The sequence below is a fragment of the Accipiter gentilis genome, chromosome 10 (assembly GCF_929443795.1).
Source record: "Accipiter gentilis chromosome 10, bAccGen1.1, whole genome shotgun sequence".
Classification (NCBI taxonomy): domain Eukaryota; kingdom Metazoa; phylum Chordata; class Aves; order Accipitriformes; family Accipitridae; genus Astur; species Astur gentilis.
This window is the reverse complement of record NC_064889.1, coordinates 24,076,106-24,147,631: the sequence shown is the minus strand read 5'-3', so window position 1 is coordinate 24,147,631 and position 71,526 is coordinate 24,076,106. Positions and strand designations below refer to the sequence as shown.

General features: G+C 49.0%; 1 protein-coding gene across 3 annotated transcripts; it reads right to left on the bottom strand.

The window, feature by feature from the left end:
• Positions 1-18,669: 18,669 nt before the first annotated feature.
• Positions 18,670-69,285, bottom strand: SMAD6 (SMAD family member 6). 3 transcript variants are annotated; one of them, XR_007507466.1, is made up of 5 exons: positions 67,576-69,285; positions 65,123-65,179; positions 63,214-63,291; positions 21,582-25,227; positions 18,670-20,866 (listed from the first exon to the last, which is right to left on the bottom strand). XR_007507466.1 is itself a non-coding variant. In XM_049812129.1 (4 exons), exons 1-4 carry the CDS (start codon positions 68,399-68,401, stop codon positions 24,686-24,688), a joined length of 1,503 nt encoding a protein of 500 aa, XP_049668086.1. In that variant the 5' UTR covers positions 68,402-69,285; the 3' UTR covers positions 18,670-24,685. The 3 variants fall into 3 exon arrangements, 2 of the variants coding, with proteins under 2 accessions (XP_049668086.1, XP_049668087.1); XM_049812129.1 differs by having other exon boundaries at positions 18,670-25,227; XM_049812130.1 differs by lacking the exon at positions 63,214-63,291 and having other exon boundaries at positions 18,670-25,227.
• Positions 69,286-71,526: the final 2,241 nt, after the last annotated feature.

The following is a 71,526-nucleotide window of genomic DNA, read 5'->3' as shown; positions in this document are numbered from 1 at the left end:
TCCAAGCTGTCTGTATTTACCTAGTGAGCTAAACCACCATATCCTGTTTGTAAAGAAAAGGAGCAGCAGGATTAAGTCCAGCACTGCCACAGCTCAGGAGCCATGATCCCACCTCTCCTTTGCACACTCAAGTGCCCCAGCACTCCATCACACAGTAGAGCTGATTGGCATTAGTGACAGTGCTTTTCACCAATGTTACACTAAACTGCATCCATCTGGCATCCCATTATCCCATTATCTTCTGTCCCATTTATTTTATATCTCACTCTGCAAGCAAACATTATCTTTAGGCACTTGTGCTATTTAAGGGTTACAATATTTGCTGCTCACACACCTTACAAGGTTAAGACAGAGGTTTTGGAGCTCATTAATCATTAGCAGTAGTTTTCCCAGCACCTCCTGCAGAATAGTACCTAAATGAATGTTACACCAAGACTGACTCCTCCAGGAGACTCGTATAATGTTTTAAATACTTAAACTAGTACATCATTGCAAGTGCAAAACCAGCTCTTTTAGGATACATTTAAAATGGATTAACCTTCACATAGGGCCATATTAAACGAAGCAAAGTTTGGGTAAGATAACACACCTTGCGGAAAGCCACATACAAAAATCCCAAGTAGTGCTGCAGAAGATAGACTGAGTTACAAAACCTTCTCATCAAATACAATAGAGCATGGAAAAGACAAGTCAGCCTTTGATTTACAGAGCAGATGGGTGCACGGAAAAGGGGTATTTTGCCCCCTTCCAGGCCACCCTTCACTCTGTCCTGGCAGGGGCTGCGGTACCAGGAGCCCAGCGCTGATGGCACTTACTGAAAGAAGTTGCTCTGCTCTCTCCATGCTGTTTCAAAGCTAATCTTTAGGAAAACAGGCACAACTTGTCCCGTGACATTTTTCTGTTGGGCATGTCTCCAGAAATTCCCAGCACAAGTCCGGCTGGGGCCAGGGAAGGGTGCCCAGCGAGCCTGTGCCCCAGCAAAGCGGCTCTTAGCTCAGCAGCTCAGACCCATCTGCTTTCCCTCCCCTGCCTTGTCCAGGCTCCTAACATCCGAGCTGCAGGATCGACCCTCCTGCAGGAGACAGTTGTGCTCTAGAAGTTTCCAGTCACTTCTTATGCTCCTCAGGCACTTCAGGATATGCAAACAAGAGCAATTTTAAAAAAGTTACGTGAAGAGGAGCTTAACACCACCAGAAATGCTACCTAGAGGAAGGACCATTGCTTGTCCTCACTGATGAGCTTTTGCAGGTGATGAATAGCTGCTGCAGCAGCTACACAGTGGATATGTTCATTGTTGTGACATTCCTTATGGGACCCGTTTGGGCAGGGCAAGAGGACCATGGTGTTCCTGCCACCCAGCTCCATCCCCCAGACATGCTGACCTGCCGTTTGGCAGAGCAGAGATGCCAGAACCTCGGCCACCTCTCCAGCCACCACAGTGCAGGAGAGCCTGGGTACTGCAGGTGGGGACATGGAACCAGGACACAGATGCTCTGGGCTGCTGCGTGGGCTGTGTTCAAAGGCCTCCAGCAATGAGGCCTCTGGGGTTTCCTGTGCTCAGATGCAACAGAGACATCTGGCAGAATTACTGCTGAACGGACCATTAAAGACACACGCAGACTGATGGACCATCCCCTCCAAAAGCCACACACAACAAGCCACCCTCCCAAGACCCAACCCAAAGGAAAACAGGGCTATCGCTCCTGCAGCAAACCTTGCCAGCCAGAGCTTCTTCTCACCTCCCCCACAGCCTCCCCACAAGTGGGACAGGGGTTTGGGGACCATCTCACCCCCTATAAATACCATGGGACCAGTGTCTGCAGAGAGCTAGAACAGCCCCTGACTTCTTAAAGCTTGGGGCCAGACCCTCCTCTCAAGCCCATGGCTGAGGCTTATGCGCCTGCACAGCATGGCTGGGAAGTTGGTTTCTCTAAGGTCATTCTCAGGATGCTGGCAACCATCACACCACTCCCTCGAGGGTACTGGGGAGCATCCAGCTCCTTCTCAGAAACCCTGCTTCCTCCAGCATCTGCAGGGAACAGCTTGTAACCTTCTTGAGGACAAGCCATCATGACCTGCTATGGAACAGATTCCCTCCCTTCCCTCTCCTCCACCTATTCTGGCTGCACCAACAAGACCAATGCCAAGAGGCAAGGGCAGCCTGGTAGAACAGAGGGGAAAGCCACCTCAGCTGGAAGTAAGAAGGGTTAAAGCTATGGAAAATTTGCCCTACTGACTCCAGTCAGTGGCTGTTATTTAGGGTTTAACAAAGCACTGCAGTCTCCTCGAGAGGCTGGACCTGTTCCATGAAACCACCCCCTTCTACACACCCTCCTCCAGGCTGCTGTCAGGTGCTACATTGCTTTCCTGTGCAAACCTTCGCTCCAAGCGTGACCTTGAGCATCCCTAAAGGAGCAAAAGCTACTCAATGGACTCCCAAGATAAAACTAAGAAAAAGGAGAACCCTGGGGGGAGGAAAGAAAAAGCCATGAGCAGAGGCTGGACCCAGGACTGATAAGCAGATCCCCAAGGCAGGCTCTCTTATACCCAGCATGAGGGTATATATATATACCTGTGAGACAAACCTGGCAAACTTTAATATAACTCAATGGTTTTTTGGAGTTAAAATTGGTGTGAGCAAGGTCACAAAGAAATGCAGGCTCTGACACTAACATCATCACAAGGTGCCTGCCCTCCTGATGCCACAGACTGCAGACCAGGGCAGAGCTGTAATATTTACCTGTCCCTACGGGCACAGGGAAAACGAGTTAACTGATCTTATGAAAGCTGCTAATTAATGTTTGTAAAGATTCAGAGATGAGAGTTGCTATATAATTATTTTATAGCACACCCAATTCCTTATCAAGAGTCCTGTTCATAACCTCACAGCCTAGAACAACGCCGTGGTTTAATCCAGCCATTTTCAGCAGTAGCCAGGCTGGTGCAGTGCAGAACATAACTCATCCAAGCCCTGGAAGGACAAGTTGGGTTTTAAGAGCCCAGCCTAGCCAGGAAGATAAAACTAATGTTAAAATGCAAGAGATTCTGCATGAATCGCACTGGGACCTATAACATCACCGATACCATCTAAAAACGACTACACTCTTGCAAAGTCTTTTTAGTCCCAGCCAAGACAAGCCTGGCATGAATTGGGAGCAATTCCTTGACAGTGTCTGCAATGGCACCCCAGAAGACCTGTACAATGCTGATCCCAGCCATGCTGGCAGCTCACAGAACCCACTTGGCTGCAGCAGAGACTGGAGCAACTCAGCATCATAGTGTGACAGCAGGGAAGAAAGCACATCCTTGCTTGGCATCTGCTGAACCACTCACTAAGCCAGGGAGGGCAGCGAACAGGAGCCTTCCCACCTGCATGGGTAAAAATCACACATGCGCTATTGGTCTGCTCTGCGTTGGGGGACCACGAGAGCTGGACACCCTGGAAAGCATTAATCCACGAGTAGAACGTGGCACATGGCATGCCACGCAGCAGCAACAAGGTTATTCTTAGGAGAAGGTGATTTCTCAGGTTAAGCTCTTAATACCCAATTAGTTTTTTTGCACATTGCTCCAAATGACTCTCCCTCTGCTTTTGGAAAGACAGCAGCATCACATTTTCCAGCAGGAAAAGTCTCCTTTGTAACAAACATTTTATTTCAGCAACATGCTAAAGAAGTGCAGAGGGTCACGGGAGCTTTGAGATGACATCAGCCTCTTTACTATTAATCCTGTGTTGAATATTATCCAGGAGAGAGTAATTTTTAATGGGGCCCTGGTTTGTCTTGTTTAAACTTGCACATACCTGAGCTACTTTTAGGCCTAAACCCACAGAAAAGAAAATAATGCAACTTGGCTTTAGTGCAAGCAAGAGAAGTGCTAATTCCACCTTCTTTTATCTCCATGTTTACTCAGTAGTACAGAGTAAATACACGAAAATGGAGATTGTTACATTAAGGCACACCTAATAATACTACACCATTCTTAATGCCAATTAACTCTGGGGCCTTTCAACATTGCAATCACTCAGAGCACACTTCAGATAAAACTGCTGATAAAGTGGAAGAAAAAAAAAGCAGTGTGATCAGCAGCTATAGGTACAGCTGAGCTTCAAGGAGTGAAACGAAAGCGCTTATCATGGCAGCACACAGCATCTTTGCTCTGCACATCTCCAGGGCTTTATCAATAACTAACCCAGCTCAAATGCCCCCACGCTGTTATTAAATATTACGCTTTATATGTACAAGAGGCAAGGCCCAAGCAGCAGGAAAGAAATTGAGGAACCCAATTTCAGTGCTAAGGTTTCAGCTTATCCCAGATTTACAAATAAAAACAGGTGTAAAGGAACTGAGCAGCTGGGCTAGGCTTGCCCAGCAAGTCACAATGAGAGGTGAGGAGGGAACCAGGCATTCTGCCCCTGGCGCAGTGCAGAGCTGGCTTGGGTCTTACTCCACATGAGCAGAAACTGCCGAAGGAGACACAACCATTTGTGTGAGCAAAGGACCAAAATCCAGCCTGTGTAAAGGACACTATTGCTGCCTGGAGAGATGGGATTTCTCTGCTGGGATGTGGGTTACACAGGTTTCCAGCCCATTTTTTAGCAGTGTACAGACATAAGTCTCTGATGGTGCCCCAGAAAAGCCTACAGAAAGTGTAAGTTATATTAGTAATCAAAAGAGAATTTTTTCTTTTTTTTTTAACACAACGCTCTGTCTGCTAGTAATAGCAAAGAGTCTCCCCTGGGGCTAGTGTCCAGCTCTGACACCGATGCCCAATTACACAGCCAGACATCAGCAGAAGCCAGTGCCGGCAGAGAGGAGACATGGGTCTGTGGTTCACAATCCTGCTCCCAAATGATTCACAAGATGCCCAAAGCTGACCGAGAGAAACCTACAGTCAAGTAGGGAAAATCCACAGCCAACAAGCAAGCAAGGGGCTGCAGGAGCCCGAACTGCTCAGCAGTTCAAGAGAGCACTTTTAATTTTCATGCTCTAAATTAAGTCATCAGGTTTGGTTATTTTTGAGATGGAAGGTATGATCTTCCTTTCTAAATATACGCATGGAAAGCTGCCAGGGGGAAACACAGGCCTCCAAAAGCAACAGGCAATTCAGCTTTCAGGAGAAGAGAAGCCCTCAGAGACCTTAGGAGCTGTTTGAAAGGTCTTTTTCATGACAGGGAGAGGAGACCTCAGCAGGCTTTGCAGATGGGGAGAGCCTATGTTTCTGATGCAAACTGCAGAGTGACAGAGCCTTCAAAGCAGAGAAGACGTGTGTAAGCAGAGCAGCCCTGCAGTTCAAACAAGCCACAGTGCTCTTGACTGAACAGCCTCCTGTTAATGAGCAGGACGGTGCCCCGAGGAGAAAGCAAGGAGCTGCCGATACTCACTGCACCTTTGGATCACTCTCACACCTTTGACTGAATTAGCTCAGCTTGTTTTAAACCTGTTTATGGCCAGACCACAACATTGTGCATTGTCATTAGCTACCCCAGGGCAAGGGACCTGTCTGACAGGCGCTCCAGACTGCGACGAAACCCACTGGGGCTTTGCTGGAGGAAGGCTCCGGCTCCTCACGAGGGTGGGATGCTTTGGGAACCAGTGCGAACACCCGCAGCAGCATTGCCCGCATCCTGGGACCCATGATACAAGGGGCAAGGCAGTGCTGTGCGCATCGTAGGAAGCCCTACAAAGCAAGTCCCCCCAACTATTTCTGTCTCCCATCAACCACAAAGAGCAATTAGATTAGAGGAAGTTGCGCTAATGCCACTTGGGCACCAGTACCACCCAGGACACCAGAAGGCTCTGCACTTTAATGCGCCAGAAGCAGACACAAAAATAAAACCCTCAGTGAGGAACTGGTCACACACGTACAAGCACAGCATTGCCCTGCAGGATGGGAGCTCCCTCCAAAGCACACCAGTGGCTCTGAACAGGTGTTTTCAACTCTTATAAAGTTGCTTCTCTGCCTTTTGCCCTGAAAAATCCAAGACTTCCGAATGTCGAGTAGTTCTAAATTTTCCACTGGGGATCAAAAAGCATTTAGGAAAAAAAACCCAACTGGGGAGGATTATTCAAAAAAGCATTTTGATGGGGTGGGGGAAGTAACCTGCAACAGTCATGCCAGGCAGACAATTGGCTCGTCATTCAAAACAAAGCTTTTAGGAGTTGCTGAATTTAAGAAAACATCTTGTTACAACTTATAGAGGCAATTGATTAAACAGAATCTGACACTACGGAGAAGTAAGTTACTGCTTGAGGGGGAGAAGAAATATTTTTTTCAAATGCAAATATAACTAGACTGGTTTGTGCCAAATAATTTTTCTTTTTTTTTTTTAAACTTGCACTGTTTGTTCTGTGGCACAGACCAGGGAAATCCGATTTCAGCTCAGAGCTCATGTTTACAGTGTAGTCACCTAGACTCAGAAGGGAAGGTCTAGAGCCACGGGATGCCACCCTGCCGAGCATGGTGCAAACCAGGACCACGTAACAAGAGCAGCCTGATGGCCTCAAAACAGTAAAACCATGCTTGCTTGGATTAGCACTTTGGACCAGTTTTGCAAATGCAATGACTTCTGAATAAGTGTCTAGAAGTTTTCACTGAAGCCATAACAAAGTCAATCTAACTCATTTCATCAGGCTTTTCACAGTTGCAAAGACAGGCCCACCTGTGTTTTATAGGGGAAGGAGCCTATTGAAGGAGATGCAAGTTAAAAGAGCAATACCCATGAATTTTAAAGTCATCTGCACTGCCTTTTATCTATGTGTTGCTGAAAACCTGAGCAAATCATGGCAAATCAGGTCATTTCACACCATGGAGCCATAAAACAGCTCTCTGGGACTTGCTGCTCTAGTTAAAGATGGCTCAGGCAGAGCAGGGCTCACAGACAACCCACCAGCCCTTCCCAGCAGCCTTCCCCCACACTAATCAGAAACAGCCCTATCCAACTTGGAGGCTAAAACCAGTCCCCATTGCTGCTTTGCTGAATGAGCAAAACCCATCAGCAGGTTTCAAGTGGATTTTTCTTCTTTTCTATCAGGCTGGATCTAATTAGGAAAGAAACAGCACCACCAGAAAGGCTAAAATTAAACTGTCCCTTCAATAAGTGAAGCATGGCTGGCAGGAAAGCAGGATCTCTGGGCTGCTGGTTTGCTGCCTGGGTCTTTGGCTTGGCTCTCCAGGAGCACCAGGCACTCCCCTGCCTTCAGACCCCACTTGGTAGTTGGGCATTAATTTAATTAAATCAGGGTTTCAGCTACAAAATAAGCAACTTTCTGGAAAATGCATGAGTGGGGACAGGCTGACTAGTACTGCGGTCACTGCCCTCAAGCCAGAGCTGCTCTTTATCCAAGAGATGGAGAAGGAAGGGGGACAGAGGTAAAACCACATTGCTTGCTACGCCAGTGCTTCCCAAACATGAAGTTCCACCAAACATGAAGGAGGAAGAAAGGCCAGCCTGGACCCAAACTAACCTCTTCTGCCTTACCCCACAAAGGAACCTACCAGCCAGCCTATGTTAAGCCGAAGGAGGGATGCCCTCACCCCAAAATTCATCAAGATTTCACCCAAACCCACTACAATCATGACAAGAAGATTAACAGGTTTAATTACTGGCTCCTGCATTCAGCTGTTGCTGCCAACTCCTCAGTGCAATACCACATACAGAAGTCCATCTCCAAACGCACATATGCTTATGAACATCAAAAGGCTTGGAGATGCTAGGATCAGGAAGCCAAGTATTCTGATGCAAATACATCCAGCCCCATTACCCAGAGCTCAAAAGAAAGACTCAACCAGAAATACAGCTTCTTCAGACTGGGATCCCTTGTAACATCCAGTCTTTCCTGCTTCTAATAAGATCTGGAATAAGATCTGGAATTCCCCGAAAGAGCCTTTCTGAAGATAGTTAGAAGACCTGTTGTTGGACTACTCCACTGCTCTGCACACACATCTCCACTGAAGGTCACAGGACAGGAGGTGGTGACAGTCCCAACACCAACCTCCCTTCCCAAGCAAGGGTCACCTCCAGATATCTCATGCCTTGTGACAGGGATGTCACAGAAACCATACAGGGATCATAAAATTCAAAGTATCATCTTCATTTTACGGTTCCTTGAAGAGAAGTTACTTGCCTGAAACCAGAAGTAGAATTATGGACCATAACCTATTAGTTCCCAGTTTACCAAACTGGGACATGGCTCACTCCAGGTTTCCTATCGCAAATCAGCAGCTCTCCCCATCTGTGCTGCAAGAAAGCTTCTGCTCAATGTTTCAAAATGAGTCACTTTAATGAGGAACATGTCCGTTTTTCCACTGAAAAAAAAATTTCTCTCCCAAAAGACTTCAAGATTTATAAAAAGTAGACCCAAACAACGGTAAGAGAAGAGGCCGTTCCTGCACTCTGTTAATGGGGTGTTAAATTATCCCAATTACATGTGTTGCAATGTCACATATTTAGCTCTGTAACAAGCAGTAAAATCTTGGCATTGCTTTTGGCCAAAGGCAATTGCTTATCAAATGCAGTGCCAAAGAAAAATGATAACTATTTCCTAATGCATTAGAGGAATTTTGCACTAGATGCTGAGCTTCATTAGCCAGAGACAAATCCATTGTGATTGCATGGTTTTAATCTATGCAGGGTCTAAGCCGGCACTGCAAGAGCACGTTGTGGCAGGGAGGTCTGCAGAAAGAGGCTCCTGTTGAAAATGAGATGAGCAGAGCTCAGCCAAAGACCCGTGCACTGATGCGTGTTAATTTACTCACGCTGCTTTTTATTATTATTTAGAAAGCTTGCTTTCTACATTCAATGAGCTGCAAAGAGGGAACATCAGCAGCACAGAAAGGATTTGTAAGCGTTCATTATGCCATGTGAAGAATCATAGAATCATTTAGGTTGGAAAAACCCCTTAAGATCATTGAGTCCAACCATTAACCTAATACTACCAAGTCCACCGCTTTGGCAACAAGACCAGCTCGCAGAAGGAATCGGCAAACCTGGGGCGGGCATCCCAGGTGCAGCTGCCTCCAGCCCACAGCCACAGCACCCTGGGTGAGCACAGCAATCCTGCAGCACCAACCAAGCAGAGCCCTACCCTTCCAAGCACCATCACCTCCTGTCCTGTAAAAGGAGGGATAAAGGTGATCTGCTACCCTGAGCAACATCCAGATCTTTCCTGGATACACGACACACCAGTTCATTCTGTTTGGAGAGCCAGGAGCACTACAATATCAGGATTGCCCTAAGTCACACAGGCGCTCTCAGGTTTAGGTTACTGGCTTGTTTCAGCCTGGTTTGGAAATCCTGCAGAAATAGCTACAGCCTCCCCCAGCACTTCAGCAGCTCCACATCCCAACCCTGCTGGAACCTGGATTAGAAGAGCCCGCACTGAAGGGAAAAATAACATGGGGGAGGAAGAAAGTTAGCTGAACTTTCTTTAACCCCAGAAAGAGTGCAAAGGGATTTCTTATTTTCTTCCCTCTGGTTTGTCCATCCCTAATTAGTATCTCAGAGAAAGCCATGTCGGTATTTCGTAACCCCGCTAGAATGGGGAGGCTCAGCCAGGATTGCTGGTATTGCAGAAATTTATAGTTTGTGCTTCGTCCTCCTAGCACTTCTTCCAGGCCAGACCACGGGGTGTGCCAGGGGCCAAACTGCCAGACATCAAAGCACACTTTGGCCCAAAGAGCCCTAAAAAGGTGACTGAAACAGGATCTTCTGGGAACCAGAGCACCCTGGCCTGAAGCCAGGGCTGGGAGCATGCTGGATCATACCAGCCGTGGAGGTGTAACAACTTTGCCATCCAAAGGTTGGCCCACAAAGGAAATAAAGTACAACTACTGCTTGCAGCTCCCAGTGGGGACAATTCTCCAAAGTTTTGTCTATTTAAGCTCAAGGGGGAGGAGCTCAGCTTGGGAGGTTGCATTCACCCAAGGCACAGCTCCCAGAGATGCGCAAGACTCAGGTGGAGCAGGAAGGATGCAACCCACTCTCACTCCCAAAACTGCAGGGCTAGCAGTCAGCCTCAGGGAATGCAAGTACTTCTGCCATCAACTACTAGAAAGCAGGATTTCTACTCAGAGCGGATATTTATAGGTGCTTCCCAGGAGTGCTGTGGCAGGGAACCACAGACAAGTCTGTAAAGTCTGGGGAAGGCTGAAGCAAGTTCAGTTGCAGTCAGACTTTCAGGGCTATTTACTGGAAATGGGTGTGTGTCAGGATTAGTTGTTCATAACAGCCAATTTAAACCAAAAAGGTAAGAAATTCTAGAATTGCCATTAAATGTTCACAACAGAAGTCAGATCTAAGAGCTACACTCAACCAGGCCAGGGAACAAATCAGTGCTAAATGATCTGTTAGCCAATCAAGAGAATTAAATAAAAATGCCATGACTTACTAACAAGCCAAAATATGAGATTCTCATGCAGAAACCTTGCTGTTCTCTTGGATCAAAGTGCTTGAAAGGAATCTCACCAATTCCTTCCACTCATGGGCTATGAAGACCTCACCAGTACATGCCTTTGTGTGTGGTAGAAGATTTTAGACCAGATGCTGCCAACCAGCATAGGTTCATCTTCAGAGCAACAACACAACTTTACAACCCATAGCATCTGGCTCACTGGGACTCCCTACTGACCGGAAGGTTGTTAGAGGTGTCTTAATATATATCACACCCCCCACAACAGGGCTCACAGATGACTTCTCCTGGAGAAGTGCAGTCATTAACAGCTAGAGGAGGGGTCTCCATGGGAGGGATTTACTCCAAAGAAGACACATCCTTCCTGATAATGTGTTCCAGTTTCCTTTTTCCTATTAACATCTGGGTTATATTTATAGGTAGCCAATTTAGCTCAGTGATTCCACATATGGTACTGCAGCATCGCCTTTCTCAAGCCCTAGCACTCACTGTGTGCACTCAGAGTGCAGAGAAACGCTTCTTCTGGAAAGCAGTGAGAAGCTATCCCCAGTACTTTCTAGAGTTGAACAAGGAGTCACTAACACATGAAGAAACAACAGAAAAAAGGAATATAACTTTGAATAAAGTGGTGCAACAGGTCTGGAAAAAAAACAAGCAAAAATTATCCAGTTTGTATAAGATATTCCAAAAACCAGTGTCAGTCCATCATGTATTGTATTAAACCCAGATGTATATCATCTTCTCATCAAAGAGAAGTGGCTGTAGCTGTTAGTCGGCCAGCTGGTTTTAAGCCCCCCCTTTTCCCTGTAGTGTAATATATCCCATGCTCATTGGAGCTTACGTCCCATGGAATATCTTTGCAATTTGTAACCAGAACACAATACGGCTCAGCTGTAATTTCATAAATCACCCTGAAGCCCCTGTTTAAGAATAAATCTTCCGATAGATCTGGATTGCAAGGGACCAAGTGAAAGTCTGAAAGGGGATTTGGGGTTTTTTTTGCCTTTTGAAGAGAAAGAGATGCAAAGACATTTGCAAAATCCACAAGGGGTCAGTGTCTTGGCAGAAATCCTCCTTCAATGTTCAGGAGCATAAGCATGGTCTCAGCCCCAGGATGTTTTTAGTACTCCAAGACAAGGGTAGGATTTGTGGGGGCAGAGGATTGATTTTGATGTTTCTCCCTCCCTCCCTCTCTTTTTAATGAGAAAAGCAACTCAAGCAGCAATTCTGCTTTACTGCCTTATTTTTCTGCTTGCTTCGGCACAAGTGCCTTCTTAGGAGTGGAAGCACCCAGCCACAGCCCTGAAGGGGGATGCTGAGTTTGGACCTGTGTTGCTCAGCCAGGGTGGATGTTGGGGCCAGGCAGGGAGGGGGCTCAGCTCAGCCTTCCCAGAGCTCAGAAACCTCCTCCATGGCAGAAGAGCAATGCCACAAAGGGACAGCAGGATCACAGAGCACCTTGGGTTCACCCAGTCCCTCAACAGTGGTGCAACTCCATGGTGAGCTCAGGGCTCTCCTTGGGTGCCCTGGTGCTTCCCAATTTGGTGGTGTCACCCCCCACCACACGTGGGGACATCAGCCCAGCCTGGGCACGAGTCAGGATGGAGCAACATGAGGCTGCACAGCAAAGTGGCAGTGGATCGGTAACAACCCAAGTCCATCCAAACTGCAGCCCAAACCCACACCTGACCATGGGGCCTGTGCTGCAGTGAACTTGTGTACACATGACGTCTTGCAGCATCATACAGAGCTTTAAATAAATATCAGCCTCTGTGTCCTTCCCTCTCCTCAATCCACCTGAGGGGTATATTACCAACAGCAGGTCTAGAAAAGGAGGGAACAGAACATTTCCCAGCTCATCTCAAAACAATAATCCCAGAGATGTTTTTAAAACAAGGGAACATCTTGTTCAGCATTGCTCCAGTAGTTATCATTCACAACCATGTAAAAAGTAGGCTGAGCTTCGTAAATTCATCTGCTACATTCCCCTGTACCATTTTCCTGCCCACATGGAGGACTGTTTTACAGATGTTTTCTGTTGACTCAAGGACCGCTGCTCCAAGAGGTGATGTCCAGAGGCTTTATGAGCCTTTACTTTGTTTCCCTTTCTCTGGCATGTTGTACTGCATCAGCTCAGACACACAGAGGTGGGGTTTTTTATGGGGGTGGGGGGGGGTGGCGAGAGGGAAGATTGCCCAAGTCTTACTCAAGGAGCAGCTCTGACCTCCCACCCGCCCCACCACATACCACCACTTGTCTTGAAGGAAATGTTTCACAACATCACATTAAAAAATTACCTCAGCTTTCTTTTACATTTAACAACTGAAGTTTATGAATGCTAAGCCGATATCAAAAACCTTCTGGAAATTTCATCTCAGTTTGCCTAGTTTCAGGGTAAAAAGTCACAATCATCTTGGCCAACCCCAATAACATTGCACAGCCCCTTTCATCTTGCTTGATACCAGCTCAAATACACATTTTTGTGAGATGTTTACTAACACAAGAATTCAAGGGCATGGCTATCAAGTTTTTAAAGGACAAGTAATACTGGGGTCAGTTCCTATCAGGACACCACACACTTGAAATCACCTCAGATGTTGAGAGGCTTCCTGCCCACATTACCACACATGCACTGCAATTTAATAGGTTACTTATACCAACAGCAGCATAAGTTCTACTTATTTAAGGACTGCCTACTGAACCCAGCACACGTTTGACCCGCGTGGGTGATGTGTCAGATTTCAGGGACTGATAAAACTGGGAAGGAAGAGGAAGAAAAGAGAGGAAGAAAAAGGTCTCCCATCATTTTCCCATGGACCTGCAGAGAAATTCTCCCTACAGAAACTGCTGGAGGTTTATATACAGGACACCAGTGGGACCTTCGCACTTTGTGCCCATAAAAGTACTGTGGGTGAGTGCGGGGAGACAGAACCCATGTAAGGATACAACACCTCAATCCCCAAAGCCCAGGTGCAGAGGAGGACACTGCCCAGCCCCAAAGGAGCAGAGCCCAGCTCCAGCAGTGGCTTGCACTGAGTGAAGGACCTGGACACAAGGAGTATGCCACAGCATAAAGCTGTAAAAAGTTACTTCCAAAGTAAGGTTAGTAGGCACTGGCTGCCCATAATAGAAATAAATATTTTAAACACAGAGTCCACTAGAAGCGGAAACTCCATTTTGCTATCTGTTATCCTGCTTCTTGCAATTTGCAATAACTTCACATGCAAGACAGGAGAAACTAGAAGTGGCAACTAACTATGCACAGGGGAGGAAACAGCAAAAGCAGAGAACACTAAAACAAATCAGCTGAACTAAAAGAAAATCCCAGGAATTCTTAAAAAACTTAAGAGAATACTTTATCAGAAATTTCCGATCTGACGGAACTGGAACAATTTGCAAGACTGCAGACTTTTGGACTAAACTGTAGGTGAAAACTCCAAAGCTGAGAATTCTTCAAGCCATTCAGGTTCTGACTTAGTTTCTTCATGCTTTTTAAAGCAGGAAGGACAGACAAGAACTGCAGTGCTACAGTAGAAAGGAGGTCTTGGTTCATAAGAGCATTCTGGGCATCCTTTCTCTGGAGAAGTAATTTGGATGCTTTTTTGAGAGTTCATCCTCCGGTTCACACATGAAAACCTCCAGATCCCAGTTTGGTGGTCCTAACAGCTTGTTGATCCAACTCATTAGCTCATCGCCATGTACGTGTCAGAGTCTAGCAACAGGTCACACAGCAAGCTGCGTTCCAGCCAGACATCCTGCTCTCAATACCACTGATCCCAGAAGATACAGGTGGACTTGTCTCCTGCTCTAACCCATGCCTTCAACTTCATCAGTTCACAGTGTTTGCCTCCAATCAAAAGAGAAGGAAAGCCTTGCCAATGAACTACAGCAATGTCTCGGGCAGCTGAACCCCTTCTTACTCCCCCTTGCCAAGTATCATAATCCATGGAGGCAGAGTCCAGATGCCAAAGCTGTGTTTTTCCACACAACTCATTCTTTGGCTTGTCCAAGAGGCTCCAACCAGGCACCCAAGCAGTCTGTCACTGGGACTACACAGACCCACGAGGAAGCAGCAGAGTTTTCAGAAGGACATTAGATCTGCCACATCAAAGGTTCCTTCCAGCCACCTCCTGGAGCAGAGCGTAGGTCCTATAGGGGATTACTCTGCAAACACGCAACCAACTGGAGGAGGAGGGGGAGGATTAGCCCTTGTGAAATACCAGAAGCAATGACCAGAGGGGAATCTTGTGCAGTTCACTGCATGCAGCAGAAAGACAACTCAGCAGGGACTTTCCTGGTGGGAGACATTTTGAGCAAAGCAGAACAGCCATATTTATCATCTAACACGCAACTGTTCCTTGAAAAGCTGCAAGTAAAGCAGCTAAAAACCAGATGAGCACAGGAAAAGCAGCACGAGACATTTTAGAAAGAAAGGCATCAAACCCCCAAGGTTAGAGCACTGAAGGCATTCCCACACGCTTAACTTGTTTCACTAGAACTGAGGAAAAACATCTGTAGGAGGAAAAAAGCTTTTTAAAGTTTCCCATGCCAAGGACTCAACTCCCAAAGAGTGTCACTTTGCAGGGAGCCTCCTCCGCTCCACAGCGCAGTCAGGACTGGGGGAGCCCTGGGGCAGCTTGAAGAAGAGCATCAGGACATGGGTCAAAGGATTTCTAAACATTCATATGCTTCAGTTTCCAGCTTTATCTATTTATGATACTTCAAAGATTTGAACTGGAGGAAAGCAAACCAAGCTCAAGACAAAAAGACCACAGCAGTCCAAAATAGGGGCTGTTCAAATGAAACTGTTCAAGACAAATCACATTTAGAGACCAGTGTTATAGACTACTTTCCATTGGTGTGACTGTCACTTCTACCACCTTTGCCATGAGACTTGGGACTGAAATCCTGCTTGAAAGAGACTGAACCCCAACCACACATGCATGGACCACAGTGTCTGGAGGGGTGGAGTAGAAGCTCTTGAGGCTCCATGACTTCTGTTTTTCCAGGGAGGCACAGACAGGTCAAGATCCAAGAGACTGGACATGGACCACATGCAGTCTGAAGATGAGAGAAAGGAAGATTCTGTAGAATTCGGATATTCAGCAGAAAACCCAATAAACTTCTGCCAAAACCTCTAATGTGTTTTAACTTCTCTTGGTCTTCCAGGGCCAAAGAACAGCTCTGCCATAGGAACACAACCACCTTCCCTATGACCACTGTCCATATGTGACCCCAAAGAGTATACAAAGACCTCTGCAGATGTGAGCAGAGAGAAGGGCCACTGCGAGGTCCCAGCTGCAGCAGTGCCAAACGCATCATAGAGTGAGCTTCTCCTACAGGTCCAGCACCAAACCATCATATCCAGAAATTCACATGCTTAGGAGTTTTAAGAAGTAACAATGGGTTAATTGACTCACCAAAGCCATTTTTAAACCACTGCTGTGACAGAAGAACTGCAGAAGCTGTTACAGCATCAGCTCCCCTAGACTGATGGTCCCACTCAGTCCCCACCATGCAATCTGGACCATCGGCTGGCTTAAAGTCCTCAGAAGAAAAACATGCTGAATTCCCCAGCATTTGAATCACATAAGCATTTGCCAAGAATGGGCCTCCCTTGTTACAGTTTCATAATTCTTCAATCCTTTCAGACTAACTCAGACACCATTTGGGTAATAATTAACCATTCCCAGCGCTCAGCGCCTGCTCAGTTGAGCTCTGCATGTTCAAGCTTGGCATACAAGACCTTCAAAATTAACAGCATTGCAAAGCTTATTTCTGTTAATTATGCTATTTTGGAAGGAGAAGAGGAAGGAAAGCAATTTCCAGAGACTAGTGGGGGTTTTCTTCTCACCCTTCCCCCCCCCCCAGCACCCTCCAGGAGAAGGCACTTCATGCTCATCATATATCTTCCCCAGAAATGGGTTGTGGTTTCAATTCTGCATCCCAAAAGCGAACACAGAGGCATGTCAGACATCCCTGCTGCCACGGGAGGAGGCACAGTGCATGCTCTGCACAAAGCCCTTCAGATGGTAGTGTTTAACTGCAGTCAGGGTTTCCGTTAGCTCCTCAGAGCAGTTTGTACCACCTGCCCATAAAGCCTCCTGCCCCAAATGCCATCCCACTGCACGGCACCACGACCTGACTCAGACCAGTGCTGAGATAGAGAGCATCATCCAGCTGAAAAAATACAACCCAAGCTGGAAGATGACAGAAGGCATGGGTGTTGGATGGAAGGGACAAGGTGCAGAATCTTCTTTCTCCAAAACCCACCACCAGGCTGCAAGAGATGCTATGGGGACCCTTCCCTTTCTCTCCCATTGCACATGCTCTTCCCTGTGATGCCAGGCTGGAGGGCATGCTCTGGGGACAGAGCCAGGCTGCGACCTCCTGCCACTGCAACTGAGTGACACAGCCACACAATCCTCACTGCGGTCACACAGGCAGGACATCAAAAAATGTTTTGTGGCCATTTCATTTGGTTCCTGCCCCACCGTGGGTCCCCAGTGCAGAGGCATTGGGGACTGAGCAAGTGCCAATGTCTCCTGCACCACTATCACATATTACACAGCAGCAGCCAATGCCAACCCCACCCTGGCCATGCTGGGAAGCAGGCAACAGGTCAGAGATGCTTTCAATTTATTATTTAAAAAAAATAAATCAATAAAGACATTTCTGGGAGTCTTTTATATGGACAGAATAATCCCAACTCCTTTCCCCACAGGAACTGTGGAGCACCCAGACAGTCCCACCACATATGCTACAGGGCCGTCTACTTGCCACCCAACTCAAATTGGCAGCTGGAGGGTGCTGAGGTTGCCTGCACCCCCAGGGCTGTCCCACACCAGGGAGTTGTGGAGGGAAGGAGCTGGGAAGCACCAACACACAGATGAGGAACCTCTGAGCAAACACTTGGCAGCAGTTGTAAAGCAATAGGGAAACCACTAGCTCCAAGGATCCTTTATCAGGACCACAGGCTGAGAGCAGGAGATGCCACTGGTCCATGGGCCCTGGCAGCAGACAGTCTGGCATCCCTGAGACCAATTCCCACTGCCAGCACTAACCCCTTCCCACAGATGCGATCATGCCAAACACAATCCCATAAACAGCATCCAGATGTGATTTGGGAAGCTAAATAATAGTTCTTGATCTTCTGACAATAGTGCCCAGAAGGATTTGGAAAACTGACAAAAAGCTTTGAAGTTTTATGGAATGCGCTAGGACTTCTACAGTGACAGCTCCATCATCCCTGTCCCACCCAGCTAAGGGGCTGAGCCTCCTTCCCACACCCAGAGGTGCTGCTGTGCCAGGAAATAAAAGCCTAAAATATGCAGGTCTTGTGCTGTGTGTTCAGGAATTGAAGCTTGGATGCTGCTCTGCTGTTTATCTGTCTCAGGGATCTAGAAATCACACTGATGTTACCCAAGGAAGATTGCACTTAGGACATTTCCTCTGTTTCCTGGTCCAGACTGAAAATACTGTGGGAAAAATTACGCCCAGAAAAATATTGGTAGCTCTAAGCCTGGTCCAACAGCAAGTGGAAAGCAAGAGGCAGGAAAACAGCAGAGGAGCACTTCTCAAAACTAGAGCGTAGCTGATGGGGTTTATATTTTAACCGAGTTTCCTAAGGAAACATGGGAGAAAGCCACCTTGTCTGTCCATCCCCACAGTTTTTGAACCACGTATTTGATTTTAGCAAAACCTGTATGAGGATGAGCAATCACAAAAGACATTTCACAGGGTCTGGCATGCTATCTCACACGCCCCTTCCTGTTCCTGTGCAGGAAAACACTGTAGCAAAACCAAAATATTTAATAAGGAGCCTCCACAAGTGGGATGCATTTTACAGCCCCCTCCCAGACTTCCCTCATGCACACCCCAGGTTTCACCTCACTTCTCAGAGGTTTGTTTTCAGCTTTGTCCCCCAAACCCTGCATCCTCCACAAGCCAGGGCCAGAGGGCAGCTGCAAGAGTCACATTTCCCCAAGAAATTCCGGGAAAGGCACTCCTGCTTTTAACGAGAAGATTTTTTTTTTTCCCTGCCGACATCCATAGCCAAGCTAATAAAAATGGAAAGCAATAAGAAATTCCAGCAGAAGGGAGGCATGGGGGAGGAGGAAAGGGAAGATACCACTCATTTGAACCTATCCTAAATAGGAGAAGATAATTAGCCACATATATCCCAGAAAGAATAGCAACAGTATATGCAATTATTGGGAATGCACACTTTAAGAGCATTTGCCAAAAATGCCTGCTTTTATTAAAAAGGAATGGTTTCACAAAGGCCCAACTGTAAGAAAGGTTGTAATTTGCCCAAATAAAACTTAATTTGATCCATGAAATAGCTGTGGTTTATTGTGTAATATATGTGCTATGTGTTTTAATTTAATAGAATCCAATATAATTGTAAGCCAGTCGAGTTTCAGAGCAATTTTGGGTTGTTCCCACAGTGTATATAGTACAGATGCTACTTTGTGCATCGCACCAGCACATACATAAATCAGGAATATAGAAAGGATTATCCACAAAGCAGCAAGCAATGCTTCATCGCACACCAAATGGAAAATAAGACCTTTGAGGAAAGCAAAAGAACTTATTTACAGGAAATAACTCTGGATGCTCTGCAGTTAACCACTGTGTCTCAGACTCCTGGACCCAGTCTTGAAGTGCCAGCACTGGGAGAGTGGCTGCAGGGACCAGTCCTGGGATGCCACCCAGCACCAAGCGATGCTACAGACCCCATTGCAATGCCATGTTACCCCCAGCACACCTCCCTTCCCAGGGGCTTGCCAGATTCAGCAACCTAGTCCACCTCAAGTGGGGTGAAATGGAGATAAATATTTTTGCTTTCTAGGAAAGCTGTTGTCCATGTCGGTCATCCATCAGACCAGATCCAAGTTCACCCACGAGGCTCCTGCTTCCAAATAGCTTGGACAAGGGACAGGAGGGACACGATGGGGTGAAAGCACCAGGATCTCTCTTGTCCCCCAGCACAGCTCTGCAGCCACCCCACACCCAGCTACTCAGAAAACTGAGCTTAAAAACCCAGCCAGGGCAACCAAGCAGCAGTGGATTCACCACCAGCCCCTCAAATTCAACAGTTCAAACCCTAAGGCACCAGACAGCACCAGCAGCAGTTTTGCACAGCCTAATCCCCACAGCTGGTTCCCTACAAGGGGCCATTTACCTGGATGAGACATTTGATTTTTGGTCCTGGCATTTGTCAGAAAAACCCCCACTCTGGCTCCTGAGGCTCATTTCACACCCCTCAGCAGCACCAGGAGAGCAGCAGCTCCCACCACACAGCTGCTTCATCCTCTGACCCAGGACCACACCATGTCCTGGGCAGCTGTTAAAGCTCTTCCTCCACTTCAATCTGAGCCACTAGCTTGAAGCTACACAGAGCTACACCACCAGAGCAGGCAGAAAGCCTGAGCCTATAGGACCTACTGAAGTTTTGGGAAGTGCAGTTACATGTACCAGCACTGCAACTCTGTTGCTCTGTTAAAAACATCAATTCACATCCTGAACAAAGAGCTGGAGATGTTCCATCACTTAAAAAGACCATTAAGCCAAGCAGCATCACACCCCGAGATAAACCTCCAGCTCTTTCCTCTGCACCAACAGTGATTTTTTTTTTTCCTTTTCTCTTTCCTTGCTAGCTCATGCACAGGAGGCAATATTCAGCTTTTAATTTTGCACTGAATAAGTCCCCCACACTTTTACTGCAGAGATAAAATCCTGAGAAGCAGGATTATGGTCTAAAGACTGACAGACCCTGTAGAACTGTGGCAAAACCTGTGCTGCAAAAGGATCTTAGCCTCTCTTCTTAAAAAGAGCTGAGCATAGTTCCCTTCAGCATTCATTTCTTTTCCATTCTGGCTAGTAAAAGGTATTTCTCAGTCATACTAGCAATGAACATCAAGGACAGGGATGATGAATGTCTTCTTACAGGAGCAGCAGCAGCCTCTGGAACCTAGCAGCAGCAACTGGCTGCTTCTCATCCGCCTATTGCACAGTTTTAAAATGCAGTATTACTCAAATTAAGAGGATCTTGTCAAATAAACACACTCCAAAACTCAGAGCCCATTATAACTAGCCCAATACTGCAAGAATTACTAATTCAGGATTTCCACTTGAGTAGACTTTGGGTGCATTTGGCACAGGGAAGGCCAGAAACAGACTGCAGCCTTCAAGCTCGTGGTTGGACCCATAACACCACAAGGAACCAGCCAATGCTCCTCTGTCAATGCTTTGGCACTCACAGATAAAGGTATCCAGCCAGTTTCACTGCCTGAGTAATACCTTAGAACATCTCCACGTCCCACCACCTCCGCAGATGATCCATAAAGCAGCCAGGGCAAGTCAGACCATTCATCTCAGGCTCTTCTGCAGGATCAAGATCTGACTCCTCATTGACAAGGAAATTTGAGGGCTGTGGTCTGGGGAAGCTCCACCTGAAAAGGAGTCACTACCTTGGAAGGGGAAGACTCACCAGCTTAAGATCACCTGAGGCACCAAACCCATGCAACACCCCCATCCTACAACAAAACCACAACCTCTCTGGACAAATAACTGCCGAGTTGGAGCAAACTCCAAGGTCAGCGCATTGCTGAAGCCCTTCAGCGCAGGTGGGAAGGTGTGTTTACTCAGGGATTTGCTGCCCAGGGGTCTCCTATGACCATGCAGGGCTGGGGGTACTACAAGGATCCTGCTGTGCTACTGAGTGGTAGCACACCCAGCTCCTTTGGCTCAGTTTGACCCCCTGTAACAGCATAATGGGCATCCCAGCACACTACAAACAAACAAAAGACTGCCCTGCTGCACTGCCCAACATATCCCCCCCTGCTCCCCCACACCCTCCAAAAAAACCAAAACAAAAAAAAAGGCAGCAAGTAGCACTCAGTGATAACATAGCCACATGCATGACCCAACCCAACAACCTTCCCAGGACAAAGCAAAACCAGCTCTAGCTCAAAAGCCATCACACAAAACCCCACAGCACCCCAATATCAGGGCACCCAGAGCAGCATCAACAGCTCAGTCCAAGCACAGCCCAGGTGGAAAGACTCCAACACCCTCCTGCCAAGGGACTACTTTCATTTCTGCCATTAAAATGGTGTCACCCCATATAGACCTTGAAAGAATAAGAACAGAGAACATGCCACTTACCTCTGGTGTTGGGAGACTATGACTGTTCCAAGGTGGAGAAAACCACATCCAGAAGACACAGGAAACTCCTCAAAAAGTAAAGGGTTGTGATGTCCTGGTTTTATAGGGGCTGGGGCAGATGAGCAAACACCCACAGCTGTGGGTGCAGGTACATGAGACACCCGTTGGGTCATTAGCAAAACCCAACAATGCCCAGCTGCTCTGGCAAACCCTGGCAGGGAAAGAACTGTTCTTCCCTGCTGTAAGCATGCTCCCTCCACAACCACCCTGAGGGCTGCTCCAAGTGCCAACTTACAGTCACCCAACAGCCCCCAGGTTCAAGCCTAGGATCCCCCCCCTAGCCTGGGGGATCACATGGGGGAGGCTTCAGCTGAGCTTTGCAAGGGTCCAGCATGGATTTCAACAGCTTAGAAGTCCTAAAGCATCTTTAAAGGGTGCCAAGTTTGAATGGTTACAGGAACATATTAAAGGGAAGAAATGGGACAGAAAAGATGTCTTATTGCATTGCCTCGCCATAAAATCCTTTTTTATTCCCTTTAAAGCCTTGCTGTCAAGTGAAATAAAACTCCAGATTTATTCCCGGGGAGGTGCATGAGGAGTAAAAAAAGAAAAATTAAACACAACCAGTGGATTGCACAAGGGAAACTCCAAAGTTAACCCTCAAATTTCAACCCACAAAAATGCTTTTGCTGATGCAAACCCAGAACGGAGTTGAAAGGCGCCCGACCAGCTCAGCCACACTGCAAATGCAAAGAGTTAAGTCAGGGAAAATTGATGGCATGTGAATGACAGGCTTCTGTATGCACTGCGACGAGGTCTTTTGTGGGTGGTATAAAAGCTAACAACAGTGTCCATTCTTGGTGCTATTTTGTCCAAAATATGGAAGAAGCCAGTAGAAAGTGAAAAATGAGGGCACTGCTGCAACCGTGAGTGCATGTGAGGAGGAGGACAGGGAGTAAGGCAGAAGCCAGCTCGGCATGTGAATACAAAACCTTCTGGGTGGTGGTGGGAAGTGCTGTGAAAGAGAAAAGGAAACAGGGAAAAGCAACTCAGCTTTTGGATGGTTCTTCCCAGTTAAAATGAGGACAGTATTAACAAAAACCTCTTAAAAAAAACCCCAAACATAAAAACAGCCTCTTGACCGACCACATGAAAGTGATACAGCAAGTGAGGTAGGTGGTACGGCAGGACACACCAAATCTAAGCCAAAGGGGATAAAAAAAAAACCCTGCAAAGCTCTTGAAAGCTGGCTTTAAACGATAGTGACATGTTTTGACACCATTCCCTGACAACAATGGCTGTAACACAAACAAAAATTAATGATGTCAAGTATTAATACTGATGCTGCATGAACTCAACCAATGTGGTCCCAATTAAATATCAAGTATGGTTATAATTTGAAAAATGACTGTGGAAATGTCATTGCAACATTCCCTGCTCACGTGTCTCCCTGACATCCACCCCAGGTCTGTGCGTTTCCCTGGTGGGATGCAGTTTGTTCCCTGGAGGGATGCGGTCCTCACCTTCCTCATCCTCGCTTGTGGCTGCTGTTGAAACACCAATCCATCTGCTAAAATGCATGACCCTGACATGTATCAGGAGGGCTTTTTAATAATAAGTTTACATCCTATTTTACTCCGTCTCTGAGTTTTGAGCCATGGAGGATGTCTCATTGCATGTTTTTCTCTACAAATATGAGGACTACGAAAACAAAATTCTGTAACATTGAAAGCTGAGGTGTTTCTGCAGTCACCGGACTCCAGAGGCTGGGACTTCATGAAAATCAGATATATAGGGATTTGTAATACAAGTCCAACACTTGGCAACACTAGTCACTGGCAATAACTAATTACTAACCAAGCGAAGGCAGACAGCGTCCAACCTGCTCATGCAAGCGCATGGGTGCTACAGCGCTGACAGTAATGAAGCTCACACAGAAGTCAGCAAAGTGCCTGATTTTATCCAGGATTTCCAGAGAGAGTAAATCAGCCGAGACAAGCTCATTTGACCAGCTCTTCATTTGGCTGCGACTGCTCCTCAGAGCAAATATATTCGTCCCAAACAATTCTGTATCAGTTTTATTGCCTGGATGACAGACTGGGAGATCTACAGGACAAATCCGCATGCAACTCATCCAACTCACCTCCGCCTTATTTCCAGTTACTGGAGAGGTTCCCAAAATTCAGGCCATGCTACAGTCATGCCCAACTGCGGATCCACCCAACCATGATTTGTCCAAAACCACCATTTGTTTCTCAACCGTCGAACGTGTCCAGGAGATACCTGACTCACAGACAAGCCCCATTCAAGGTTGATAATGCAAACTGGTCCTACTAGGCCATGGTCTATTCTGCTCTTCCCACCAGCACTGATACCCATTGATTTGCACTGATAACCATTAATTTGCACAAATACAAACATGCATGCTCATCTTCAGGATGTCCCTATCATGTTTTGCGTTATCAGAGAGATCACACAGCCCTGAGCAAGAACAGGTACGGGCAACTTTCCTCTCACCTCCTCTGTTTGCTCCCTGGCTCTCAAACTGACCTCACTTACCCTCCTCTTAGAGACATCTGCAGTCTTCCAACAACCCATTTACTGTTTTTCTAAGGGTCCTGGCTGAGATGGGAGACAGCGGTCACCCCTGTGGAAACTCCCGCTGACTGCAGAGTGCCTGAGCAGACACTGCTGCAGACTTCAGTTGGGGGGGGGGGAGAAAAAAAGACAATTAAACCCCCCCCCATAATGCGAATACTTTATTATCAATGAGTGACTGGTATTAGCTTTTTGTCTGGGTATTAATAATATTTCAAAAAACCATACATCAAAATTAGGGCTTTCTCCTATTTTTGCTGTATAATTTTTCTTTTTAAAAAAAATCTGTATTGAAAGAATTATATAAGCCAAAGTGCATTTTCTGGTTTTTGTCCATATACACATTGCACCATACATAAATAATTACATTGTAAAAATGACTCCATAATTACAAGTATAATATATATTTTCATATAATATATAAAACTTTATATTAAATCTAGGTAGATGATATTTGGGATAGTCTGTGTCTTTTTTTTCTTTTTCCTTTTGTCAGAGGCTGACCGTTATCGATTGTTGCTGAGTAAAATCTCCAGCCAACAAGGACATGACGTGATAAACTGTCTCGAGTAACACGGCCCCCAGCCTTTGGCGAAGCTAATCCGCACGCTGTTCGGGTCATAGGGCCCGTCCGCGTAATCCAGATCGGCCGTGTGCTGCAAGAGGCAGGACTTCTCGTAGTCAAACACCTTAATGGAATAGCCTGGCATCACCTTGCGCACTATCAAAGTCCTACAGTTGGGGATGTCCAGTGTCGGGGAGTTGACGAAGATGGGATGCTCGCTGCGGTTGTAAGCCCACACACCGTCCGGTTCTTTGCTAAGTAAAATCCCGTAGCCGATTTTACTTCGAGTCCTTCTCACAGTCTCGCTCCTGTTTTCTAGGTTTAGCTGTCCGAGGCAGAAGCCGTTTCCTTGAGGTAGGTCATAAAATATACTGACAGACTGTTCGTACACTGTGTAGAGGCGGCCGACGCGCGTCCGGTGCTCCCAGTAGGCCACGTTACACCAATGGCTCCTCTTCACGGCATCAGGCGACGTACTGGCATCTGTGGGGGAAAGCAGAGGAAGAGTCAGGGTTTGCTGTGACTGCCTGGGAAAAGACAGGAATGGAGGGTGAGCAAATGGCTCTTCCCACCCATCGGCTTTGCTCACATGGGAACTGAACTTGTGTTCAACCCAAAGCCCATCTTCAACTCAAAAGCTAGTGCTCAGCTCAAAGCCCATGTCCAACCCAAAGCCTGTCTCCAACCCAAAGCTCATCTTCAATTATGTCAAATGCTACCAAAAAGAGAAGGCTCAAGCAAAGGCTGGTGACCTAACGGGCCACCCACCAGTTCCCATGCACCTCAACACCTCTTCCTCTCTCTGATTTAACATTCAATCCTGCGTCCAGCAGCCAGGATCCTGTGTACTCAAGATATGTGCATTTCTACACCTAGAGCCGGCACGGATACTCTACCACTGCAACTCAGCCACCCCTGAGCTTGGCGGGTCCCCAAGAGCCTGCACCATTGCTGTGGTGGTGTACCCCCATCTTCAATGGCCAACTTGTGTTGATCTGAAAGACAGAGGATGTCCATGAAGTGCTTGGATGACTGACCTGACAGTTCTCTCTGCTATGTAATATTCTTTGACAGCAATGCTGATGTTCCCACGGGGAACATGAAATCTGAGGAGGCATTTCGTGCCAAGGGGGAGTAGTTGCTATGAACTATACATGTCCTCCTACAAAACCATTGGAACTCTCTCCAGAACAATGAGAAATGTCTCTTCTTTCTAGGAATTACATTCAAGGAAGACAGGAGTGATGCAGACTGCCAGAAATCTGTTTAATTTATGATGCCTCCAGAAGGAAGATGGGAACTCTCAGCCCTGAAAGAGCCCGGAAGAGGGTGAATTAACCTCTTCCTCAACATCATTCCTGCCCCTACCATACCGGTTAACAGAAAACCACCCTGGGATTTCAAGCAAGGAGCTTTGCTTCAAGCCAGCCCTGTTCCATGCCCGGCATTAAGCTCCCTGACAATATATCACGCGCCTGCGGCCTGCTGACCCCTCTGCCTTCGTGCCATCATGTCCGATTAACTTGCACGCGGGGTGATGCCATTATTTTGCTTCAGAGACCCTAATGACGCACCGGATTTCAAGCGCAGCCCTACAGCCCCATTTCTTTTCAGGCTCAAATTACCCCAGAGGGGAAAGGGCTCTCCTCCCCATTAACGATTTTTGAATTAAGCAGCTTTGTTAGAGTTTAACTTGAGTTGTAACTATACAAATTTAAGGGGAGGGAGATGGGGGGAAGGGGGGTAATTGGACAAGCACGGAGGCAGCAGGGCCAGTGGGATGCCCTTTGCCACGAGCAATGCTCATCATCTTGCACCAACCCCTTCACCCATCACAGGTCTAAACAACCCCAAAAATGCCAGATTGGGCCCCTTCTCCCCCATCATCCGTTTAAATAATTTTTAGGACCCAGCACAGCTGCTAATAGCCCCTTTTCACCCTTTTCAGTTTGATGTGCGTTTTATCCAGAACTGGGTAGGAAACCTCGCAGCAATCAGACACTTCAACCCCACTGGGGAAAAGAAACACCATTTCCCTGCATTTATGGCAATCCTCCATGGAGGAGCGAGCCAACAGCTTTGTGCCCCCTAATACTGGAGGTGATGTCCTGGGCCTCCTAAAGGCATGGGAAAAGCCCTGCTGAACACAACTGGGTGAGATGCGCCCCTTAAATTCAGAGTTAGTGGCTCTGCACAGCAGGGAAATGGGTGAAGACCCTTGGTCAAAGCAACGGCAGCATCCCAGAGCTGTGTGAGGCAAACTTGGGTTTCTTTCCCCCAAGGACCAGGTCCTGTCCCCCAGCTACAGCCCAGCTACAGTGGGGTGAGACACTCCACCATGGCCCAGTGGCACCAATGGGTCTTTCTATCTCTGTACTTCTGAGCCATGCTCAGTGGAAACCACTCAGAGTCACTCTGTAATAAGCCCATCCTAATGCTGCACTCTGTTAACCACAAAAATCAGCAAACCCGAAGGTTTTTCCTCGTTCTTACTCTTTGGCCAGTAACTGTACTTCCTTTGCCATCTCAAATGACCCTTCCGCGTCTGGATCACCAGGAGTTAAATGAACAACTCAACTTCCTCCGAAAGGCTAACTTCATCAACAAGTGCATGATGGATTATGTTGTACCCAAGCACATCATTAATACTGACGACTGGACTTGACTCTTCCTGAAGTATCTCACGATGCCTTGCAAAGCATCAGCCATGTGAACGTGAAGTTTTAGGGAAGGAAGAGAAGATTCAAATGTAATTCTGAGTTAGAAACACCCCCAGCTGCCTAGTGCCAATATGGTGCACTAAGATCTCCAAGAACAGAAACTTTGATGAAATTAGCAATAAAAAGTTTCAGAATCTCTATGCAGTATTTCTGCAGCAGTTGCAAAAATGACTAACCAAGTTTATGGCATTAACACAAATCTCACCCAAACAGTCTTATCTAATTGAACATTACTGAAGCAAGACCATCTTTAGCTACATCTGTACAAAGCCCTGAAATCAACAACTTGGCAAGGACAAAAATCTTTTGACCTGCTCTGATAACATCCCTTGGTCTACCACCATGCAGACCATCAGTGCATTTTGCTCTTTAAAATGCACTATGGCAAATTGTTCCAGATTTTCTTTTACGAGTTGAAACAAGATGTAGTTCATAAATGACACAACAGCAGAAAAAAAGACGTACTGAGCAACTGAGCTTCATCTGCAGGTGTATCTTCCACAGCATCCAGTTTCTACAATCATCATTCCCCTGGGACATCATACAGTTGAGATGCTCCCAGTGCCTTTCCAAAACTCTTCTCAAATGCTAAATTTTGCTGTTGTCCCACTCAAGCGATGCTGGGGGGCTACAGACAAGCTCAGAGCTTTTCATCTGCCAGGCCCGGAGGCTGGTAGCGATTACCGAGCTCTGCATCTGTTTAACCTCCCCACCTCCACAAAGCCCTGCATGCCCATTAGGCAAGTTGGTTTTGTTATTACATTGTTTAGGAACTACCACTCGGCCCCAGAATTTCCCATACAGACTAAGAATTGGACAACTTAAAAACTAAAGTTTCCTCATCAGCTGAATTAATTAGGGGAACAGTCAGCAATAAACATTTAAATAGGTGTTTCCCATGGTTTATTGCAAATTAACATACCTAGTGGGGAAAAGCAAAGCAGGAAGAAACCAGTGTCTATTCTACAAGAACATCTTGCTGTAGGTGCCATCTCTGCTTTCCAGGAACTGGCAAGTACTTTGGCAAAATCATCTATCTATACGCATACTGAAAACAGGGGAAGGTTTTTTTTACACCTCCTGCTTTCATGCATCTGAAATAGCCTTCTTAAAATCAATTCCATGCAATTTATGGCATGAGCTTCAGTCCATCCATATGTGCACGCATCTCGGGGGGTGAAATCCCTCCTGCCAATGAGCTTCTTATCTCTGTCACTCCGTCACAGCTCCTGCGCGACACTGCCAGCTCTGCCAGCTCGAAGCACTCCTGGAGATGTCCTGTGCTCCTTCAAACGGGCCAGGATGTGAGTTTTAGGTAACTGCACATCAAGCAGCTAAAGGTTTCCTTTCCACCCCACCTTTCCTGGCCAGGCACGAAGAAAAGGCTTTCGAAGCCATGCACCAACTGCAAAAGCATCCTGCCTGTGGCCCCCAGGCAAACAGAACACTCCAAAAGGAGACGGTTAAAGGGCTCATCTGAAAAGCCTCTGCCTCTGGATTCCAGCAGGGTCCCTCTTCTCCCCCAGTCCCATCCATCGCCACCCTTGCCGGCTGCCCCACTCCCCATGCCATGGTGGGTTCCTTTGCCTCCTTTTATCTCCCAGTGCACTCAACCAAATCCTGAAAAGATGAACTCATCTCGCAGCCCTGACATAAAGCAAGCACTTTAGCAAGCCCCTAATACAAGGGGGCCTGCGCTGTGTCTTATCCCCTGCCAAGTATTAGTTTCGCCTCCAGCTATTAGCCACTACCACTCAGCAGACAGCAGGGGCGGCCAGCAGAAAAGCATGTCCTCTGCCTTTTAAATAAATATTCCATTTTTTCCTCCTCTTTTTCCACGCTGCCCTTTATGCACAGACAAGAAAATCCACTTTTTTTCCCTTTCTGCTGGAACAGAGGCAGGCTTGTTAGCTTTCTTTTGAAGAAAGAAAAATATTTTAGTCCTGCAGTGCCTCCCTCGATGGTATACCACGCATTTTTAACAACTATCATTGTAGGCAGCTACAACTTCTAACAGCTACATTTAGGCTGGCGTCAGGGCTATCTCTTCCATCAAAGCCACCTTTATTGATCAGATAGACAGGCTGAAACTCTGGCTCTTGTTTACTGTTCCTCCGAGTTGCCATTTCCTCCATTGCACCAATGCCTCGCAGCAGACACATCCAAAAGGAAATTCAAACAATTTAAGATAAAAAAACAAGATAGGAAGCAAGATGGAGAATCAAAACCAGAACTTAACGGGAAAAGTTTCTTGCATGGTTCAGGCAAAAGGAATCTGGGTACAAGCATAAATGCAAAGAGCAAATACTGTAAATCCTCATGGATTTAGCAGCACTGCTGTTTTTGTCCCCTGCAGAGTGTGGAGGTAAAGAAAATAACTTGAGGTTTTAGATTATTTGTGATTTGACAGTGTTTTATGCCAGTAAAGTTCAAAGAAGTGCATTAGAAGAGAAAAGAAAGATGCTTTTTTCCAAAACAAAATGCTGCACAGTCCTACTGCTTGATGTTGCACTTAAAAGCAGGATGGAAAACACAGGCAGATCACAAAACACATGAAATCTCTGATTCATGCTTCGGCTCTTCTGAAGCCACCAAACCTCTTCTCAGCAGGTCAAATGGCCCCCACAATATATGGCTGCAAGTAAGATCTTGCTGCGTAAGGAAACAGGGGTTAGAAGGGAAGTTTGCTGCAGTGCTTTGAGGATTATTCCCATTTTTGCACGGACTCCTGAGGAAACAGTCAGAAGTGGCACCATGTTGTTTTTCCAAGCAGAGCCCCGCAGGAGGAATGGGTGATGCCAGCCCCTCCTTCCCCATCTAAACCCAAACCATGCTCATGGGTTTTCAAAACACATTTAAGAGGCGCCCATAGGGAAGAGCATGCATGTAAAAAATAAATAAATAAATAAATAAATAAATAAAATCACTGCACTCTCCAAATGTGACAGGGACTCGAATACACATCTATGCACCTGAAGAGATGAAGTGGGATATTCAAAAGTGTCCCCACAACTCAGCCCACATGCCATTTTCATGTCCCACCCTCCCGTACTCCTGTGTCATGGGGCAGCCTAATGCTCCTCTGGCCGTGGAGCTCAGTTACATCCTTTCTCAACAGCCAATGTCTTTCCATTCAGTTTTATTCCACTTCAGACTCTATTAGATACATGCTCAGTCTTTTTTCTCCCCTCTGCCGTACCACAGACGCATGCTTATACTACCCAACACACAGGAGCATGGAAGCAGGATGGTTATAGCCATACACAGGTCACTGCGAACAAGGTCCAGATAAAAAGCCTGACACAAAGAACATGCATATTTCCCCCAAATCTTTTAACAGTTCACCAGGGAGCCATTGGTTAAAATAATCCCCCATTAATACCCTCAAGAAACAAGCACCAGGGTAAAGAAGGGGTTAAAACTTTCCACAGCAGAAATGGAATTTTTATGGCCCTGGAAAAAAAAAAATTAATTGTCAATCTGCCTCAGCAAAGCTCACAACCATTTTCTTAAGCCAATATACTTAAAATACCTCTGCCTTACAAGTTTCAGCTGGAATGCATCACTGCAGCCCCCCAGAGTCCCTGTGCTGCAACCAGCACCATGGCATCTATGCCCAGCACGAGACCCTGTCTGTTCAGCTGGGGAAAAAGCTGAGCTTTGTGCTGTGCTCCTCTGTGCAGACGCCCTGGGGATGCAGGGCCACAAACCAGCCACCACCCATCTGTCCATCCTCATTGGGAGTGGTGCAGTGGGACTTTGAAGGCACCTTCCCACGCTTGGAGGAGCTGCAGCTCTTGGTGAGCCACGTCTTGGCCAGCAGCCGCTTCGCCAGCCCATGGGAGCGCTCCAACGTTGACTCCACCATATATGTATATGTAAGGCAGTATCCCAAGCCCACCAGCAAACGAACGCTGGGCAGGACCTCGGCTGCCATCCTGCGGTGGTCCTGGGGACACCAGAGGAGCAGAGGCAGCAGGAGGTCCTCCATGCAAAAGTCAGGGAAAGCCCTGATGAGGACAAGGACAGTTTGGTGCCCTTTTCTAATTATTTCTTGGTTTCTCCAATGAAGCAAGCAGCTGTGTCTTATGGCAGGACAACAGGCTCATGCAAGGAGATGGCAGTTGGGTGCAAGCAGGAGGCTGGACAGCCCCAGGCTTCTTCCTGGACCTCTTCCCTAAGGCCCAGAATCAATTCAGGATCCTTTAACGTCCCAGCTTTCACCAACACAAACTTGCTCCCTGATTCACAGAGGCCCTGAAAAGCTGTCACCAGCTCCCCAGCTGATGACCGAGGTCAGCCATAGGGACAGCAGTCTAGACCTTCCCCCCATGCTGCAGAGCATCAAACTCTCTCCCAGACTTCAGTTTTGCTCTGCTGAGAGACATGAAGATTCAGCCCAGCTCACACCTCAATTACAAAATAAGAGTGTGATTTCATATTACAATTGATCTAGCGTCACCGCTGTTGTGGTGGGGTCCCAACTCCTTCAACCCCAGCACAGCTCCTGGCACATTCCTCACATTGGATGTGGCTGTCATGTTGTGCAGCCATGGAGACCAGTTCAGCTCACTCATCCAGCAAAAACCAATACCAAAGAAAGCACCACAGACAGCTGAAAGGAGCCCTCGCTGACACCATACCCACCATGGAGGAGGAATCTTCCTCTTCCTCCTCCTCCAGGCTTTACCTTGGAGAGCAGTGCTCTGGTGCTCCCCAGCCTCCTCTGTGAGCCGATTTAATTTGTTAACCCAGTAGATGATTAACCCAGAAGAACATTTGCACTGGGTTAATTAATTAAATTAGTTCAAAAAAGGGTCTGACGGGCAACAGAGCCAGTAGAAGAGGCGCGTGGAGAGGCCTGGGGGGACAGGGGGACATTTCCATGGTAGCCCAAGAAACAAAAGCAACACAGGACAGGAGCCAATGCCAAGAATTAGGATGAAAACAATTTTCTCTGCATAAAAGAAACCACTCAGCAAAATCATCAGCTCATGCTAATTTTTTTATATCCTTCAAAGAAAAACACATGCCATCTTTAGTTCTGCCTGGAAATTTGTAAGTCATCATCAGTTAGCTTCTTTTCAAGCTAAATTCAAGGAGTTTGTTTCTAACATACCTTCTCTAGCCATTAAATAGGCAATCCAGAACATGATTTTTAAGGTATTTTAGTAGGGTTTTTTTTCCAGCTCCCCGCATGGTTTACAAAGGTCTTTTCAGCCAAGGGTGAAAAGTCCTAGAAAATAAGAAAACTGGAAAAGCCCAACTCAGGTATTTTTCACTGACGTTTTTATGTGTTACTTCTAAAGGCCAATGTTTTCAGAGATTTAGGTGATTTTTTTTTTTTTTTTTTTTTGAGTTGAACAGTCTCCATATAATCTCAGCTTCCCTTGCTCACAGCTTTCGCAGGCACATTCATCACTTTTAAGTTCCTGGGCTGTGCACGTAACCACTTTATACCTGGCATGTAAAAGTTAACACAACAATGTAAATACATCTTCAAAAGGAGCCCAAAACGTAATCACCTACATTGGCTGCCAATTACGAAAGCACCAGACCTGTCATCAACCAGAATTTGGCTGAGACTTCTCCACTGTTGGAAACCAGCCCTGAGTAAGTCCAAGCCTGGCAAAATCCCGGGGTCATGCCTGGCACCTCCGTGAGCATCTCTAGCATCCCTGCTGCCCTGCCATGGGTGCCCCAACCAGCCAAAAAAATGGGGAGAGAAACGAACTGGTGAAAGACATGGGGGATAAGGTGGAAGGAAGGTCTCCGCTAAGTGGTTTGCTGTAAAATTGGGAGGTTTGCTGAAAATCTTCTGAGCATCGTCTAGTTGAGGTTGGCTTTTGTCTCTGCCTCCTGCTGCCAGCTGGGCAAGGCACTGACAACGCTTGGAGGGGAGAAGGCTCATTCCCCGGGTGCCCTCTGCAGGGCAGGACTGCGAGGGTGGGGGATGCCGGGACAAAAAAATGAGGGGGGGGGGGGGGGATCCCTTTTTATTTTTACATTTTTAGGTTGAGAACTCGCACGTTTTCCACTCCTCCAAAAAAACGTGTAGGCAATCCTTTTGTTTTTTTTCCTCAAGCCTGAAAAACGTTGAGAATCCAGGAGAAATCACCCCATAAATCACCCGACGGCAGATTTCCCTTTTTAGCTGCCGCCGCAACGTCCAACGCTCCCCCTTCCCCACGCCGCTCCCGCCTGGCGCCTCGCCAGCCCTCGCTATTAATTAATCCGGGGGCCGCCTCCCACAATCCTGGCTACGCCAACCGCATCCGACTTGGGCCGGGCTGGTGGGCAGAAGTTGGGCCAGCCAAATCCCACAGGACCTCCTGAGGTCTCTTCTGCCTTTCAAACCCCTTTCGGCTTTGCGGAGCAATTTTAGGTGCTCTTAGAAATCCTGACTGATGCCCTCGGGGAGGGAAATAATCTGTTCAGTTGGCCAGAGCTGTGGCAAATCGGAGCATCCCGCAGAGGAGCAGAGACTCTGCAAAACGGTATGAATAAATAATAATAGTTTTCACTCATAGAGGAGTTTCGGCTGAGCGCTTCAAAGCATTTTAAAAGCAGAAACTAATTAGTAGGTCCCTCTGAAAAGAAACAGGAATAACACCACTTTCCGCCTCCATCACGCCTCTCGGGCAGAGCACGTTGGGTGCTGGACTTGGCTCCCAGCTGAGCCTGGGAATCACCTTACTGGAGGGTGGTGGTTCAGACGTGCAAGGCTTGGGCTGTAACCGAACCAAAACCCTGCCTGGTTCACAATGGCCAGTAAATGAAGGGGTTTCTGCCGCGGTGAAGGGGGTACCGAGGTGACGGAGCTATTTTAAGAAGCCAGATGCCAAGTTAGTGAGAACATCACCAAGGCGGCTGCAGAGATGCCCCAGGAGATGGCGAAGCCTCCCCACCTCCCGCTGCCGTGCTTGCTGAGAGCACTGGGGCATCCCCAGCAGCAGCAGGACCACTAACCCAGCACAGGATGCCTGACACAGACACCTCCTCTGGAGAAAAGCCCCACATAAAAAAAAAAAAAAAAAAAAAAAAAAGTCTTTTTTTCCTCCAGTTGTTAGGTAATCAAAGGGCACTGAGCTCCTCCGGACAGAGAGGGCTGTCCTGCAAAGGCTACACAGCCAGGCAGCACATCGTCACCTACTCACACCACTCTCAGGACAGCCCCAACCCCAAATTACAGCTCAGCTCCCTCAGTTAACAAACAAAATTTGCCATTTCCAGAAGGCAAATGCTTAGATGGTCCCCCATGCAAGAACGCTTCAGATGTCCCAGGCTAGTCATGCAAAACCTGCTCCCCAAAACACCAGCAAAGCTGGAAACTTTGGGCTTAAGAGCTCACACAGGACATGGGAAATGAAGCAGGCTGCGACTGCAGCAGCTTTGTCACGCTTTTCTATTTTTACTAACCAGAAAATGAACAAAGATGCTTTCCTGGGAGGAAAATCAAAGCAGTACCAAATCAAACATCACCATCAGATGTATTTTGAGAGCCTGCAATTGCACTCCAGCCTGAGCTGTTCCCTCCCGAGCAAGACCGAAGCCAGGCTTGCCCTGCTATCACATCTCTTATCAGATTTACTCCTGAGAACAAGCCACGGGGTTTCAGAGCGGAGGCAGACAACGTAAGAAGCAGTGAGCAGGATGAAGAAACCCAAGGCCACCCTGATTTCTCTGAAGCGAGGATGCCATGCAGCCACAAGCAGCATCCTCAAGAGAAGACTGAGACACTGGAGACAGATGTCTGTCGGCTTGATGCCAAGACCACTGCAAATATCGAGGACTGTGAAAGCTTTAGGAAACTATCACTGACCTGGAAAACAAGCTGTGACGGAGGAGTGCCGGGCTGGGGAGGCTCCCCGGAGGCTACAAGCAGGAGCCCATCAAATGTTTTTCTCCATACAGGCTGGGAATGAGCCACTTTGCTCCTCCCTGGCTGGCTGAGGGCAGAGTCCAGCCCTGGGCAGCCATGAGACCCCAGTCTGGGACCTCTGGGAGAACAAAAATCTTGGGCTTTCATCCCATACCCCTGTCTGTACCCAGACTGGTTGCAGGTTCCCCATCGCAACCCATCCTCCACCCCGCAAAAGGGCTCCAGCAGATGCCTCCCCTTGCCTGACAATTCTCCCCCAGCATCCTTAAAAAAGCCTTTTTTTTTCCAGCATGGTATCAGTGCCCTCACATATATGGGAAGCAGACAGGGGTTGAGAGCGAAATGGAAATTCAGGCTTTGTTCTCGCTGGCCAAAGCCCAAGATCCTTCTCCTGATAAAGCTCTCCCCGAGCCTTGCTGTCTGAGCAAGCACCGCAAGACAGGGAGCCACGGCTCCACGGCTGCCACTGCATGTCACGCTGCCTGTGGCTGCTTCAAGGCCTCGCTTGTGGAGGATTTGCCAAAGTTTTACAGGGAATTAAAGGATTTTGGGTGTCAGCGTGCCCTTTGCAAGGAAACAACCCCTCCGGTGTGCAAGCCAATTTGGTCATGCAGAAAGGATAAACCTGTATGGGGAGGTCTTGGGGCTCCTATCTGTTGGAGAGGAATTAAAAGCAATGGGGATGGGGTCCGTATGCGGTGTGAGCAGCCACGGGAAGAGCCCAGCGGCAGGCGGCCAGCGAGGGAGAAGGTCTCGGGTCCTGTGGCGCTGGAAGGGAGCACGGGACGGCTCCTGCCCTCCTGCTCGAACACACACACACGTCTGCACGGCCGCAGCCAGGCCGGCAGGAACGTGCAGAGGGATGCGTGCATGCGTGTGCACCCACACACGCCAGATTTTCTGATAGCTAGTTCATGTATTTATGTGTAAACATTTTCTGGTTCTATTCCAGCCCTTATTCCAAGCAAGCAGCTCGCTCCACTAACAACTGCTTGTGGCCAGCATCCACGGGCTCTTACTCCCACTTAAAGCAAAGACTAAACAATGACTTAAGCATCTCAGGATTTAAGCCCCATAGTTGATCCCTCACATTCACAGTTGAAACAGCGAGGATGCTGCGCTGGTGGTTTCTGCTTTGCAGGAGGACCTACACCACTGTGAACACCATGGACAATAACCCTTTGTGGCATGGTGGATGTGCAGGGAGGGGTGTCCTGGCCCTTTTTCTGTAAAATCCACAAATCAGCAAACCAGAGGAGCAGATGTGGCACAGGGCATGTGTTTCTGCTAGCCTGGGATAAGGTCACCCCAAAGACCAAAGACAGCTCGTCTTGTTTTTGTACTCCCTGGAACGGTGCTGTAAATCTATTATAGTGCAGATAAATGGCAAGAAAATTTGTGCAAGGGATAAGCAGGGGATGGGGGATGAAAACCAATGTATTTGCATGAAATCTACTACATTCACAAGCATCACTACAGCCTGGCGAGGCAGCAACGTGTGGCCCCTGAAAGTCCCTGAAAGTATCTTCACAGTCATCTCCCAGATGACAAAATTCCTAACCCTGTATTTGCCTATGGAGAGTGGAGGTGACTCATACTATATTACCTTCCCTGGCCAAGAAGTAGCTGTTTGCATTTCTATAAACCACAGTTTCTTTTAAAAAAGGAGGGATGGGGAAATAGGAAAATACCAAAATACGCACAGAACTCCATGAGATATATCCTGTCCTGCTGCACTAATACAAATCCCCGATACCCCAATACTCCAGCTTCACCTGGGATGTTCAAAGAGAAAAGGATTAATGAGTTATATATAGCACAGACACAGCCTGAGATGCACTGCGGAGACGCTGCCAGCATTAGCTCCAGGTCTCCCGATTTCCAGTAACGCTCATTCAATATAAGCCAGCTAAAATAATTTGTGGGTGTATGAGCGGAGCTCAAGAAGGGTCTTCGTTCAGATTAAAAACCCTCCCACCTTTCTTGGACAAGCTCTCATCTTTCATGGGGGGCAGCTGAAATTTAAAGCTAAAAATAACCTTTTCAGGACCAGCCTATGCAGAGTTGGTGGTTGCAACTCCTCCACGAGACATTTCGGGGGGGAATGCACAGGGTGCAGTTACAAACTCTGCAAATTAAGTACCAAAGTAAACGACCTTCCCATTGAGAGGAAAACATGAAGGAGAGCAGGTCAGGCTCTTTGTAAATCAAGGACAGGGAGATTAACGGAGCATGTGAATGCTTCGTTATGGCTAATGAGTTCAAGACTGCACACCCTCAACAGAGCCGAGCACTGAAAGAGTAATAGCAAATTCTTCACCTCCCCTCAAGGGAAATCGGTTTTAAAAAATAAAGTAAGGCATATTGGGGGGGGGGGGGGGAATATGCCTGGTATTATAGAATAAAAAGGCAGCCGGTCAGCAGCCTAAACCAGACCCACTTCTCTTTTCCATTCTATATGTATCATATATATAAAATATCCACATGGATGCAAAGAACCCTGCTGCACAAAACCTGAAGAATAACTGAGTTTAAAATCAGGGTCAGGTATTTTGCAGAAATACCTTCACAAAGCTCCAGCAAGCAAGACAGTTCCCACTTCAGACAACTTTTGCTCATTACTGCAACATTTCCGACTATTTCTGATGGGGCTGTGGATGATGTGGAAGCCCCATCATTCAGCCCCAGTATTTGCACAGTACAAAGAACCCAATGCCATCAACGTTATAAACTCTGTCAAGTTCCTGCACTAGAATCCTTAAATTGTTAAAAATAGGAAAGAAACTGCACAGTTCACATATTTTATAAAGCTGGGTTAAATCAACATCTGCAAAAAATATCCCTGTTAAACGAAATAGCAGGATTTCATTAAGTAAATTGCAAGTTGGCAAAAATTCTGAAAGAAAGGGAAAAAGCCACAGCCAGCCCTGTAATTTAAACCTTATTTTAACTGTGACAGCATGACTGCAAGAGGCTGTGTTTCCAAATGAAAAAAATAAAATAAAGTTTTTTAAAAAAGTACCTGTTCCCCCTGTTCCCCACCTCAGTGCACCACAGTGTCTGCAGTCATTACGCTAATGAGCTCTTCCCCAGGGAGATGAAGAGGGAGCGGGACTTGCTTCCAGCCCCGCATCCTCCATATCGAACCCACCAAACCTGCAAAATCCAGGATTTTCCACCACGGGAGCACCCAGACGCCTGCATGGTGGTGAAGGGTGATGGGTGACAAGGTCCGTGGAGCCCTCAGAGCCAAGTGGGCTCGGGGACACCCCCGTGGGTCTGCAGCCTTTCAGTCCCAAGCCAGCATCGAACGAGCACTTTGCCTGGAGGCCGAGCAGCCAAAAGGTGGGATTTGATGGCTGTGGGTCTGAGAAACAGCACAGTCCAGGTGACACTTCATCACTTTCTACATTTTAAACGCGTCCTGCTCTGCCACACAAAACCAGGAGCCAGCCAGGGGCTGGCGCCTGGGCAAGGGCTGGTGGCACCCACCCCATCCCGTGTGGGTCTGGGTGCCGCGGGGAGGGACGGGGGGCAGCAGTCGGGCTCCTCGCTTGAGGCTCTCAAAGAAGTCCCTGAAGGGATGGGACGTGTGTCCTGCAACTGAGCAGGACAGTGGTGCTCACCTGCAGGGAGTTGCTTTTGAGGTTTTTCCTTTGGGACCGGTGTTTTAGGGGGGTCGTGGCAGCATGTCTGCAAACCCAGGGTGCAACACCAGCCCCGGCCCCAGAGTCTGAGGGCTGACCTCAGCCTGGAGGTGCGGCCGCCCCCGGCATCGACAGGGGCAGGCAGGGAGCAGGCAGGGTATCGCCTGCCCTTCCAGCCAGTTTTCCAAACCTGCGGAGCGCCTTTCCTGCCTGGGGTGACTCAGATGGGCTAGGCTGGGCTGTGTGGGGCGGCTGGGCTCTTCCCACAGCACCGGCCAAAAGCCTCTGCAGGAGCTGTCCCCGCAGGGGACAGGGGCTGCCTGGCTTCGGGGAGGGCTCCTGCTTTGGGGACACCCTGGAGGGCACTGTGCTCTGGGGCCACCTCCTCCAGGGTAACACCCAGCACTGGGTGCTTGGGGTCCAAATATATTAGCTCCAGAATTACAGGAATTACAATTTCCCACCCAAAAGCTCTGCTGTCCCAGGGAAATCACCTGGCAGCAGCAGTCTGGGATCAGTAAAATCCTCTCATCTAGCACATGCTGAATCTGTTTGCTTTGAAAATAATTGCAAAACCTCAGAACAAAACCTAAAAACAACTGTTCCAATATGCGAACTCGGGAGATGAAGAGGAGACCTTTAACAAAAAGACCAATTATTTGCTTACAACGTTTTGGCTTCGCTATTTTTCCTGGCACTTAATGACACCGGAGTTATTTTGAAGGGCTGTTTGCTTCATGAGGAGCCGAGAAAATAGCGATCCTATTTCCTTTCTGATCTAAACATCCGTTTGCCGTGCGAGCGGGAGGAAAAAAAGACCCAAGAAACAAAAAACCCTCTGCACCTCAGGAAGTGCAAAGAAAGGGGCGGTGGGTGCCAGCAGGGAGGAGAGCAGGCAAGCACCCACCCTGCTGCTCCCTGCTCAGTAAGGTTTTCACCAATTGCCATCCCAGGGGCACCCATCCCGTGCCAGCCCTAAATGAAAGGGAATGGCTGCCCCAAGGGGTATGGGCTGCTTTCCTTGAAGCAGACCAAACGAAGGACCCCTGACCGGACCCTCACACCTTCCTGAACATGTCCATGAAGGCAAGGGCTGCCCAGCTCACTGCCACCATCGGCTGCACTTTCTTAGAGGAGGATTGAGCATCTCCCAAGGCTGAAAACCAGGCAGTCTCACAGCCCTGTGCCAGATGAAGCAAGAAGTAAAAGCTGCACGGGCACCTCGTAGGCACACTAGAGATACAGCATTGCTGGAGCCTTGAAAAATCAAATTTGGGAGCAAAAGAAAGGTGGTTGTCCTGGGGCAAGTGCAAGGCAAAGCAGGCAAACCCCTGCTTGCCACCAAAGCTCACCCCAAGTCATGTCCAGCCACACGGCACGAGCCATCTCAGCACCCAGCAGCGAGCGGGATGTTGTAGGGGTGCAGGACTGGATAATCAGAGTAATTGCAAGGGCAGGGTGAAAGTGCTGGAGATGCTCAACCTCCCACCGTGCAATGACTGCCTGCATCTTGGACATCCCACACGTCAGAAAAAGCATCCGTGTCAAACCAGCCACCTACAAACCAACAACGTCCACGCCACCTGAACCCCCAAATGTCACAACAGGAGCCCCCAAGGCTGCAAGTCCTAAACCAAACCCCGCGCGGACATGAGATCTTGCACGTGCAGTTGCCGCACCTCCAGCAAGGTGCCTGCTGCCAGGGCTGGGTGGCTGTGACCATCATGCCTCCCTCTTTGGGGACACACGTCACCCCCAGGACCTGTGCTGTCCTTGCCACCATCTCCTCCCAGCTACACTTTTCCACGAGCGAAGGGCCAGCTCGCCGTCATGTTCCTAAATTTCCTGGCTTTTGAGGATACAAGCCAGGTCATTAACATTATTTATAGGTTCCTGTGTACGAGTTTCCATTTGTTTGCCTGCTTAAAAACAATTAGGTGAAAAAAAGAAATTCCTGGAGGTCAGACAGTTAAAAACCCCCCATGTCCATGGTCTGATGGACCCAAAGGATCAGCAAGCAGCTCCTTTAGAGATATAACTGTTTCCTTAAATGCTTATTGTGTAAATATTTAAGCTACTTTATAAAACTTTTACAATGTACTTAGGAAGCATAAATCTCCCCATCAGAGCACGGCAGGCCATCACAGCAGCACATGCTTAGACAGTTTTAAGAACACAAACAGGGACATTTCTAATGCTAATGCTGGACCCAAGGGGCCCTAAGGTCACAATTTTACGGAAATAATTACTAAGCTGATTCCCTTCATTCACCCCAAAATGGAGCATGGTTATGTACAACGAGTCATTGCAATAAGTGCAACTCCAGTGTCGCATTTTTTTTTTTAAAAAAAATCTATTTACGGTTACGCGTAGAGGATGGCATTATGTACAGAAGTCCTGAGATCTTTCTCTTTGAAATGCAGCATCAGATTTAATGTCATACCGGCAAAAAATATGTAAATCCAAAATCATCCACTAATACGCATCCATTTCAAGAATTAAATTATTTTTTTTTTAGTGCCATGTGGCAGGTTTGAAACAGCCCAATTTGTTACAGCCAACCTCTGCACCCCTCACTGGTACAGATGACTGCAACCAAACCAGGGCCAACCATCCACCGCAGCTGCTCTCGTGGGTGCTGTTTGGAGAGATGCACTTCTCAGAGGTGAATATTCTCTTGCACTAGAAAAAAAAGATGTTGGGCTGACTGACACATCTGTATTCAGGGTGGTTTCCGTATGAAAAGCCATGCAGTTTTATGAGATTTGCTTAGACACAGTCTTTCCCAGCTTGGATTCTTCAACTAAGTGCAGATCTTCTTACTAATGCAGGAAATAACATGTTTAGCAGTTTTTCCCCGGAACTGCTTCTTTACTGTAATTTAGGTGTGTTTGAGGCAACAACAACAACAAATGGAAACAGGGAACTGGAAGTTTATTCACTTTGCAAAGCACAGCTTTCTGTTGTATATGATGAAGTGCATAGAAAGTCCAGAAAAAACTTGGATAGGAGTTCAAACACCGATGTTTTAAAGATGAAAGTGCGCTCTTCGATTAAATGTTTAAATAAAGTTTTCTCATACTAAATCATTTAAACATTTTCACATTCCTCGCATTTCTAGAAGCGCTGTTCACTTTTATTTATTGTCATAACCCAGTGCCCTCAGCAAGCAACCATGGCTACTTAGGCAACCCGTTTTCTAAAGGGAGAGCTCTTGCAGTACAGTAAAAATTCATGATGAGCAGGGTAGCCTGACTCTCATTCTCCAACCCCCATTTATTCTCCAACCACCATCATATTTTCCTCTTTTTCTTACAAATAAATTCTTCCACACTGCACGTGGGGACGGCCAGGTTCTGCTCCAAATATTGACCAGAAATTCAAAGTAACTCAACTGACTTCACCGTGGTTGTATTTAGACAGCTGTAACTCAGAGTACAAGTTGGCCTGGGCGTTCAAATTGTCCTTTTTAGAAATGCTCAGGCCGTTCCAGTCTGCCGTCAGTGATGAAGTCAGCCTTACTCATCCAAACAGAGTACAGCTCTGCCATCAGCACCATGAAACAGCTCCAATAAGCTTAAACTTTGAGTGTGATTCTTTCTTCTAATGACGCAATTGTATCCAATGGAAGGGTCCGGCCACAGGTTATTTTGGCCATTGCCTGCTCCTCAGTGACAGCATCTCACCAAGGTCATTTTAATGCTTGCAGACGACAGCCATGGCGAAGAAACCAGTGCCTTGCTGCCACTGTCATGTGAGATGCTGGGAAAGCTTTAAAATGCCTATGTGACTATGGAGCCATGCTCAGACCACGCAGACCTGGGGCGTCTCATTCATTGAGATGCCCGTCTAAAGTCCTTGAGTTTGTTGAGAAGGTACAACTTATGCACCCACGAAGCACAGCACTCAAGCCCTGCGATGCAATGAAGCTCTAACCTGCCCCCTCCCCGCCTATGCTAAAAAGCTTAAAGGAACAAGTAACTACAAAGAGATCCAGAATAAAAGGGGATTAAACTTGCCATGCGTCAATTTAGAGTAGAAATGCTGGAAAGGTTTTTATCACAGGGCAATGCAGCAGTCGCAGAGGAATGGAAATCTGAATTTCTTTTAAGACAGAGCTTGATAAACATAATGTGGTTTCCAAAGCCAGAAGGCAAGCGGGCTAAGTCACCCAGCATGCTGTTACCAGCCCTTATGTTCTTACTTCCTTGTAAATCCATCATTAAAGAAAAAAAACAACAACCCAGACCCAAGGGGACATTAGTCTTCATGAATCCCGAGTCCCGCTCAACGCTCAGGGTACCCTGATGGTTTCATCCCCGCTGTACTCCACTGAACCTCTCCCCACGAGATCGCAGGGCTGTTTAGTTAGCATGTCCCAGTATAAAACTCTGTATTTATTTTGGCACTATTCATTTAGAAGGCCCTAAAACCCAAATAAAGTCCATTCCCCTTTCTGTGTATCTCCAGCTATTGACACTGCTCATGACCAATTTGCAAAACCAAACAAACGCGCGTTGTGTAATGGAGCTGGAAAAACAATCAGGAAGGGGCTGGAGATCTGCTTGCAGGTTCCGCGGGGAAGGCTGGAAGGGGCGGCAGCCCAGGAAAAAATTACAAGAAATTAAACTTTTACTCTGATAACAACAGGCGCTATTTTCTGTCCATGACATCATGCTCCCAGCCGCTATTAAACAATGGAGATAGTCCAGCGCTAGTTGAAGTGGCAGAGAACTTTGCTGTTCGTTTCAGTGGCTAGCGCAGCACATTTCCCTCTTTTAAAAATAGATTATTTTTTTCTTTCATATGCCTCGCAACCACCCAAATCCCCTCCAGTGGCTCAGCTGACACGAGGATAAATCAAGGCATCCTGGGTCCATGCGAGCAAGCCCAGACCTTCACAGCTACACTCCCCAGCAGAGAATGATAAAAAATAAGCACTTTTGGGTCACAATTCACCTGACATTTAGACTTCTCCCACACAGAGAAGATGAATTGTGCCCTACAAGTAGCTTTTTCTCCTTGTTGACTGCAGTTAAGTATCTAGAAGAACAGCTCAGACATGGACATTTGTGTTAATGCAAGACTAAATGTGACGACTGCTACCCAGGCAGCATCGAAATGACCCCCCAAATTATCAGCTCTTTAATTACACGCCAAAGCAGTATCTCACTAAGAGAATTAAAATCTTATGAGTGATGTGTCATCCTCCTAGATTACTCTGGATATGAAATTCAGCTGGAAATGGACTGTAAATATAAATACATCAGGGGATCCTTCTACCTGCAGACACAAAATTGATGTGTAATTGGTGGCATTTAGCTACACCTATGTAACTAAAGGATGTCTTCAGTATTTTCAGTGTTGCTACAAACAAAGCACATTCCCATGCCTTCAAGAAGGTAAACGACGTATCCCAATGGTCTTTTACAGCTACAATCCGCATGCTCCAGCTTTGCAAAAATCCAAGTGGCCAATGTAAGATTAAATAGGCTATTTAGAGGAGCCAGGGGCTGAAAAAGCACAATGCTATGGTGTGCAGGAGATGGTGAAGTTACAACTCGTATTCATGCATCCCTTATCTCAGAATCAATTTTTAAAAATAAGAGCTGCCACTAACTTCTCTTGCAGCTTCAAGGTCCCCGTGACGGCCAAACACGGGCTGCTGCTGAACAGAGACCCATCTCAGCCCCAAAAGGGTCTCTGCATCAGCAGAAAAAGGGTATCCTCTCATGTGCAATGTAAAAGCCAGACCACCGATTCCCTTTTAGCCCTGTTGCTAAGAAAGACATCTACAAAATTAAGTCTTGCTTACACTCTCCCTTATGCGCATCCTTGTTCCACTCCTCTTCACGGTGCGGAGATGCGCTAGAGGATGGGGCGAGCAGTGCACAGCCCCACGCACCTTCCCCGGTGAGAGCCCGGCCTCGGCCAAAGTCACCTGGTTTCAGGTTTCCCCAAAACATAAATACATTCCTAATTCTGCTGGTGAAGCTGAGCCAAGTTTCTGGCAGGGCTGCGTCTGGGATTGAAACAAGGGGAAAAAACCCACAGCAGTTTTGACCCAAAACCAAGATCTCCCCCGGCCACAAAACTTGGCAGGTCCCACTGCCTTTTATTTTGTCTCAAAACTCAGGGCTCAAACACCCTCCTTCGGGAAGGGGTGGGATTTTCAGAGCCCTGCGAGACACCCAGCTGCCCGCCTGGCATTGGACATCTTGATGGACATGTGCTACAACAGCCAGCACTTCTACAGTGCAAAGACAAGGCAATCACAGCTTTTAATGCTGCAGAAACCCCAAAAGGATGGCAGCCCGTTCCTAAGCCCTTGCTGCAAATCCCATCCGTGCCCAGAGACAAGCGCTGGTAACAGCGGCAGTCAGAGGCTGCACACAAATATAGCTGCAGGCATCTTTCCGACTGCTGCAAAGTCAAGTTTAAAAGCAGGATGTTTGGCTGAGCAGCTCTTCCCTCAAATAAACACCCACAACCTTACTCAAAACAGAGAGGCACCGCTCTGGGAGCACTCGAGTCAATGTATTTCTAAAAACCCAGCCTTGATTTTCCCCCCTTGCTGTAGGAACACCACCAGGCTGGATGGTACCTTGGGAAGGGAGTGATGGCCAGAGCACTCCAAGGGTCACGCAGGCATCCTGGCACACACAGGCAAGCATTTTCTCATCACCCCTTTTGCAGAGAGCTGCTAGGTCAAGCTAGCAGGAAAAATGGTGTTTCTGAAGCTCTGAAATGTTGAATTGTTGAGAATTTCTCCCTGCATCACAGTCTGCACCAGAGGAAAATAATTCAAGGTATCAGGGTGACCTGACACTTCCAAGTCTGGGAGTGCATCTGTGTTTGACACTCACTGTTGCCTTTGTAGCACCAATTCAGGTCAGTTTGGAGACCACAAAGGTCTCCAGTTGTGTACGACTCCGCACCACTCACAGCGGTGGCATCTGAGGATCACACTGAGGAGATGCAGTCCCACCCCTGTACTGTCAGTTAAGATGAGATAAAGGTACACCACTTTGGAAAACCATTTCTGCTGCCTGCATGTTACACACCTTACACAGCATTTCAGCTTATTCACAACACAAGCACTAAATGCAACTTTAAAGGAAAGATATGTGATAAAAGCTCTAAGATAAGCCCATGCTGTTTCCTTCAGGTGAATGCACTCATCCAGGCACTGGAGAAAGGCTCTTTCCCTCTGTTAGGGCAACAAACCACCCCTACTCCTGTTTGTAGCTCTCTTTGCCAACACAGGGCTCGACCTTGGGCAAGCCGGCTGAGATCTCTGCCTTGGTGAGGAGCCCAAGCCAAGAATTTAATCCTGATGTATGTTTTAGCCACAACTCCCAGTCTTCCAGTTTGTGATGCCTGCACCAACTGGACACCGAAGGATGAATGTGAGCAGGCATTCTGGTACTTAATGAAGGAGACGGGTGCAAGTTGTTCATGCTTTAACCAATTTCACTTGCCATTAAACCCTCAACTTGCTTGCCTGCCTTGGAAGCACCCTCTGAATGCCTAAGACCTTCCCGGGTGTTTGAACAGGGTGGAAAACACAGCTCAAAATCCCAGCGGAGGCTTCCCGTGCTCAACACGCCGCAAGCACTCAAACCCAGGGATCTGCAGCGAGCCAGCCCGACCCGCAGAAGAGCTTGAGAAACAAGTAAGCGCCGTGTCTTAGCAAACATCTAATCAAAGCAAGCTTGTGCTGCGATGGCTGAAAGCGGCCGAGCCACAGCAGCGAGCCGGAAAGCCGTGTGGCACATCCTGCATCCCAGTCCTCCCTCCGCACCACCCGCAATGGGCACCCAGGCGATGCTCCGACATGGGATGGCTCAGAAGCCAGCCCAAAACACCAGGCGTAAAACCACCGTGTGTTTCAAAGAGGACAGAGCCAGGAGAAAAAGCACTTTGGAGCCTGAGGGAGAGCCAGGCAGCAGGGAGAAGCAGGGGCTGAGCACACCCCGGCAGCATGCGGTGCCAGCTTCGCCCTTGCCCGGCCCCTCCGCGCAGCTTGCTCCTGCCTCCGAGGGGAAATTCGCTTTGCGAGCCAGCTGTTTCTCATTGTGTGCCTCTCGCAGCCTGCATGGGGGGAAGAGAGCCTGCAGGGAAGGGGAGAGGGAAAAGGAGGGGCGAGAGTATCAGGATTAAAATAATATTGTGTAGAAATCTCAATGAGAGGGAGAAAAGGGGGGAGAGGAGAGAAACAAACGTTTTCTGCAAGGCAGCGATGGAGCGGCAGTGATTCCAGCCATGGCTGATCTGGGATTATCTTCTGGCTCTCAGAAACGTTCTGGTGTTGGTTAGTTTGTCCTCATTTAAACCCTGATTGATCGTATCGCATACATCCAGCCAGAGCAGCCCCTTCCCGTCGGTGAGATAAGGCAGCCCACCGGGAATGAAGCCTCTGCATTTAATGTGGACAATGCGCTCTCTGCTCACATAAACCTTCATCCGTTTTGTGTGAGACTCTGAAAGCAACTCTCTTCAGCAGTCCAATAATTTGGGAGGCAACGGCCCTTCCACTAGCACTTTTTTTTTTTCTTTTTTCTGCTCTTCATGTATTTTAAAATGAACAATTAAAATTTGCAGCATGCTGGGATGTGCACGCATACGTCGGGCTGGATGGGAAAGAGCTTCCTGCCTCACCATGAACAAAACCTGTTTGGTGACAGATCTGATCCAAACATGCAAAACACCACCATGTTAGACAGGTTCTCGCATTTTTGCTTTCGAGATTAAATTACTTTTGGAAAAAAAAGATTTCAAGCCAAGAATTGGGAAACTTTGCAATATTATTATTACTGTTTACCTTTTTTAAAATAATAGCTACGGTCTGACCGCATCTCTTGCGGCTGGCTTCCGACTGCAATCTCAGTTCAATTTTCTGGGACCAACTGCCCCTAAATCTCCAAACGCACACAGGTCACCCGCGGGCTCCTTTCGTCTGCAGCCAAAGCAAGCAGGAAAGGGGCGGGCAGGGAACCGCTTTTAGGACTATATCAACCACAGAGACCAAACCCAAGGTGACTGCAACCATGCAAAGCCCTGGGAGGAGGTGAGCCTGGTGGCTGCAGCAAAAGCCGCAGCAAAGCAAGCTACCAGTGACCCCTCCAAACTGCCCAGCGCTGAAATGCCCATCTCCCCAGCCCCAAACACCAACCTGCCCCAGTTCTGCATGCCTGATTTTGCACGCAAGCTTCGTTTAGGATAATTAAAAAGTCAGTTATGCCCTCTGATGCATCTACATACATATATGTATTTGCTTGCTTCCGTGCAGCCAGTGCATGGGAAAGCTTAAGTTCACCCTCATGTGTGCATTACAGAATGGGGGGGTGGATTGTACACCAGCACATGCGAGTCCCTAACAGAGCTCCGGCACGGGTTTCCTATCAGGAATGAGCCCTGGGCATCCAGTTTCCTTGATGGCTTCAAAAAGCTATGCTCAGCTTTTCCTTCCTGCACGTTTTAACAAAGTCATTAGCTGATGCTTCCCCATGAAGCAGCGGAGCTTCATGGACAGCGGAGCTCAGCATATAAAATACCAAGTGCAAGCAGCCTTTGAAGCAAAGCCCTTCAAAGACGGACACATACCAAATCCACCGAGGTTTTTTACACAAACAAATTCAACATGGCAAGAGCAAAACTGATTTGCAAAGATCTTTAATGTTAAAAGTCTCAAATGACCAACCCTTTCAAGCACAGCTGAATTAAATCCAGCTCTAGAGGTCCATATTGATGATTCGACATGGAAAAGACCATGGATATTTCAAAATACGTGGCTTTAATTACCTGGAAATAAAAAACCTACTCAAATTTTCTTGTTTCAGCAGCGAAGAAGCTGCCCAGAGCGCTCCTACTCTAAACCCAGTGATGTGCGAGTGACTTTTTTTTTTTTTTTTTTCAAAAAAACATACTTTTGCTGACATTTCCCTTTCATTAAAATAGCTCAACAATGGGGGGAAGAGCAACACACCATGCACATAGGATCTTTACCTTACTGTGTACTCACAAAGGAATTTCCTTGCTCTCCTCTGGGTGGAAGTTTCCACAGTCACACGTGAGTGGCTTTAGCAGAGCGTCCCGTGGCATCCCAGAAACTGGTTCGCTCCCTTTTTCCAGGAGACAGCCATAAATCTTTCAAGGCTGGCTATAAATCAGCTGGGTTCAGCGAAGACAGATGCAACGTGACGCCAATGGGGTGCAAACAGCACCCCCCCGCCCCCCCCAACGCTTGGCACGGCGTCAGATGGACGCCTGCGCGCCTGCCAGGGGTGGACAGAGGCTTTGCTGATGGGCAGCACCGACACCAGCTTTCAGCACAGACCATCTCTCTGCGCAAGCGTTGAAATAAAGCCCAGTGCAAATGGAAAAGTCGGATGGATTCCCACACTAGGAACCTCCCACAATATTTAAAGAAGGACCAAATCAGAAAGCTTGCTCTGGGGTCTGGTCCCGCAAACAAGCCATCACCAGGCTCACTAGGAAACAACTTTGGGTTTTGCTGGGGACAGATGTCCCCACCGGAGACTTGGGCTCGAGAAGCAAAGCACGTAGTGCATCACCAGCTCATTGAGGGACACGAAATAGCCTGAGAATTCCCTCTTGCCCACCCCTCATCCCATGACCACCCCATCCTGTGAGGACAGGAGCTCACACCACAGGGACACGGACAGCTTTGGCTGAACTAGGAGGATGGGGACTGAGTGATGGAGTAAGAGCCAGACCGGTCCCATCCTGTGGTGGGGACCCAGAATCGGAGCAGCCCTGTGGCTCGGTCCCCTCAGCAGCTGCCTGAATCACTTCACGTTGGCCTGTAGGAAATGCCACCTCCCCAGAGGCCATGGCTCCGCACTGGAAGATACCGATGCACATCAGCTGTCCCACCACAAGGATCTGATGGGCTCATTCATACCATGTTAATCAATCGCCATTGACGGTTATAGATTGCAGCAGGTCAGTGAGTTAGTTATAGCCATAATTTGGACTGACCGACCTATTCACTTCCTTGCATGCAGGCTTTTCCTAGACTCCCCACTGGAGCACTGAACAAAAAGGGCAGAAAACATGACACGAGCAGACATGTCTGGGGCATCAATGTCAAAGCCCCAGGTAAGGCTTCTGCCAAGTGCTGTTGAGCTACTCAACACATGGCACCTAATAGCATCCAACGAACACCCCTGCATCAGCACAGCCACCCCAACCCAGCTCTTCCCCTCACACTGGATCCAGTGAGCAGACTGAATGTGCCATGGATGCAACACTTATCCAGTGCCCTCACCTGCACTGCAGAAACCCAGCAGAGAACCCACTTGAGATGGAGGAGAAAGCCCCCAACCACGTTTTGCAAACTCCAGAGCTAGCTAGAGCTGTCACCCTTGCCCAGCTCAGGCCCCAACCATAAAACAAGCTCCACAATACTGTTATTTATTTTTTTTAAGTCACAAATTATTTCCAGCAGCAGGAGGGTGGAAGGATGCAGCGTGCTGGACCCTGCTCGCCGGCACCCAGCCAGTCTCATAAATGGTTGGCAGACGGCAAAGCAGCAAACCCATTTCTATTGAAATGAGCTTGTTACTACTAATTTTTACTGGCTTCCTAGTTGATTCATAAAGTTTTGTTGGTTTTTTTTGTTCAGTTGGGTTTTTTGCAGTTCTCAGAAAGCAATTCCTGAGACACTTGGGGAAAAACAAGCCCTGGCCTCCCCGCGAAGGGCTGCTCCTGCAACCTAGCCCAGGCGTCTACGCCACCCTCAAAACTACGGCATCTTGTTTTCAGGGCTTCATAAAATCTTATTAGAAAGAGTTCGCTAGTTTTGAATAGGCCAAAATCAAAACCTCATGGACTCAGTTTTACCATTATCAACCCCGTGGCAGAAACAGCTCGAGACTTCAATGGCAGCTGCAGACACATTTTATAGGGATGGTTTGGGTCCGAGACATTAAACTGCCCATTTTCACATCTGCTCTCTCTCTCCACAGCTGGATGCACCAAGTGGTTGCACTAGACAAAACCAACCAGATTTAATCTTGGAGCCTGAGCTTTTTATAAGTACCAGTGACTATTAGCTGAAAGACATGCCACAGCTTTGCTCACTGATCTCAACACAGGCATGGACGAGAGCTCCTCTTTTTGGATAGGCAAGGACATCCTAAGTGATACACCCTGCAATAACAGAAGGGCCACAACAGTTTTACTCCATCAAAAACCCCAACATAGAGACTATACAAGGCAACACACGCGCCCTTAGCACCGAGACAGGCCCCTGGACACAAGCTGAGAGCACCACCAGCCAAGTCAAGCCCAGAAGGAAGATGCTACAGGAACAAGCCCATGCAGTGTCACCTCCCCCAGCATCACTTATGTCTGTGTGATAGTTCAAAGCCTCTTTAACACTTTAGTATGGCACTTCCCATACACTTTGCTTATTGCTTAGACTTTATTAGTGTAAAGACCTTTCCCTACACATTTGTTTCCCTCTTCCAAGTGTTGGACCCTAAAGAAAACTGCAGCACTGAGCACAAGGCAAGGGGCTACTCTCAGTGTAATTCCACTGTTCCCTTTTTGCAAAAAGTTGGGTTATGCCATGGCTTCTCTGGATCTTAAGAAGAATGGGGAAGAACAAAAAAAACCGTACAGCTCATTTTCATATACCTCAAAGAGCAAAAAATATAAAAGCCACAGGAAGAGTTCCGGGCACAATGATGGTGTGTGCTACAGAGCTCAGGGGAACATGCAATGGTGCTCTCAAAGGCATCACGTCGGACCAGCAACACCAATGTCATTTATTCAGAAGTGAGGGAAAGCAGAGCCAGGGGAGTTCCCAGCCACCACTGTTCGAGTTTGCCTTCCCTGTCACCTGTGCGGGACAGGACAGGCAAGGATGCTCCGAGATCCCACTGCCTCTCCGTGGGGGGAGACAAATCAACTGCCTCACTATTCCAAGTGGACAAACTTGCATGTTGTTGGCACGGGATCTCACAAACAGACCGTTGTCTGAGCACAGCACCCGGCACTCGCCCCCAGCACAGGCTGTGCTTTGTAACAGCCAGAAAAAAAAAAAGAAAAGAAATAAAGGAAAGAAAAGTGATGTGATCTTAATAGCACATCCATCCCTCCAGAAGCCTCCGGAGACAGGTGGAATAAATCTAAAGACAACACAGTGTTATCACCACCCATCAAGGAGACACCCAAATGCTACGCCACCATGCAGCCTTTTTTGCAAACCGCTCAGTCAATGCTTTTTTTCTTTATTAAATAGACAACAGCGGTTTGCATCACTATGTGTGAAAAAGCATAAAGTAGTTGGCATTTTTTTAAGTCTAACATTCTTTGGCTCCTTGAATGGAAAAATCTTAGCAAATGAAACCTTAATAAATGGAAAGAGCTGAAAAATCGCCTTTCTGCTGGCACGTTTCACTCCTGCTAATGGAATACATAGATAAAACTGACACAGTTGTGTCTCAAACCCTTCTGCAGTGCTGCTGCTGCAAGAAATAAAGCCCAGGTATCCCTGGCATGGTTCGCCTTGCATCAAGATACTCCCCCAGCAGGGTGAAGCCTCCAAGTCCTCCTCTGGCCTCTAAAACACAGCCAACGCGAGGAAAGGGCAGCCTGATCCTCCTCAGCTGCTGAAAGAGCACCGAGGAAGAGGAACATCTCTAAACCCATAAAACCTGAACACAGGTAGAGGAAGGGGAGGGCAGCAACCAGCTCTTCAAACCCGAGGCAGGGAGACAGCCAAGCTGCAATAGGTCCAGCTGAGCATCGGCGTCCAGCTGGGAGAGCAAATGTGACACGAGGGCACTTGCATGAATTGCCATTCGGGGAGAGAAGGAGGGCTTTGGTCCAGGGTTTGCCCTGGGAACCACACTTGGAGCAGGATGGGGAGGGCTGGGAATGCTGCAGGGCAGGACCACGTGGGCTCCGCTGCAAGGGGCCCTTGTACCATCAGGAAAGGCCTCCTGCTCCCCCAGGAACAGAAAACCGCTGTGAAGAAAAAAACAATTTCTCTACTGATCCCTCTCTCTTGCTCTGTTGGGAATTTGACTTTTTGGCAGGTTTTGTACATGGGCTTTTATAACCCGAAATACAAAATGCCGAGTGCATGGAGAAGCATCGCAGCCTGTCTGTTCCCAGCCAAAGTTTGCATCCCCGTGGAGAGGTAGGAACAGGTTGTATTGTATGAGGGAATTCAGGTCTGGTCATCAGAGTTAATTCTTATACATTAAAAAACAGAAAGAAAGAAGGAAAAAAAAAAAAGAAGGGGTATGTTTACCACCAGCCAAAGAAGGAGTCCAGATTGTGGCTGGACCTCTGCACTGTGTTATTTCAGGGTGGCTGGCTGGGCTGAGAGCAGCCAGCTGCATCCCGGAGCACTGCGCCATCACCACTGTGGGATGGCATTACTGTGTACCCTGGACACAATGCTGGATGGATGCAGCTCAGCAGTGGCCACGGCTCAGCCTCCCTGTGCTGCCATCCAACATGAGACAGAACTTGAACCCCAATACAGGCTCAACCCCAGTGCCCTGCACACCAGCAATGGGGGTGTTGAAGCAAACCACCGGCATAACCTGCTTGTCTTGAAACAGCTGAAAAAAGGCTGATTAAACAGATGCTCGGGCAGGAACAGGACTTTGGTTTTAATTGTATTTATATCCTCTGATGTTGCTAGTATTTTCCCATATCCGAAGCTGGGGATGATGAACCAAAGCGATGCTCGGCTTCTCACCAAAGGAAAAGCACCTCCAGGAAGAGGGCAGCGGGGCAGCAACACGCTCCAGCGCTTCAACGCTGGAGACCGTTTAATCCCTGCTCCAGCCCCAGGAGCTGCAAAGGCCATTACAAGTCAGTGTTTAGCAACTCTGGAAGAGGTCAGCCAAGACAGGCATTTCCATGCGAAATATTTTTGTTCTTACCAAAGAAAAACCCAAACAAAAATTCAACAGTTCTCAGCATCCAAAGCCCGGACCCCAGTGCTGGGGGTGCATTGCACAACTTCTCATCAACATCTCCAAGTGCTAAGCCCCTGTAGCAATGCTTTTTTCCAGGCTAAACACCCACTTTCTGGGAGAATCAACCAAAGGAAAGGCATAAAACAGGCAGGAGAGTGAGTGCAGCCCGCTGCTGAGACAAGCACCATCCAAACCTGACACCCCATGAGCAAGGCAGGACCTCGATGAGCCAACACCCCTCCTCATCCTCAATCACCACCGAACACCTCGATCCCCACACAAGACAGAGAGGCAGCATGCTCCTCTCCTCCCTCCTGGAGCCCACAGCATAGCAGGACACATGGCAGCGCTCGGTGGGATTGGGAATCACAGCAGCCATGTGCCTAATCCCCTCCAATCCCAAGCACTTTGGAAGGACAAAGAGCTGAGTCTCCTTTGCCAGTAAATTGAACCTGTGGTTCCAGGGGCTCGAGGCACTTCAAAGCCTGCAGCAGCCTGGCCAGCAGCAGTAAAGGGATGTACTTTTCGGCTGTCGAGCAGCAAAGTAAAATCCACACAAATAAGCAGTGTTCCAGAAAGCCAGGTTTAACCATCAACAGCTCCGAACGACAGGGGATGTTTTTCCTGAAGCTTTTTTTTTTTTCCCTTCCTCCTCCTTTCCAGTTTGTCTTGGGATTTTTTTTTTTTTAGTATTTCTTACTAAAACACATCTCAAGCTCCCACACCGCACAGCCCTTTCGGGTCTGAGCATCCTCCAGAGGTAAAATGCTGAGTTAGGTATTGGAGTCCGGTAAAGGAGGTGCCTTTGATGAATAGCAAATCTACAGACTTCAATCGTTTCGGTGAGCGCCACAGATTTAATAAGTTATTTCCGTGGAAAACCTTAGCAACTCAGTTATGAATCAAGCCTATAAACACCTCTCACTCATCAAAGCGCCACAAAAAAAAATCTATTACTGTAACTGTGAATACAAGCCTCTCTCTAAAGGTCCCTATAAGAAGCCAAAATTCCTCCTTCAAAACATTCAACGTTTTCAAAGGTCATAAATACACTGTGTCCCGTATTCAGCAAATCTGTTTAAAAAGCAAAACACAGGCACAGAAAAAAAGTAAAGTTCAAACAAAGACGTGCCATCAGATATGCAATGTTTAAAAGACAACCGGAGTTACATCAAAAGAACTTTTACTACCTAGAAAGCCATATCCAGCTCCTAATAGGGTGCAAGAATGTAATGTTTTGGCTACAAAGATTAAACTAATTTACTTTTAAGTAACTTGCTTACTTCCTGATGTTTCTTTTTTTAAGTGTGATGCTTAGGTGCTTGGAGAAGTGAGGGATGTGATTATTCTGTGATTCAAGGCCAAACATCGTAACTACTCAATGAACCACAGACAAAAACATATTTTATCTGGGTGTTGTACTTACTCCAAGAACTAGGCTGAAAACATCCAGGCTAGCTGCGAAAAGCCATCCCAGTTCCAGGTAAAGAGAGGGAAAGAAAGAGCAACTCTCCTTCTCTGCAGAAACGTACTGATGAATTCAGTGTATCACCTACAAGGAAACGGTGCTCCGCAAATTCTGCCTGTGGTACATTCATTTCAGGGCATCACCCCGCCTGGCTTCATCACAGCAAATTCTCCTTCAGAGCTGGGGAGCTGTGTGTACACGCACAAGTGCAGAGGTATCATCTGCAAAGTAGCTTTAATCCCTGCATTAGGCATGGGGCCAAATATTGATAAGACCAACCTTCTTCCACCCCTTGTGCACCAGGCAGCCTGTGTTGTTACTCCAACAGATGATCCTAAGGCTCTGGCAGCTAGTTTTGCCCTTTTTTTTTTTTCCCCCTCCTTCTGGACTAGGGACAGCTCTGACTGTCCATATTTTTCTAAGTGCTGCCTGTGTTGGAGGGTTTAAAGCAGTACTATCAGCCATCACAATAATCCAAGATGAAAGATGTTCTTGCACATGAAGCAACTCAAGCAATGGATGGTGACGGGGGAAATTTCGGCTCGATTCACAGGTCTGCAACAGCTGCCCCATCTACCCTGGGAAAATCACTGACTTTCTGGCTCCTGGCAGGGAAAAACACAGGGGAAGAAGGGAGTCCACCACTGTTTCATCAGTTCAGATGAAGAACATCACCAGAGCTGCCTCAACTAAAGAAGCTCCTCAGCACAGGCAGGTCCCTGGGACACAGTAGCCCTGGTTGAACGCAGGATGCTGTGGGAGCTCCCTCCTGTCCTCCCTGCTGAGCACCATCAATGCGCTGGAGAACGGCATTGCTCTCACAAAGCACTTGTGCAGCTAATAACAAAGGGACATTTCTCCATCTCCCAGTCCAGAAGATACCTTCCCTCCTGGAAGACAGTATTTTTGGAGGCTGGTAATGATGCTCTCTCACTGCATGGGATGCAAAGCCTCAGAACAACCTTTATTTCCCTCCTCAAGAGACCTTCAGGACAAACCATCTCTTTTCCCATCTCCAGCAAATTCCCCAGGGGTTCCTCACCCTTCACAAAATTAATTTCCCCTCCCCACGTTAATAACCTGGCTCAGCTCCAAATTAATTTCGAGACCAAAAGGCTTGCATTGCAAACTCATAACCCACAGGATATTTTTTACCAACAGGCATCGCTTGCTTTAGAAACCCTTCTACAGCTGCATGGCCACTGCCGAAATTTCATCCTCCTTCCAGAGGCCCATGCTCTGCACGGATGGGGTCACTGGCACCCCTCCTGCTCTCCAGATGGCACGCTGGGTACAGGCAGCAACATGAACGTGTATCGTCACCAAAGCATGGTCATCCACAAGCTCTACAAGAGCAAGTGCCTGCAGGCCTCAATGCTACTGCTGTTGGGTTTGGTGGCTCAACATCAGTTGCCCTGCAGGGTTTTAATGGAGAAACAACCGTGTGCAGGGAGTATCTTCCCCAGCTTGACCTAAGGTGCTTTTTCTTCAATTGCTAAGTAAGGTCTATTTGCTCAGTCTCAATGCTCTGGACAACATCTTCAGCTGCATATTAACAACCCAAATGGAGTACTCTCTGCGTGGATGAAGCACTGCCATCAACAGGCTTTGGACGCAACGAGGAGGTCACCCAGCTGCAGAATCAATGATCCCTTCCCTTTCCCTTCTGCTCCAAAGAAAAAAAACACAAAAAAAACCATTTAAACTCCAGGAGCTGCCACCTGAGCCACCCACCGTGGCAAGCATAAACGTAATGCAAAAAACCCTGCAGCCCTCCTGTAAACCTTACAGGCTCCAGTGAATTTACCATCAACCCAGGAAGACATTTGTTGTAGAATAAAACAGCACACCTCCATCTCTCTGAAAGGGACAGGTGCTGAAAGCCTGGGGATGCCATCTCTGAGAGCTTCTCTATCTTCCCTTTCAGGGATTAATTCTGCGATTCACCCTGTAGTTTGCAAAGTTGCCTTTGACGTCAACCCCAGGCAGGGCCAGAAGCTGCACGTGAACAAACCCAAAGCAAAGAGGTAGGCTATTGTTTTGAAGTTCTCCCAACCATCGGGAAGGATGCTGCTGCACAGTCATGCTCTCCGATGGGGATTCCAACATTCACGGCCGACCACAGTCACGTGGGGCAAACCTTCACACCGAGCAAAAAATTCCTCTCTGAAGCACATTGGAAAATAGATGCACTTTATTTCCCGTTGGCAAACTAAAACTATGGAGGAAAAATGTTTAATATAAAAACATCTGACAAAGCACCTCCAGGATGTATTTTTTTGCATCAAAGAAGTAGCTCTTGGCAACAGGCTCACTCCTCCGACAAGAGAAGTTTTTAGCCAAACCCTGATTGTTATAGACTGCGCAGGGTTAGACACGCCAGCTAACTTGAAGTTAAATATGAAAGAAAAAGGAAACCAAAACCATTACTGGCCCAAATAAACATCTGTCTGTGATTAAAACTGGATGCACAGATATGCTCTGCCTTTTTTTTTTTTTTTTCTTTAAAGTGGATTTATGTTTCTGCAATAGGACAGGGGGAAGAAAGGACAAAAAGGCTCCACGATGCTGCTGGGTCAGACCCAACCTGCAGCCCCCAGCCCACGGCACTGCCATCTCGAGCTGGCACCCATGCCCAGGGCTGCAGTGGGAGCCTGGCACTGAGACATGCTGAAGCCAGAGGCAATCATGAGAAAGTTGTAAAACCAACAGTTCATCCCCAGAAGAAATTCCTGCCCGATTAATGAGAAAAATATCTTTTTTTTTTTCCCCTATTAACAGGTAATTTCACAATTTCTCCCCCAATCTGGAAAGGGCAATGTTTGCCCAGTTTCCACGCATATCCGCCTTACATATTTAATAGGCTTTTTTTTTTTCTTTTCCTACTCCTAACACACAGGATCTTCATAAATTTCCTTGTTAGCATAAATCCTTGCAGTCTGTTATTTCTGGGGGGAGAGGAAGAGAGACGTTCACTTTCTCCATTCAGTGGGTTTTAAAATATGCTTCCTTAAGTTCATCCTAAATATTGCTGGAAGCAGAAAAAACCCTCCGGCTCTCACTTTGGAGCCGTGGCATCGCTTCAGCAGGACTGAGTCATCAGCTGGGATGGATGGGCATGCTCCTGCCTTCCTCCTTCCCTTTAGGAGTACAGGGACCCTGTTCCCCAATACCAACACCCCCAGTCCCCCCATTGTCCTGCAAGCAACTTCTCCACCTTCCCAGGCCTTGAAAAAAAGCTTACTTAAGTAAGCTCCAGCCCATTCAGTCTCTCTTTGTTTCTCCTCTCTCCACTAATTCACAGTTATCCTCCACCAACTTGGGAGGGTATAACACAAAGGATGTCACTGAGCAGAGCTCATCTCTACACAGAGTCCGTCATCAACTAGACTTTGGCAGAGCTGCTCTAAGCAGACTCACTCGTGTGCTTCCACTTTTGGGTACAGCTCCCCATCACTTCGCAGTGCAGAAAGGAATTATCACTCCTCCAGCAAGCCACCAACTCACAATTTCTTCTTTCGGATGTGCGTTCCTAGCTACCAGAGCTGAAACTTGTTAGCACACAGGAAGTTAACTGATTTCAAAGTCTAGAAAAAAATATTAGTGATTTTGGAAAAATCTAAAGCAGCATCTTCCGTGGCTTCTTGCTGCTGGTGCAACCCCTCTCACCAGCCCCTGCCATCCCCACTCTCCTCCTGCCCTTCTCCTCCACTCCCAGCTCTCACTTCTCCCCGGTAGCTGTTATTTCTCCTCCTCTCTCTGCTCAGGAGCACTACTGAGCACCCAGCCACCCTCATTTCTCCTATCTGAACACACCCGGTGCTGAGCATCCCCGAACTCCAGGCACCGGCTCGGCTGGTCCCTGTCCCAACAACCAGATGCAGGATGCAGTCCCCCGGCATGCTGCAGAACTAAAGGGGTTGGACACAGACACCCACTCTTGGCAAGGAGCCCTTTCTCTCTGGAAAACCCTGCCACACACAGGGCTCGAGCCTCGCGGGCAACATCGGTTCACAAAGGCATTTCCATACGAACAATGAGATTTTCTGCGCAAACACTGGTATAACTCCCGATTAAGCAAGGAGTAATGAGCAGGCATGTAGGGACACATGAGACAGGCTCTAGTGATGAGTGGCTCATTTTGAGGAAAAATAGCTATCGTAAGAGCTTGGCACTGACTGCTGCAGGCATAGTCTTCGTTAACTATCTTCAATGGAGACACGCAGCCGGCGCAGGACCTCCGCACGGCAGCTGGGGACTTTGTTGCAAGGTGGCTGTGAGTTGCACCCGTCACCACCTGTCTGCTCCTACAGCTAATGACTCATGCTTATTTATTAATAAGGATAATAATTTATTAATTTTCCAAAGAAAACCGATGCCCTGACGTTTCTGCACTCTCTAAGAGGATGGACAAGCTGCTCCAGACCTGCAGTGGCCACAAGTGATGGTCAAGTCAGCATGGAGACCTACGGGAGGCTGCTCCACCTTTTGCCCTCCTACCTGTGCTCAACCCTTCCCCTCCTGCACGGTCCTTAAGCCCTCCAGAATTTAATGCCACCACTCATGAACTCTGGTTGCTACTCGTAGAAATTCATGGGGCTTTTTTAGCCAGCAAGACAAACCGACACAGCGTGCTGTGCAAGTGGAGTGCCAAGAAGCAGGGCTATTTCATGGTTTTTAAGAGAGGGTCCTTCACAGGGAAGGTGAGGGATAGCCCCGTGGCATTTAGGGGAAGGCAGGGAATCCCAAAGCCCGTGGCCCACATCATCTGCTCCAGCACATCCCCACTGTACTGAACCAGTTCCCGCAGCAGCAGCCTGGCAAGTCTAACGGGTACAGCAGCTTCTTGGCATGCAGTAGAGGAGCCAAGTATGAGGGGAAGGGAAAAAAAAAATTACTACAAATGTTCCACCAATTATGAGTCACAGGGCTGAGCTTTTGTTTCTGCCTTGCTGGATTTTGCCCTTTCCCTGGTATTTCCCCAGGTCCAGCCGGGGGAGCTGCAGGGACGCCAACACTGGCCAAGGCTCTGACGACACCCAGGGGATGGGCACGACCCCAGCCAGGGGAAGCGTCTCATCAAAATCCAACTCCCAAAGCAGCCGGTTTTCTTCACCTCTGCTCCCCAGGTGTGCATGGCTGCAGAAATACAATGAGGAAAAGATGGAGGCCCTCTTCGTATTCCCGCAAGCCTGAATGTGACACTGCTTGAGCTCAGAAGATGGAAACTTTGGGATCAAACACCTCCAAGCGCCTTTTCCCATCAACCCAGACCTTCCAAAGCCACTGTACCTCACTGAGAAATCAGGAGCACCCCCAATCCGAGGGAAATGCTGTGGCTGGACACTGATCCTTGGACAGACAGCTTCATTTCATGACCCAAACGCTTTGAACCTCAGATGAACAGGACTCTGGGGTATCATCCATCAGTCCAGCTCCTGACACAGGTCACATCCGCACAACTATTCACAACTTGTGCTTCTAGTTAACACTGACTGTTACTCTGAATTTTATAGTAAACCTCCTAGTTCGTTGAAAACTTTTTCCTATTTTTAAGAGTGGTATTATAGCCATGAAAAGGTCTACTCAAAAACAGGCATTATTGTTTTTTTAAAAAATTTATACAGACGACAGGGATGATCTTTTGACTTCATGCTAAAACTTCCTGTTTAGAAGTTGATCAAGTAAACGAATAACAGTAGAAGAATGGTTCTCTTTGTTATCCAAAATTGAATTTTGTGGTTTTAGTAGGAAAAGCCTTTTTGATGATCAAAGCTGAAGCAATAAATAGTAGTGGCTTGATGCTAGATCCAAAACGTACTTATTTTTGGAACGGGAGTTAAATGCACATTGAGTTCCTTCGGTACACACAAGAAAAGGCAGGGAAGACCACGTGCTTTGTGTATCATTTACACAGGCCTGCGTTTCAAGCAGACCTATTAAATAAGTTGAAACAGAGAATAAACAAACTGAAATATGGCAGAGAGACTAGAGTCTAAGTGGTTTTTTCCCCCTTTACTTCCCCATGATGACAAGTATGGGTTAACTTCAGTGACGCTCTTATCCTCTTTCAGCAATCACGAGCACTGGGGAGAAATAAATCACGCAGCCCCAGACTCTTATTAAAAGTTACACTATTGGAAACTACACAGGGGGAGAGGAGGTATCCGATTTCAGTACAATCTCAGTCACGTGTTAGCATTATATTGTTCAAGTAAAAGTTAAAATCTCTCTTCTATTCCAGAAAATCCACCAGATGTCCCATAAAGGACTCTGCTGTGAGAGAAGCTAAACCATTACATCCTTAGGAACCCCGGTTTTCAAACTCGGCTGCTATAATTAATGGCAATTATCAAGTTACAATAAAAACCATGGGCATGGGGAGCTTTACGGATGTGTATCCAGCCCGAGGAATGTTTGTTAGGAATTGCAAACACATATTTATTATAGCACAACCCTGAACAATCCAACTCCTGGCTATCAATTGTTCCCCTGCTATGGACACTTGGCAGCACAACAAAAGCAAGGCAGGCCGGCCCGCTGGATTCGGCACGCGGCAGCACCGCGGCAAAACCAACCACAGTAGGAGAACCTTAAAGGAGAAGGAGAAGGGAAAATCCCCGGAGGGAAATGTGCCACCATGCCACGACGCTGCGGTGCCGTGCTGTTTAAATGCACTTTAAAGCGCTGCAGAGTCAGGATCGGCTTAAACATCCCAAGGAAGTCACAGGTCTCACCAAACCGGCCATAAACGAGAAAAGAAAAGCCGTGGCTAACAGACCAGTACCCCAAGGGTCTCCTCCACCACTGCTGACCTACAGCATCCCCCCCAGAGAGAGCAGCAAGCCCCGTCCATGTGCTCAGCAACCCGGCACCGAAGTGCCCAGGTCCCACGCCACCGCGAAGCCCACCCCAACCGCTGAAGGAGGCACGTGGGGCTTCACCGGGACGAAGGTTTGTCCGTCTTCATCGTAGCTCTCAGACCATGGTCTCAAACCTGGTCATTTCTGACACAGAAATTAAACCTGGTCCTACAGACAGGTCCCTCCTTCCCTCCATGCAGCCAGCCCCCAGGCTGAGACGGGAAACCAGAGGGGAAGGACGGGAAACCATCACCGCAGCCAGAGCCCAGCGCCAAGCAAATGAAAGCCCCAACTCTCTCTCTGCCTGCTTGCAGGTAAAACCACCCCGGGGCCTTACAGAGCACCATTAAATGAATGAAAGCTTGCTGGGGTGGGGCAGAGCAAAAACCAGGACCTAATTAAGCAAAGCTTTGTTCGGGAGCTTCAATGGCATCGTAGCTGGGAGCCCTGCTCACAAAAGCAGGGTTTGCACTGCAGGGCCAGGACCCAACAGGTAACGCAAGCTGGATGGACTCAGCAAGAACCACCGCAAAGCAGCATTGTTTGAAATGGTCCCACTGCTCCTGCCACGCAAATGGTGACGGCATACAGGCCAGCCCCACGCCAGCCCACGACCCCAGGGCTCGGACGAGGTCTAGGTGGCTCCCACAGGGGACATGTGCAGCCCCATGGCCACCTCCCAAACGTCCCTGCTTGCCGCAGCACACTCACCCCAGAAACAGCATCTTATCACGACACGCGGAGCGCAGACGCCTCTGAACAATCAACCCCAATAGCTGTTCTTTCTTTCCTTTTTTTCACACCAAGAATATGAACCAACAGCAAGTACCGCAACCCCCCGTCTCCTCCTGCTGTCCTGCCCCAGCCACGAGCTCCCCGGCGCAGACCACGCGTGCGGGAAGGCGCAAACATCTGCCAACCTGAGAAGTCTCCGGGCGTGACGTTGGGTGAGTTTGTAGCCTCTGTTTCAGTGTAAGACAACGTGGAATCTGATAGATCTGGGGGGAGGGGGAAAAACAAACAACAACAACGCTTTTAGTCCTCCTGCGTTTGCAAGCGCTACGTGAGCACCCATAGCTCTTCAGCTTCCCGTCACCTCCCCGAGAGAAACTCTCCCTCCACTGGGCCAGAAAGCAACGCTTAACTTTGTACCTCTACCATGCAAATGCAAGGTTTGAATTGCTTCAACCACAAAAATAACTGCAGTTAAGTTGATCAAACAAGTAGGAACTTGGTGCTTACTGGATAAAGTTACATTAAGCCTCTAAACAACTCGTAGTTACTATACTTAATTATCACCATTAAAATTCTTGAAGCTGTTTATTCTTGCTTCCTTCCTTCCTTCCTCTTTGCTGAAGCAAAGGAAACTTTGTTTTAACAAGTTAAGAGTCTTTGTTATTCTCTCTTGCTTACACCCCTCTAATTAAGTGCTCAACTGTTTGCTCACAGATTAACTATTATTTTTCCAATCAAACAAGCCAATGAAGCAAATTTCAATCCCTGGCTGTTGTTTTAATAAAGTCACATGTCACTCGCTATCATCTCTCCCTGCAGCACAAGCAGTTTCTAAAGGGAATTAACTTGGAAGGGGGAGTGCACGGAGGGACTACTCCTTTTTTGTGCCTCCACACCTAACAAAAAAAAAAAAAAAAAAAAAAAAAGGAAGAAAAAAAATAACCAAACCACTCAACGACCAGCAAATTTTGCTTTGCGGGACGCTCTGGTCACTGCCCTGTGCCACAGCCCGGCTGTGGTGATGAAGGAGCCGGTGCCTCCAGCCAGCGTGCACACACCAGCTGAGCGGCTGTTCACAGGCAGCTCCCAAGCCTGGCAGGGCAGGGACTCACCTTTGGCACGGGGCAGCTCCCACCTTCCCCGGGGCTGGGTGGGACAGGCGCACCATTCCGCTCCTATCTATCACCCTGGCAAACCCTGCCTGTCTCCGCCCTGTCCCTGCCCGATGGGGAGCGAAAGCAGCTTGCCTCAGTCATTACCCCCTCCGCAAATCAGAGCCACCCACTACAGGACGAAGGGAGAAATCCCATGCTCCAGACGCAGCCACAGCTGCACCGATCCCGGCAAGAAACCAAGAGGGATGTGGGATTCCTCCCTTACCTCCCGTGTCTTTGCTTCCCATTTACTTGAGCAAGAAGCGGGCACTGAGAAAGGTCAGTCAGGATGCAGCGATGCCAATTCAAAACATCTCCAAGCCAGTGTGCACCATGCAGGACCAGGCTCCAAGGCTGCGTTGTGCCAGGCTCTCTAGCAGCCTTCGCTTCGTGCCCAGCCTACCCACCCAAGCTGCTTTCCCCAGCTTTTTTTTTTTTTTAAAAAAAAGCTTTTATAATTCATCAGGAAAAGTGAAACGCCATTCCGCAATTATACAGCGCCAAGTTTCTAAGAGTTTACATCTCATTTTAATAAGCAGAGGAAGGGTAATAGCCAGTTCCTCTGTGGCGCAGCGCAGACAGGGTTTTATGGAAATGGCACCCAGGAGCTCCCACTCCCCCTCCGCTCCGTCATCCCGCAGATTACACACACAGACAACACATGACGTCTGGTAACCTTTCATTATGCCTTCATTAAAAATAGCGCTTCATATTATTTTGGAAAATATGCATGTGTCTACACCATAATTTGGTATGATAAACTGACATCCATTTACTTCTTAAAACCCTTCAGCTGATGCTTGCTCAGAAATAATGAGCAGCCATAAAATCCCAACTTGTTGGCTTTTGCCTGACGTGCCACGTAGGGATGTCTTAGAACCAACACCAGGACTACACCATGAAAGAGCTGCCGGGAGATCAAAAGAGAGAAAACACATACCCAGTGGCTTTTGCTCATCATTAGGAGACAGCCGAGAGTAGGGAGGTGGTGGAGACTCTGGAAAAACAAAACTTTATGTTAGTGCCGTGTTCGGTTTATCAACGAAACCCTCACACTTTCTGTTTCGGGGTAGGAACTCCTCCAAGGTTACAAACATCCACTGGAAGAAAACCCACTTGGAAGCAACTCAAGACCAAGAGTTTTCCAAATCTTTGAAGAATGGGGAGTTCCACCTTGACCTTTCTAAATGGGCTTTACTACCAAAAAAACGCTGCTGTTCTCCCCTACACTCCTGCCTTGCATTCCTGCCTGGGCGCCCCTGACCCAAAGCACACAAGATGGCACATTGCTCCCAAAGAACAATGCTTTCATCATCTGCACCGAAGACAACCAAGGCTCAAACACACACACAGACTTGACAAAAGCTCCCCAAATACTACATTATGACTGAAAAAGGGTGTCAGGCCACAAAAAGTCACTCCTTTCTTGGCACAGGATGCCTGACAGCAGGGGCCAGGCTGGCTTCAGCCAACGAGCCACCAAAGTAACTTTGGTCCATTCCAACAAGCATCCCGTGACCCCGCAGCAGTGCTCAGCCTCTCCTGCCGACCTCGATCCAGGCAAAGCTCCCAAGCACATGCTCAGCTTTAAGCAGCAGCACATCAGCAACCATGCACTTCAAGTTAAGCAAGTCCTTAGAAGTGCTTTGCTGAATCAGGTCATCTAACTGGCTCTTGCTGTGCTTCTAAGAGTCAAGGCCATACAAAAAGCTGAAGAAGGTCCTACCATCGACTTCTTCCATTGGCTAGAGGGTATTTTTCTTCTGAATTATGGCAGTGATTTTTTTTTCTAGAATTGTAACTTGCTAAAACTGAGGAGCGTGCAGCCAGCTGGGCTCTATCACGGCACCAGCACCGAGCAGACTCTGACTTCAGTGAGAAATTGTCCTGGAAAGTCCATGGCATCACACTGGCCCCAGACCACTGAAGCAAGGGTGGGTGTGCTCCTCAGTTCTCCAAGGGATCCAAAACCAAGGCACTCAGCCCAACAACTGCAGCTCAGCTTGGGCTATTTCATCAAAAAACTCAGCACCCCCCGTGTGATGGCTCTAGGATAGCCTGTGGTCATTTCTTGCTCCTCAGGAAAGGCTCCTCATCCCCCCCCCTAACGGAGCAAGCTGCCCAGCAGCAAGATGCTCTTCTCACAGGGCACCTAAGAGCCTCAAAGGAAAAATAATGGAGCCAATGTCCCAATCTGGACGTAACGGCCGACCCACGCAGTGCACAGCGGGCTGGTCCCATGCTAGAGCCAGACCTGCTGCCCCAGGGGACTTCTTCAAAGCACCGCAGTGTGAGGTTCTCACACCGCTCAGCTACGTCACTCCTCAGTAAAACGGGTGACAAACACAAACAGGGACGGTCTCTGCAGGGAACCATGCAAACACTTGCAGAAAAGGACATCAGGCCTTCCGCGGGCTGCCAGCACCTGGTTGGAGCAAGTGGGGCCCTGGCACAGACACCCACTATCAAAATGATAGGAGCCATTCCATAAAAACTCTGTTCTCTCCTACTCTCTGCACAGCGCTGGGAAAACTACTGCCGCTGCAGGAAAGCACCTGGGAAACTTTGCCCGTTTCTAAAAATCAATGCACCGTTCCTACATATGCACATCTACCCCCAACTGAAGCAAAAAATGCTCCTTCCAGCCTCTAGTGATCTTCTGGGGTACCATGCCCAGCACAGTTTCTTTCAAACAAGTGTTGCAAAGCAAGGCAGGATCCCGGATTGCAAAATAAATAATAATATAAAAAAATAAATCTCAAAGCTGTTGCCAAGAAAGGGACCGTCAGCAGGAGGCTGGTGTCCTCCGGGACCCCTCTACCCACGGTTAGAAATAAGAAAACTCCGAGGAATGCACGAGCCCCGGCTCCCCCACCCCTTCCACGCGGGTTCGTGGTTCTCTCGTGGCCAGGGCATCCCCCGCGGCCCCCTCCCGGCCGCCGTCCCGGTGCGCCCGGCGGGGCCCTGCGGCTTTAAGCCGGCGGCGGTAATTGCCCGGCTCCCCGATCAACAGCGAGCCAGGCTGGCGCCAGCAGTATGCAAACTGCGTATTATCGCCCCTTCAGCACCTAAATAGCAGGGGAACCTCCGCGGGAAGGGGGCGGGGGGGAAGAGGGGGGGAAAAAAAAAAAAAAAAAAAAAAAAAGAGAATGGGCTTTTGAAGCACAACTGGGAACCGCTGTCGGCTGGGGGGTGGGCGATGCCAGCCCCGGGGGACCCCGGGCCGGGCGTATCCCGGCCGCGCATCCCCGCCGCTGCGCGGGGCCGGGGCAGGGCTGCCCAGGAGGGTTCAAGTAAGGGGCCAGAAGCCCCGAACCCCCAAACGGAGGAGGGGCGGAAGGACGCCGACCCCAACACCGTCGTCGTCGTCGTCCCCCCGCCGCCGCTCCTCACCTGGCCCACAGAGGCGGCTGAAGTGGTAGGGGTTGCAGCAGACGGTGGGTCCGTCGGCGACGCCGAAGCTCTGGCACTCGCAGAGGGGCTTCAGCTCGGCGGGGTGCTGCAGGTCGGGCCAACGGAAGAGTTTGCCCAGGAGGAGGTGGGGGGGAGCCGCCTGGCCCCCCAGGCGCACCTCGGTGCGGGCCACCAGCACGCAGCCGCTGGGCATGCCCCCGCGGGACTCCACCGCCTCCAGCAGGCTGTCCAGCGAGCGTTCCTTCAGCCGCTTCAGCAGCGAGTAGGTGACGGCCTTCAGCTCCTGCTCCAGCAGCAGCAGCCGCGACCGCGTCTCCCGGCCCCGCCGCTCCGGGGAGCCGCCGTCGGCCGCGCCGTCGGGGCCGGGCAGGAGGACGCCTGCGGCGGCGGCGGCGGCAGACGCGGCGGCGGGGGGGTCGGGCTGAGGGCCGCCCGGCTCCCGCTCCTTGAAGAGGCAGCAGGTCACCGTCCGGCCGTCGCTCTCCTGAGCCCGCCGCGGGCTCGTCCCCTCGGCGCCCTCCCGCCGCGGCGGGACGCGGAGCCGGGCCCCTCGCCGCTCCGCCATGGGGTCCCCGCCGGGCGCCGCCTCGCCCGCCGCCCCGCCGCGCCGCTCCTCCGCCTCCCGCAGCAGGCTGCGCGCTACCGCGCGGATCTCCGCCGAAGGGTTTTTCTCCGGGATTTTAAAGCTACCGGTGGCTCCGAGGTCGTGGCCGCTCCTGGCGCTCCCATCTCCGCCGTCCCTGTCCGGAATGACGCGGCTCCTCCAAAGTCGCCGCACCAGCCCTGAGCGTTTGGACCTGAACATACGACAGGCGGGCGGCCGGGGGTCGCGTCGCTCTTCGCCGCCGCCGCCACCCTCCCCGCCCCCCCCCCCCCCCCCGGCCCCTCCGCGGGGCTCCTCGCTCCGCCGCCGGCTTTTATCTCATCTCAGACCCGCCGCCCTCGCAGGCTGCCCGCAGCACCCGGCGCGGCGGTTTCCCCGCGGCCCTGCCCAGCGAACACGCCGACGGCCCGCGGCGGGGCCGCACCATGGGGGAGGCGGCGGGGAGGGAGCGCGGCGCGGGCATAGACGGCGCCGCGGGGGCTGCGCCGACGCCCGCGGAGGTGCGGGGCCGCTCCCGTGGCGGCGCTGGGGCTCGGGCGCGCCGCGCCGTGCCCTACATCGGCTGCCAACGCGGGGCCAGGCGGGGAGCGGCCGGCGGGGGTGCGGGACGGGGCCGGGGAGAGGCCGGGGCAGCGCTCGGCTGCGCCCCTCGGCGGCTCCACCATACAACGGGGGGGGGGCGGCCGGGGTGGAGGGGAGTGCCCCGGCGCGGGGGTGCCGCCCGGCGGGGAAGCGGCGCCGGGTCCGCGCTCGGAGATACCGATTGCCTTCGGCCAAAAATAGTCAAAAAAAAACGAAAACCAAAAAACACCAACCCCAAGAGAAAACAAAACAAAAGGCAAACCCCCCCGTAAGCAAAAAAAAAAAAAAAAAAAAAAAAGTCAAAAATTAAAAAGAGGAAAAATCAAAAAACCAACAGCAGAACCCAGAGCGAAGGCCGGTGTCAGCACGTGAGTTGTACGTATCCCAGAGGCGCGGCCGCAGGTCCCGCGGTCGGGGGCGCAGCGCGGTCCGCTCCCGCGGCCGGCGGGTCCTCGCGCTCCCCTGCGCGCGGCGCCTACCGCCGCCGCTGCTGCCGCTGCCGCTGCTGCTGCTGCCGCCGCTGCCGGGGCCGCCGCCGCCGCCGCCTCCGCGCTCGCTCGCGCCCGCCCGCCCTCGCTGGCTTTTGTGTGGCTGGGGCGCGCACGCAGGGCCCCTCGCGAGCGGCGGCGCGATTGGCTGCCGCCCATCATGTGCCAGTCTAGACACTTTGGCGGCTCCGCGCGGCACCGAGTGTTGCGCAAACACCGGCTCAAGTTTCCGAACTCTTAAAGGGACACGCGACCCGCTGCCGCCCCTCAGCAACGGGGGGAGCCCCCTTCCGCCCCGCACCGCCACCACCCCGCGCTTCCAGCGGGCGGGTGGTGGTGGCCTGCCCCGCGGGCACCGGGAAGGGGAGCGGGGGTGGGGGGGCCCGCCCTGCCGCGGCCGCCCGGGGGAAAGTAGGTCAGAGCGGCGCGGCGGCGGCGCAGGGGTTAAGGCCGCTCCCCCCGCCGGAGCCGCCGCGGCGGGACACACCTCCGCGATGTATCAACTTGTCCGCCGTGGCAAAAGTTCAGGCCCGGCGGGCGCCCATTGGCCCGTCGCCGCGTGACGCCTGGCCGCGCCGCCGCCTATTGGTCCGGACGTGGCGCCAGCCCCGCCCCTCCTCCCCCCCCTTCCCTCCCTCCCGCCCCAGCGCGGCGCGGCGTGCCCGTGAATGAAAGACATTCCGCGGGCGCCGCGCTCCGCGCCGCGCCGGGTCCTAGCGCCCGCCGCCGCCGCCGCCGCCGCCGCGGCCGCGGCGGGGGCCCAGGGCGGCGGGAAGCGGCTGCCGGCGGGGGGCGGCGTGCCCCGGCCGCGGCCGCGGCCCCGCGGAGGAGGGCGGCCGGGCGGGCGGGCGCCGAGCAGCGCCGCGGCGCGGGCGGTGGCGGCGGCGGCGGCGGCGGCGGGGGGGTCCGCTCAGCCTCCGCCGCATCGGCTCCGCGGGCCGGCGAAGGGCCTTTCCCCTCGCCCGTGGGCAGCGGCTTCGTATGGGTCGGTGGGAACCTGGGGCCGAGAGCAGAAAGTGAAGGAGCTTTGTCCGCAGGATCAGCCCGAGAACCCCCTGGGGAACGTTCCTAATGAGCAAAAGTAAATCTCGGCAATTTTATTTCCCAGCAGTTGACCGGCTAGGAAAAAAAAAAAAAAAAAAAAAGGCAAAACAACCCCAAATCAAAACAATAAAAGTATTTCAGCCAACAGATGGTAGACAGCCTGAATGTTCGTAGTTTTTCTCTTGGCATCTTTGGGTAGCTCTTGCCATAACTGAAGGCTTACGCCCACATTTCCCCAAACCTGCGCTAATACGCCTAAGAACATAAGTTAAAGACACTCGGTTAAGTTAGTACAATTTTTTTTACAACAAACTTAATTTGTGTGCATCATCTTAAAGTAAGGGATTCCAAAATACTCCATTTAAAATCAATACACGTGTGCCACAGAGGTATAACGTGTAAACAGGTCTTTTGACTTTGGGGTCACTTCTGCCCCTACTGACCTGTAGGACCACGGGCAAAGCTCCTTTTCACCTGCCCTTTTTGCCGTTGGCTTGTTAAAAATGCAATGTAAAAAATCATATGAATCCTGTAAGGGACCTGCTCCCTCTGCCACTGGGTTTCCGAACTGCTGCAGATAGGGGGATTGATGGTCCCGTGCAGCGCTGTCCTCCTCTGATGGGCTCCCTCCCTACGTAGAAACCAAACTGGGAGTAAAAACATATGATGTTATTTGGGTACTGACTCACTTTGTGTGGAAATAACCTCCCATGATGGCCATGCTAAACCCCAGTGTTCTCACCAACCTGCAGAGCAAGTGACATTTTTACACCTCTGTCACGCTTTAGAGTTATTTACGAGTGTCGGCCAACATCCCACTGTGGTAGGAAAATGCTATTAGCCTTTTTTTCACGTCAGGGAATAAAGACAAGTTAAAAGGCAGGGAAGGGCTGCAAAAAAGGTTCAGCTTCAGACATGGAAGCAGAAATGGGGATTTCCTGGATCTCAAACCCAGGCAGGATCCCTGCCCATCCCCAGGCTGCTCCAGAGAGGTTCCAGCGCTTGTTTAAAATCCGCATCGATCTATCTGTCCTGCATGACCCCAAGATTTACCTCCCTAGATGCAGCTGATGCTTTTTTTTCCCAATATCGTTTTTGCAAACTGTCATCCAAATTATGTCACAAATGTGCAATTACCAACATTTAAATATATATACATCTTAAATATAGCACTGTTTAAACTAAGGATAGGTTATTATTTCAGCAAGCAAC

Bases quoted from the DNA above. Each gene is read 5' to 3' on its own strand.
- SMAD6 (XM_049812129.1), bottom strand. From the start codon at position 68,401: ATGTTCAGGTCCAAACGCTCAGGGCTGGTGCGGCGACTTTGGAGGAGC. The intron at 65,180-67,575 runs GTGAGGAGCGGC...TTGTTTTTCCAG, and splicing joins CAGCCGCCTCTGTGGGCCAG to AGTCTCCACCACCTCCCTAC. The intron at 25,228-63,213 runs GTTGGCAGATGT...TTTCCCCCACAG, and splicing joins CACGCCCGGAGACTTCTCAG to ATGCCAGTACGTCGCCTGAT.